Raw genomic sequence first — 72,089 nt, 5'->3', positions numbered from 1 at the left:
GTAAGCTGAAAGCCCAAATGACCAGAAGCAAACTACCAGGCCATTTAAAAACAAAACAAACAAAAAAAAATAGAAAAGTGTAACCGTTCATGATTTCTATAGCCCCCAAACATTAGCCATTGAAGGGAGCTTAGGAGTCACTGAAGGTCACCAAAGATCACACTGTAAATTCATTATCCTTATAAAAATATATCAGTTCAGCACTTTTGTTATTATTTGCCACAGTAACAACCAAGTGTATTCTAAAGGAGCTAATTCAGTTTATAACAAGAGGTGTGGAAACACCTGTATTTTATAAAAATAACTAGAAAAAAATCACAGACCAATTTTTGCCTGCAGGTCAGCATGCAGCAAATCACCTCTGCTTTAAACTATTAACAATACTCCAGCACTAAGTGAAGGATTTCCTCTTTAGAGGAAGTGGAGTTCGAATCAGGATTTACTTGAATGTGCATTGTTTAACTTGTTTGGTACTTAGCTTTGCATCGAAGTGACAGAAACAGGTGGGGAACACAGCAAAATTGTGAAATAAGTGAATGTCGGCACCATTTGGTGAATCCTGGTGCTGCCTGGAACTTCTAGCCGCTTATAGATAAAGGTACATGACACATATGCGCATACACACACACAAGCAGTATATTCATTTCTAAACAAATCTCTTTTACATAATGTTTTATTCTCTGTATTGCCATTTTTATGCAGTATTTCTGTTAAGATTGTAAATTCACGTCCTGCTAAAGGAACCCTCCAAACTATATATAAAATTATGCCTATGTATCAATAACACTGTTCCAGTACTGTATTTAGTATTAGCTCTTCACCTTTTCAGCCTGTATTTTATAATTGTTTTATTTTTCAATGTACAGTATTTTTGGATTGAAGATGGTCTTTATTTTAACGGTACAGAATTTATATAGGCCCAGGTAATGGTTTGGAGGGGGGGGGGGGTGCCTTATCTTTGTTGGGACTCTTGTGTACAGGACAATTCCATGTAAATGGTATTTTAAACTTTCGACAATAAATGACAAAATAATTACCATGAAAATGTTCTCCGATGAATGGTTGTGATGGATTGTTTGTCTGACTTTTGTATTGTGACCCCGTGATGCTACCAGATGTTTGCGCAATAAATGGAAGCATAGAAGGTTGCAAACAGAGATGCGGGGTTCAAGTTAAATTTTATTCAAACCATGGGCAGAGGGAGAAATGAATAACTGACATCTATCCAGTGTTGGGCTCTTCATAAAAGCATCTGATGTGCAAAAAAATAGCAAGAAAACTACGGAAAGATGTGACAGACAAGGGAAAGACATGCATGAGAAAACAGAGAGAGGGTAAAGGCAGTTATTGTGGGAGAGAGTTAATGAGGGGAGAGAGAAAGGCAGAGAGAGGTTAAGGAGGAAGAGTTGGGCATCCACACTGGGGAGACTTGGACAGAACGGGGTGAATTTGAAGAGATTATAGACATAAAGAGGTATACACATAAAGTAACACATATGAGTTTATCTTGTTGGGCAGACTGGATGGACCGTACAGGTCTTTCTCTGCCGTCATCTACTATGTAGATTAAGGGGCCATTTTACTAAGCTGCATATCTACGCGCACTCAATGCATGCCAAAATGGAGTTACTGCACGGCTACTGCGTGGCCCTTGTGGTAATTTCATTTTTGGCGTGCGTCCAATATGCGCATCTGAAAAATAATTTTTATTTTTGGACCCGTGTATCGGACGCACGCGGGTCATTACCACTCAGTTAACATGTCAGTCTTTACCGCTAGGTCAATGGCTGGCGGTAAGGTCTCAGACCCAAAATGGACACACGGCAATTTTGATTTTGCCGCACGTCCATTTTCGGCAAAATTTTTAAAAAGGCCTTTTTTACAGGGGAGCTGAAAAATGGATTGTTGTGCACCCAAAACCCACGCCTACATTATCGCAAGCTATTTTTCAGCGTGCCTTTGTAAAAGGACCCCTAAGGAAACTGGGAAAGACTACAGGACCATAGGGTTATGCTCTAGTGGAGGAGATTTAGGTCTTGCTTTTTTTCAGTAGTAGCTTGAGGTGAGTTAGGTTTAGGTTACAGTAGGTATTCCTTTGTTCTTGGAGGGCTTACAATCTAAGCTTCTACTCAAAGCCATAAAGGATTAAGTGACTTCCCTAAAGTCACTAGGAGCAACAATGGGATTTGAACCTAGGCTTCCCTGGTTCACAGCCTGGTGCCCTATGATATGATAGAGGTCTATAAAATAATGAGTGGAGTGGAGTAGAAAGGGTTGACGTGAATCGCTTGTTTACTCTTTCCAATAATACTAGGACTAGGGGGCATGCAATGAAGCTAGAAAGTAGCACATTTAAAATGAATAGGAGAAAATATTTCTTCACTCAACATGTAATTAAATTCTGGAATTCATTGCCAGAGAATGTAGTCAAAGCGGTTAGCTTAGCGGGGTTTTAAAAAAGTTTGGGTGGCTTCCTAAAGGAAAAGTCCATAGACCATTATTAAAATGGACTTGGGGAAAATCCACTGCTTATTTCTAGTTCTTCACTACACTCCTTGCTGATTGATGATCACAAATTTCAAACTTTCTATAATTCAACCCCATGTTGTATCTTTTACTGTGTGTCCAATCTATATGCACAGATTTCCCTGTTTAATAACAGTAATACGGATTTTACATATGAACTGAGGCTAATGCCTTCACAGATCCAAAGCCTGCCACTTGCTTACCAGTGTAGTATAAGACCTTTGAATTAAACTGGACAATGCCACCCTTCCACCACGCTTAGGCCATCCCCAGGACCTACCTTAAAAACCCCGATGATCTCATGGCCTAACCAGGGATGGAGTGATCCCCAGTCACTCCTGCCCCTGCTGTCTCTGCAGTCAAAATGGCTGCCGTGACCTTCAGCAGCAGTCTTGAGAGATTGCCTTTTTCTTGATGGAGACGAAGCACTAGGGGTTTAAGATAGGCCTGGGGAGGGTCTGTCTCAGAGGCGGACTGAGGGTGGGTCTGGGCGCCCCACCCAGCCGCTGCCTGACAACCCCCTACCGCCGCACTGCTGCTCCCCCAGTCCCGGTCCTACATGAAGGACCCTGGTTGTCTACTGGTCTCTGTGGTGGGAGTATGGTATTTCCTCCCTGCTGTGGTGCCACTATTCCCCTTACCTGCGGGCTCTGCCATGCTTTCAAAATAGTGGCTGAGACTTCCCATGGTAGTCTCACGGTTCTCAAAGTCTTGCGAGACTTCTGCAGGGAGTCTCAGCTGCCATTTTTAAAGTACAGCAGTGCCAGGCAGGGGGAATAGCAGCAGCACAACAACAGGCAGGAGAGAACATGTCCCCCCCCCCCCCCCCCCCCCACAGAGGCCACTAGATCACCAGCAGCATGCCTTTAAAGTTAAGACCAGGTAGGGCTGTAGTGTGAGGCGGACATACGGGCAGAGCCTCTGGTCCCTCGGGCAGTGCCCGGTTGCCTGAATGGTCAGTCCGCCCCTGGTCTGTCTGGTTATGGGAGTGGAGGAGGGAGGCTCTGTCTGGTCATGGGGGAAGGAAGTGGGTACTGTTCATGGTCTGGATCAGGTCCTGGTTTCAGTTGGCCTCTAGCCCACATAACGTTTGGTGTTGCTCCTGGAACTCAACACAAATGACCCTTTCCCGACCACAGTAAGGGGGTGGCTCAAGCATTAGGCAAGATTAGACTTCTAGAGAAGGCAGCAAAATAAAACAAAATAATATTTAAAATAATGCTGTCCAATCACATAGAATTGTTGCAGGGTGACCATGATAGTATCATTTATCAAAATTACAGAGACGGAGCTCTGTATGTTCCCACCCGTAACCTCCCTCCTCCAATCTGTCCAAAATTCCGCCGCACGTCTTATCTACCGTGTGAACCGATACTCTCATATCACCCCTCTCCTCAAGTCGCTTCACTGGCTCCCGATCCGCTACCGTATACAGTTCAAGCTTCTCCTACTGACCTTCAAGTGCACTCAATCTACAGCCCCCCATTACCTCTCTACCCTCCTCTCCCCGTATGTTCCCACCCGTAACCTCCGCTCTCAGGACAAATCACTCCTATCTGTACCCTTCTCCACCACCGCTAACTCCAGACTCTACCCCTTCTGCCTCGCTTCACCTTATGCCTGGAACAGACTTCCTGAGCCCATACGCCATGCACCCTCCCTGCCCATTTTCAAGTCCTTACTCAAAGCCCATCTCTTCTCCCTTGCTTTTGGCGCCTAGCCACTCTACACTGACTACATAGCTTGTTACCTTTAGATTGTAAGCTCTCTTGAGCAGGGACCGTCCTTCCCCATGTTTAAACTTGTACAGCACTGCGTAACCCTGGCAGCGCTATAGAAATGCTAAGTAGTAGTAGTAGACACCAGGATGAGGTTCGCACAAACCCAGGACTGGCCAAAAAGTCTCTCTGTCTCCCAGAATGGATAATTATGCAGCTCTGCTGTTGCTGCCCCAAATATTTCTGCTTGTCCAGTGGTTCCCAAACCCAATCAGTCAGGTTTTCATGACAGCCACAATGGATATTCATGAGAGAGATTTGCATGCAGTAGAAGTAGTGAATGCAAATCTCTGTCATGAACCTTCATTGTGGGTATCCTGAAAACCTGACTGACTGAGGTGCCTCCAGGACCAGGTTTGGGAACCAGTGTGCTAGGCAGTGCTCAATTGATGCCTGATACTTTTGCACTAGACCTGGCCACACTCAAGGAAGCTGTTATGCTTTGGCTGCCACAAAATTTTCCAAAATGACTACCTCAACCTAACCCCATAAGTTATTTTGAAAAGCACCACTATGTTTAAAAAGAAAAACCCAAAATCGTAATGATGATTAAATATGAGAGAGATAAAAATAGATAGTGCATTGAAGATTGATGTTATGGTTCCCAAGTTTCATATGTGTGCTAAAGGGCATGTACAATCATTCACGATATTAAAAGGAAACCATCTTCCCAGGGAAGGTGCTGTCTTGTGTGGGGTTCTGGTGCCATCTCTTGGTTACACTGTAGATTGTAACTCTGTGTATCCAGCTTATGAAAATATATCGCATACAGCAATCTATTTATTTGAATTCACTCGAGGCGGTGTACAGTAAGAATAAATCAAACATGAGCAATAGACAACTACAGCAGTTAAAAATATTCAGATAACAATACAAAGATGAAAAAACAATAGTGTCAGAACAAGTTGACATCTGGAATACACACTTAGCCAAGACCTTAGAGAAAACAGCACCACTAGAAAAGGTCTTATGCCCCACTCACAAACGCTCACCTTGGTTTTCTCCAGAACTTCGGATCCTTAAACGCAAAGGACGAAAACTGGAAAGGAGATGGCGCAAATCTCGCCTGGATGAAGACAGACTAAACTGTAGGAAGCACATGGCAAAGTACCACCAAGCATTAATAGCAACCAAAAAACAGTATTTCTCACAATGCATTGCACAGGCTGCCAATTCAACCAAGCAGTTGTTCAGTATAGTAAACAGCCTACTGCAAACCCCACAACAGAACCAGCCTGCCCGGTCTAAACTGAATTGCAATGATTTTGCTGCATACTTTGCCAACAAAATTAAAAGTCTCCGCCAGGATTCACTGGCAATCTCACCCAGTCCCCAACCAATCAACCAAGGGGTGCACAAACTCACCCCCTCCTGACAGAGACAGGATGCGACACTTTTAACCCAATGACAGAGGAGAGCCTTGACAAAATCTTAATAGACCTTCGACCAACTACCTGCTCCCTCGATCCCTGCCCATCAAAAATAGTGCAGCAGGCAACTATGGGCCTTATAGAAGGCGCCACAAAAATTGTGAACACCTCTCTTTCTAATGGGCAGCTACCAACAGCATTAAAAAGGGCAGTGGTCCACCCTCTGCTGAAGAAAAACAACCTTGATCAGGACAAACTTGAAAATTACAAGCCAGTATCCAACATCCCGTTTCTAGGGAAACTCATAGAACAAACAGTCTGTGTTCAACTTCAGGGCCGTGCCTAGGGTCTCTGGCGCCCCCCTGCAGACTATCAGTTGGCACCCCTCCCCCCCCCATGCAAATGATCACGCCCCCCCCCCCCCCCAGTGAAAATGATCGCTCACCACTTGCTACACTGACAGGAATTGTCAGCAATATTCTTAGAAACAAATTGCTATACATTGCAAAATAAGATAGCAGATGTAAATTCTCAAAGTGGACATATTCCAAACGCTAAAATGAAAATAAAATGATTTTTTTCTACCTTTGTTGTCTGGTGACTTTCTTTTTCCAATCATGCTGGCCCAGTATCTGAGTCTGCTGCTATCTGTCCTCTTAACTCCATTTCCAGGGCTTCCTTTCCATTTATTTCTTTACTTTCCTCCTTTCTTCTTCATTTCTTGCTCTATATCCATTTCCAGGAATTTCTTCTCTCTCCCTGGGTCCTGTCCTCCCATCCACGTCCATCCTTGTCCCTCTCTGCCCTTCCCACCTCCATCCATAGCCAGCAATCCTCCTCTCTCCTCTCCCCTCCATTTCCAGCAAATTGTCCTCTCCCTGGGCCCCCATGTCCATCCTTGTCCCTCTCTGCCCTTCCCTGCTGCATCCATAGCCAGCAATCCTCCTCTCTCCCCTCCCCTTCCAGCAATTTGTCCTCTCCCTGGGCCCTGCTGCTGCCTCCCATCCATGCCTCTCTGCCCTCCCATCCATGCCCACCCATCCATGCCTGTCTCTCTGCCCTCCCATCCATGCCTCTCTGCTCTTTCCTCCGCGCCCTGGGGCCTTTAAATCTTTTACTTCCGGTCGCAGCAGCGTCAGTGAAAGTGGAGCGCTGCCGACGTCTCCCTTCCCTTCGCGCTCTTGGTTCCCTCAGTGTCCGCCTTCTTCTGACGTCAGAAGAAGGCGGGACACTGAGGGAACCAATGAGTGCAAGGGAAGGGAGACATCGGCAGCGCTTTCACTAACGCTGCTGCGACCAGGTAAAAGATTTAAAGGCCTCGGCGGCACGGGGCGAGGATAAGCACCGCGGCGGTGCCCTCCACAGGTGGGTGCCCCCCTGCGGCGCTTACCCCGCTTACCGCATTGGCACGGCCCTGTTCAACTTAATGACTGGTTAGAAAAGAGAAACTGGCTAGATCCATGTCAATCTGGATTCAGACCTGGTTATGGTACAGAAACAGTCCTTGTATCCCTACTAGATGATCTTCACAGAAACCGAGACAAGGGATTCGCCTCAATGTTAGTATTGCTTGATTTCTCTGCAGCTTTTGACACCGTGGATCATGATATCATTCTAGCACGACTGACAGAAACAGGTATCAATGGAACAGCACTAGCTTGGTTCATATCCTACCTATCAGACAGGCAACAATCCATAATGTTTATTTTGAAATCTGTTTATTGAGTTTCACATAACATAACAGTGAGTACATTTGCCCCTAGACATCTGTGTTCCTACCTGAAAGGTCTTCTACCACTACAAGTAAACACAAATTTGGCTAACTATAATGGGATACTGCAATTTTGCTACTATCTAGTCCGTCCTTGCTTCTTCAAACTGCTTGGTAATCTCGTCATGAGGTGCTTGTTACATCTCCAACTAACCTATAGAGCCCCCCACCCAATCTCCTTCCCCCCACCCCCCTCCCACCTCTAACCACCCACCCCCAGGGAAAGGCCCTTGAGAGTTTACGCTTTCTATGTCCGTATGTCCAGTTTACATGTTCAGGATGCGCCCTCTGCCTCCTGGGGGAATGGTCTGCCAGAATGGGGTCCAGATCTTATAGAAATCTTTCTCAGTGAATCCCCGGTCTCCTTTGTAATCTGCCATTCTTTTTTCAAACCTCATGTAATCTATCATCAAGCCACGCCACTGTTGCAATGTTGGCTCTTTATTTGTAATCCATTCAGTGAGTATTAGCTTTTTTGCTGTTATAGTTGCCCTGTGGGTAAAGCTTTTGAATCCTGCTGGGAGGGGGCGCACCAACACCGGCCGCCCAAACAGCATCTGAGGTCCCTTCTTCCAGGTCGCCCCCCACATCTTGGATGTCAACTGTGTGAGAGAGTTCCAAAATCTCTGTGACGCCGGGACACACCCAAAACATGTGACCAAGTGTCGCTCCCTGCGCCCCACATTTAGGGCAAGCTCCATCTGGGGAAACTCCCATATGAAATGCCCTCCTTGGGGGGATATGGGTCCGCATTACGAATCTGTAATCCATTTCTCTATATAAGACCATCTTAGAGGAGCTAGGTATCGCGTCTATGAACTCTTGTAAATCCCGTGGTGTCAAATTCGTGTCCAAATCCTCGTTCCATTTCTGGGATAAAGACTTGTAATCCTGCTCTTCTGTCGTGTCTCTTAAGTGCCGATGGTGCATTGTCAAAGACACTCTGCCCTGGGATTGTAAGGAGTAGGCAGATGAGATTTCCTTCTGAACATCTTCCGTGAGGCATTCCCAAGGCAGGCTTTTAATGTTGGAATGTATTACAAAGACAGCTAGTGTGTAAATTAAACAAAGGTCTTTATGGATTAAAGCAAAGTGCAAAATGTTGGAATGAAAAATTGCATGAAATATTGACAAATTTAGGATTTAAGCAAGGTGAAGCAGATAAATGCTTGTACACTAGGTGCACAAATGGACAATATGCATACATTTTAGCTTTTGTTGATGATCTGCTCATTGCAAGCAAAAGTGAGCAAGAGTACAAGGACATTGTAAAGTGTTTAAACCTCAATGTTGAGATAAAAGAACTGGGTAATGTGTCATACTATCTTGGTATAGAAATTGAGAAACAAAATGATGGTTCTTATCTTCTAAGCCAGAAGCAGAAAATAAATGAGCTTATTGAAAGTTTAGGTATGCAAGATGCCCAAGTTGTAAGCACTCCCATGATCACTGATTTTCTGAAGGATGAAACAGTAAGAGAACCTTTACCAGATAACATCCAATATAGATCAGCCATAGGTAAGCTTTTATACCTAGCTACCACATACAGGGCTGATATAGCAAATGCAGTAGGAATTTTGAGCAGAAGGGTCAGCTCACCTACCAAATCAGATTGGACTGCAGTTAAAAGGATGGTAAGGTATTTAAAGGGTACCATTGATTGTAAATTAAAGGTTTCAGCCAATAGTAATCCAAAACTAATATGTTACTGTGATTCAGATTGGGCAGGGGATCATTCTGATTATAAATCCACAAGTGGATATGTGTTTATGTATGGAAATGTACAAATTTCATGGGCCAGTCATAAACAAAGTATTGTGAGTCTGTCTTCTACAGAAGCTGAATACGTGGCCGTATCGGAAGCGTGCAGAGAACTGATGTGGATTGAAAAACTTTTGCTGGATTTCGGAATAGCTGAACAGAGACCAATCCAGATAATGGAAGATAATCAGAGCTGCATCCGACTGTCACAGAATGACAAGGTTCAGTCACGCACCAAGCACATCGCAACGAAATACCACAACGTGCGAGAGTTGGCGAAAGAAGGGGTCATCAGTCTACACTATTGTCACACCAGTGAGATGACAGCTGACATCATGACCAAACCGTTACCCAGAGAACATTTTGTGAATCTGCGTATAAAGCTTGGACTTTGTATGAATAAATAATTGCATGACAGTTATGCATGAGAAGGGGTTTGTTGGAATGTATTGTATTTTTACATGCATTGACTGTCACCTATTATTTCTCTGTGATTACTCTGTGACCTCTGATGTGAATTACTTAGAGAGGTCACACAGCTATGCAACTTCCTGTGGGGGTTAGATGCAGCACATGCAGCACATGGAGCACATGGAGCTCATGATCTCTCCTAACCTGAGAGAATCTATGGTGGTGTGAGCATCCATTACCATCTAAGCACATGGAAGGAGCTGATAATACAAATGTATAGTAATATGTATATATAAGCCTGTCTGATTATAATCAAACTACAAACTGTGAGTAAACAGATGTTTTGTTACTTCAACTTTAAAGTGACTCAGCAGTGAATTATTCAGGGGTGAATGAGAGAGAGATGAAGAAAGAAATTAACATTTCTAAAGCTGAAGCTGTGTGTACTAAAATCTGCTAAATTATTTACTACAAATAATCCAACATTTAATGTAATGTGCTAATTGCCAATAGTGGAAGAGGTCTGTCGACTTAAAGGAAAATTGAGCCTGAAGATCTTCAAATGTCCTCAGTTGCCCCTCTTCTGTTAAAACATGGTATAGATACACCAGACCATTGTGACGCCATCTGTGGAAGGCTCCATGCAAGGTTCCTGGCGGGAAATTCGGATTATCGCAGATCGCCAAGAAGGGAGTAACACTCCCATTAAAATGATGCTGTCTGCAGACCCATCTCCAAACTGCTCGTGCTGTGGGCAATATATACGATTCTCTCAAGACTTGAGGGATTTGCCCCCCTCCCATATGCAGTAGGTAACTGAAATGTATTCCTTGTGTTAGGGACGTCTCCAGCGGGGTGTCCGAAAATTCTGAGGTGGCTCTGTACCAATCGGAGATGTGACGCATGCCGCTGGCTATGGTGAGATATCTCATACTTAGTAGGCCCAAGCCTCCATACTCACATGGGATTTGAATTATTGTAATTGGAAGTCTTGCTTTGCACCCTCTCCACAAAAATCTCTGTATGTGTCTGTTTAGACGTTTTTCATCCTCTTGTTTGAGAAAAAGTGGAAGAGTCTGGAACACATACATCCATTTGGGTGCTATCATCATATTGTAGACTGCTATGCGGCCCATTAAAGACAGAGGGTAGTTCTCCCAGACAGGGCCGCCGAGAGACTGGGCCGGACCCAGGACAAGGCCGCCCCTGGGCCACCCCCCCCCCCCCCCCGAGGTCACGGCTGCTCCCCCCTCCACCCGCCACTGGGCTGGGCCCCTGCACTATATGTAAATCCTTCAAGAGGTAGTGTGTCATGATTTAGGCTCTACACTTTTTCTGATGTTTTGGTGCTACCTCAGTAAGGTCAAAACACAATCTCTCCACTGCAAAACACTATACACAAACTTGTGCAAAAACCCACTCATAACCTTACCAAACCATAACAGCACTAATTCCAAGGACAGGACGAGCTACAACCTTATGCGTGGAAAGGCAGCACTATAATTACACCAGGCTCTAAAACACCAGTACACAACCTAATGAAAAACAAAACAAAAAGGGCTGCAAATACTACACACTAGCAGAATACTGTACCTTATCACACATGAAAAACACATGGCAACAGATATGACACAAGGAACTAGAAATAAAAAAAAATATGAAGGCAAAATACTGAACTAGAAAGTTACCTGAAGAAGTCAGACTCAGCATGCAGCAATACTAGAAAAATTGAAACTTACATGAAAAACATCACAGATACACGTTTCCAAAAGCTGACATAAAAAATTCTGAATAAAATACTTTTTTCTACCTTTGTTGTCTGATCATAGTTTTTCTATTCGCTTTGGTCCCAGTGTCTTCTGTTTTATGCAGTGTCTTCTTTCCATTTGATATTTTTTTCTCTCACCATGTCTACCATCCTCCTGTGTCCTTATGCGTCCTGTCTACCATCTGTAGCCCTGTCCCTATCATTCCTCCAGTTTCAGCATCTGCCCTGAAAGTGTTCCGATCTAGCCCTTAAATTCAGCATTTTCCCCTCCATCCATGAGCATTTCTCCTCACTCCCCTCCATCCATGTGCATGTACTTCCTGTCTTCCCTCCCCTCCATCTATGTCCAGCATTTCTCCTCTCTCCCTTCCCCTCCATCTGTGTGCATCTCCTTCCTTTGTCTTTCCTTCCCTTCATCCTTGTCCAATATTTCTTCTCTCTTCCCTGCCCTCCACTCCATCCATGTCCAGCATTTCTCCTCTCTTCCCTCACCTCCATCCATGTGCATCTCCTTCCTGACTTCCCTCTCCTCCATCCACCCATATCCAGTAAATTTCCTCTCTCCCCTGCCCCCTCCAATCATCCATCCATGTTCAGCAATTCTCTTCTCCCCCTGCCCTCCTATTCAGCGATCTCTTCTCTCTCCCCCATGCCCCTACCTTCTTATCCAGCGATCTCTTCTCTCCCCGCTGCCCTCCCCTCTTGTCCAGCAATCTCTTCTCTCTCCCCTGCCCTGCCTTCCCCTCTTGTCCAGCAATCTCTTCTCTCCCCTCCTGTCCAGCGATATGTTCTTTCTCCCCCCTGCCCTCCCCTCCCTCCGAGATCCAAGGCCCCCCTCCCTCTCTCTGAGATCCAAGCCCTCCCTCCCTCCGAGATCCAAGGCCCACCTCTCTCTGAGATCCAAGCCCTCCCTCCCTCCGAGATCCAAGGCCCCTCCTCCCTCTCTCTGAGATCCAAGCCCTCCCTCCCTCCGAGATCCAAGGCCCCCCTCCCTCCCTCTGAGATCCAAGCCCTCCCTCCCTCAGAGATCCAAGGCCCCCCTCCCTCAGAGATCCAAGGCCCCCCTCCCTCCCTCCGAGAACAAAGCCCCCCCTCCCTCCGTCCGAATGTCAAAAGCAATCTTCTTACCTCGTGGTTACAGCGCGAGCAGCACACAGTGAAAGCGTGCAGGCTCACGCTTCAGCCTTCCTTTGTCCATCCCTACACCCCTTCCCGTGCACTCCGCTCCATGGATAAATCCTTCTTATCTGTTCCCTTCTCCACTACTGCCAACTCCAGACTTCGCGCCTTTTGTCTCGCTGCACCCTACGCCTGGAATAAACTTCCTGAGCCCCTACGTCTTGCCCCATCCTTGGCCACCTTTAAATCTAGACTGAAAGCCCACCTCTTTAACATTGCTTTTGACTCGTAACCACTTGTAACCACTCGCCTCCACCTACCCTCCTCTCTTCCTTCCCGTTCACATTAATTGATTTGATTTGCTTACTTTATTTATTTTTTGTCTATTAGATTGTAAGCTCTTTGAGCAGGGACTGTCTTTCTTCTATGTTTGTGCAGCGCTGCGTATGCTTTGTAGCGCTATAGAAATGCTAAATAGTAGTAGTAGTAGTAGCTGAGGTCCTGCCCTTGCAGAAACAGGAAATGAGGGCGGGACCTCAGCTGAGAGACAGACAAAGGAAGGCTGAAGCGCAGCCTGCACGCTTTTCACTACGTGCTGCTCACGCCGTAACCACGAGGTCAGGTAAGAACAAGAAATCGCTTTTGACATGATTCGGATGGAGGGAGGGACGAGGGAGGGACGGAAGGCGGGCCCTGGAACTTGGGTGAAAGGGACGGATGACGGGTGGGCTCTGGAACTCGAGAGGGACGATGGGCGAGCCCTGGAACTTGGAGGGGAGGGACGGAGGGGTGGAGCTATGGGCATGCGGTGCCGGGCCCCCCTGGAGGCCCGGGCCCGGGGACTTTTGTCCCCCCTGTCCCCCCCTCTCAGCGGCCCTGCTCCCAGAGCCGAAGCTTTGTACGAGTTGTCTCAAGCAGAGGTTCCACGTTTTCTTGGTACAATCGCGTCAAGTTCCGGGGAATGTGGGTGTCCAAGTATTTTATCTTGTCCTCCACTCTTGTCAGGGAGCAGGTGACTCCCGGCCGCCCCCTATCTGGGTACACTTCCATAGCCAGGGACTTTTTGATGTTTAAGGTAAAGCCTGAGATTTGACCAAATTCCTCTATAAGTTGCAGTGTCCGGTCTAAAGCCTCTGAAGGATGGGCGGTCGCAATCAGCAAATCATCTGCGAATGCGAGGGCTTTAATTATTTCACTCCCTACTCGCACACCCGGGATTTCTTCTGTTTTCTTCAAAGCCCTCAATAAGGGCTCCAGGGATAGTATGAACAGGGCTGGCGACATGGGGCAGCCCTGTCTAGTACCTCTGGCAATCTCAAAGGGTTGGGCGCGAACTCCATTCACTAACACTGAAGCCTTCGGTCCGGTGTACAGCGCCCCTATGGCCCTATAAAACCACCCCCCAATACCCATGTACCTTAAGACTGTAAACAGGTATTTCCACCCCACCTGATCAAACGCCTTTTCGGCATCAAAGGAATATAATGAGGTTGGCATTTCTGACATTTGGGCTGTTGTCATAGCGAGCAATAGTCTGCGTACATTCCTAGCCACCTGTCTGGACTTAACCAATCCCACTTGTTCCTCTCCCACCACCCTTGGCAATATCTTGGCCAGGCAGTTGGAGAGGATCTTTGCTAGTATTTTCAGGTCAACGTTAATCAGGGAGATGAGTCTGTAAGAATCCACCAGGAGGGCTGGTTTCCCGGGTTTTTGGATTAGAGTAATGGATGCTGTGTTTTCATGTTTTGGGAAATGGCCTGTGTTAACCACCTGCTTGTAATAAGCGCTGATCACTGGGATGAAGGAGATGGGCAAAGCCTTATAAAATTCACCAGTGAACCCATCTGGGCCAGGCGCAGACCCCGCTGGTAGTGACTTTATTACCTCCTGTATTTCCTTGGCGTCTAAGGGTGTCTCTAGTTCCTCTTGTTCCCTTTCGGTCAATTTCGGTAACCCTGCCCCTTCCAGAAATTGATTTATCTGCGCTTCATCTGGATCTTTACTAGATTTGTATAAAGTTGCGAAAAATTTTGTGAGGATCTGGGATATTTCTTCGCTCTTGTTTTGGATGTTCCCTTGTGCATCTCTGAGTGCTAATATTGGTTTATGGGGTCCCCACGCTGTGACTAATTGTGCTAACATCGCTCCTGCTCTATTGCCATATCTGTGGAATTTATGCTGTTGAGAGGGCATATATCTTTGCCCCCGTTCATGTAACAATGCATTAAGCGTTACTTGTATAGCTCTCAGTTGCTCTTTTGACTCTGCAGTCGGGCGTCTAATGTATTGGGCCTTTGCTTTCCGTAAACTTCACTCTAGTCTCACTATTGCTACAGTCTGCTTTTTGTTTTTTTGCATGGGCAAAGGCAATTATCTCGCCCCTTAGTACAGATTTGGCTGTACTCCAGAGCAACTCGGGCTGATCTGCATGCATTGCACTCTATTGTTATGGAGATAATCTTCCCACTTCTGCCTAAGAAATTCTGGAAATTCACTATCCCGTAACAGATAATCTGGAAATCGCCAGTTACGAGCCTGTTGATAGAAATTTGGTACCTCTACATCAATCCACACCGGGGAATGATCCGCTATCTCCTCCGGGCCTATCTCAGATGCCAGCACCCAGGGGAAGGCTGGTTGAGCAATAAAAATATAGTTGATTCTGGAATACGTTCTATGGGCCCTGGACAGGTGAGTGTAGTCGCGTTCCCCGGGATGCATACACTGCCACGTGCCTATTAAATTTAGGGCTCGTTGAAAGTAGGAGAGTGCATGCGCCTTGGGCCCCCCTCTCGAAGCCGACCCTGGGTTTGAGCAATCAACACTAGGGTCCACAACCAAATTGAGATCTCCCATCACTAAAAGGTGAGCGGATTTATACAGGAGGCATATCTGTACTAAGTTTGGGAGGAACTTTGCATCATATACATTGGGCCCATACACTCCCAATATTAGAAAGTCTCTTTGCTGCACCCAGAGTCGTACCAGAATATAGCGTCCGTTTGTATCTGCTTTTAGTAACTCCGACTTTGTGGCCAACCCCTTACGAATCAGCACTGCCACCCCAGCTTTACGGTCTCCAGAGGACGCTGCATGGACTTCATCTACCCACTGTCTCTTTAGTTTATCGTGTTCTTTGCTAGTGAGTCTGGTCTCCTGAAGGCACCCTATGTCAACTTTGTGGCGCTTAAGGCTCGCTAAGATTTTTGTCCGCTTTATCGGGGTGGAAATACCTCTCACATTCCAGGAGGTGACTCTTACTGACTTAATGTTGTGTTTTTCCTGTGGGTACTTGCGTTCTAACTCTTCTTAAATTTTGCCTCCTCGGACGCCCAGCCTCGCCCAAGGGTACACTGGTGTCACTGCTTTCCCAGCCTCCTCCTTTCAGCAAAGGGTACACCCTTGCAGTACAACCTACATTGGACATTACTAGTGGCCTTCCCTCTCTTGTTTTCTTTAGGTCCCTTTGGCGACTAAACCTTTCCTTTTCCCTTCCCCCCAGTGGCGTTCCTGGACTGGATGGCACCCGGGACGGAGCACCAATGCGCCCCCCCCCCCCGGGTGCAGCACATCCCCCCCCCCCCGGCGAAATGACCCCCCCCCCCTGGGTGCACACCACTGGGGGGGTGTCGCGGCGCATGCCTGCTCCTCCGAGTTCGCTAAACTTCGTTTGTTCGCTGCAGCTCCCTCTGCCCCGGAACAGGAAGTAACCTGTTCCGGGGCAGAGGGAGCTGCAGCGAACGAACGAAGTTTAGCGAACTCAAAGGAGCAGGTGCGCGCCATGGCACCCCCCTTGGTACGCCATTGCTTCCCCCCTCCCTGTCCCTTCTGTTCCCCTCGAATCTCCAATCTATCTCCCCTCTGGTGCCTATGGGAAGGATAGAGGGATCAATGATGTGGGGTCTCCCCCTCCCCCACCAATTTTAATTTTTTAAATATTGCCCTTTACCTCCAATATAGTATGACAGTTCCCTGGCTCCGATGTCTCCCAGCTCAGTTCACCATCTAATTCACTTGGGGCTATTCTGATGGTTATTAATATTTACGTTCTCGGCCATCCAGTCTTGTGCTTCCTTTGGTGATTGAAAAGCATGCCATTTGCCCTGGTAGTTGACCTGCAGAGAGGCCGGGTATGTCATCGTGAATTTCTGGTTGGCATCCACAAGTGATTGGCACACCCTCCCGTAGGCCCGCCGTCTTTCTTGTAAGGCAATGGAGTAATCTTGAAAATTTTTTACTGGCGATCCTTCGAAAGTCAATGAGTCACGTTTCAATCGTGCTCCTTTTAAGATTTCCATTTTGTGTACAAAATTGTGGACTTTAATCATGACCACTCTGGGTCTCTGGTCTGGGTTGGCCTTCCTGCCTACGCGGTGGGCGCGCTCTAGGCAAATTGCCCCAATGCTGTCAGATAGTGCAAATTCTGCCTGAAGCCATTTTTCCAATATGCTAGGTAGCGAGCACTCTGTTACCATTTCTGGAATGCCAACGATTCGAAGATTATCTCTTTATGAGCGATTCTCGAGATCATCCAATAGTTGTGTTTGTTTTTGCACTGTCCGTCTCAATTCTTCGAGTTCTGTTGTCATTCCAGCCTGTTCGTCTTCGGCAGCGGACACCCAATTCTCCATTGCGTCTCGTCATGTACGCCAGCAAATTCTCCATCGCCACCAGTTTGCCAGAGAGCTGCTGTAGCTCCGGTTGCAGGGCCATTTTCACAGCCTCCGTTAGTTGTTGTAGTTGTGGCAGGGAAAACATCGCCTCCTGCCCTTCAGGCAAAAGGCTCACCGCCATCTTGGACTCCGAGACACGGGGCCTGTCCGCCTCTTTTTTGATCGATTTTGGTGGCATTTTAGGTTCCAATCTCATGACGAAATGGTCCATGCACTCACGGGTCCCTCTCGTCGTGTTTCTTTGTTGATGGAGGTCGGGTCAGCACTCTAAAGCGATGTGGAGGAGGGTTCGGCCTAAGAGAGGAGCTTTCCTGCTTCCGCTCCTCTCAGCACATCACGTGATCCCCCCACAACAATCCATAATGTTTAGCAGCAACTCATCACTACCATGGACACTGACCTGCGGGGTACCACAAGAATCGATACTGTCACCTATTCTGTTCAATATCTACCTCAAACCACTAGCTGAGCTGATTCGGTCAATTGACACTCAGTTCTACATCTATGCGGATGATGTGCAGCTACTCATACCCATTGAACCTAACTGACCTACAGCCTTGAATAAACTGATTACCTGTTTAACATCAATTCAAGAATGGGCTAAACACAACAAACTTTGCCTGAACCCAAGTAAAACCAAGCTTCTCTGGATCCCTAATGCAAGTGGACACATACCCGACATCAAAATCCCTTTTGGGAATTACGAACTCCCCCTCAAATCACAAGTCAGGAACCTTGGACTACAGTAAGATTCAACACTTACTCTGAATCCCCAAATCCAAGCAACCTTAAAAAGCTGCTTCTGCTATTTGCGACAGCTACGCTGCCTCTCTCATTACATCGAGAAGGTAAATCTTATCCCAGATGTGCATGCCATGGTAACATCAAGACTGGATTACTGCAATGCACTATACAAAGGGCCTGCACCAGCTCCAGTTGATTCAGAATGCAGCAGCAAGACTCCTAGAAAGTTGCAAGTGACGTGACCACATCACACCGTTTTTGCAAAAACTTCATTGGCTACCAGTACAATACAGGGCTAAATTTAAAACTCTATGTCTGATCTTCAAGGCCCTGACAGGAAATGGGCCAGAGTACCTGAAAAATAGGATGATCTTCCACACACTGCCAAGGACACTAAGGTCCTCCCAAGGGCTTTCACTAACCACACCCTCTCCAAAAGACATTACAGGATGTGATACCCACAAGTGAGCCTTCTCAGGACTAGCCCACACACTCTGGAATGCACTGCCTGAAAGGCTCCACTTAACACAAGACTATCCCTACTTCAGGAAGCAGGTGAAAAGCTTGGCTCTTCAACCAGGCCTTTAATGGAAGAAGTAACTAACTCGTTAGTCTTACTCACACACACACAAGGAGTACTCAGGCTGCATATACTGCAGCAGGACATGTTTATCCACTCCTACTCTAGCTGAGATAAGTCAACCATTTGTTTGACCTCATGTGCAACTTTCTTTAAATCAATCACCTTACTTTCTAACTCTTCCTACTTTCTTACCCTTCTATATGTCACATCTTCGCTTTACCCTTCGCTATCACATATAATGTTCTATTACGTATTGTGTTGACATTGTAAATAGTATACCATGCCATACTTTGTATTGTTTTTGAATATTTTTACTGCTGTAATTGTCTGTTGCTCATGCTTGATCTATTCTTACTTTTTTTTTTTTTTTTTTTTTTTTGCTACATTTGTACCCCGCGCTTTCCCACTCATGGCAGGCTCAATGCGGCGGGCACTGGAGGGTTAAGTGACTTGCCCAGAGTCACAAGGAGTTGCTTGTGCTGGGAATCGAACTCAGTTCCTCAGTTCCCCAGGACCAAAGTCCACCACCCTAACCACTAGGCCACTCCTCCACTGTACACCGCCTTGAGTGAATTCCTTCAAAAAGGCGGTAAATAAATCCTAATAAATAAATAAAGTATGGCATAGTAGACTACTTTATTTTGAAGACTGGTGAATTTACTAAATCTTCCCCCCATGGGCGTAGACTGGGGGGGAGGGGGCATTGCCCCCCCCAAACTCTTCTTACCGGAAGTCGCGTTTTTACTGGAAGTCGCGGGGCTAGTAGCGCCGCACTAGTAGAAAATCACCAAAAGAGGCAGCTTGACGACTCCGTCCTTCTCTTCCCTGCCCTCAGCGTTCCGCCGCCCAAAGGAAATGACATCAGAGGAAGGCGGGACCGGACGCTGAGGGTAGGGAAGTGAAGGACGGAGTTAAAGGTGCTTCCTGTTTGGCGCTACTACCGCCAGTTCGGAATTGGAGTTCTCCCTTCGCCCCGGAACGAAGTTAGTGAGCCACAGAGCCAGCAGCAGTCCAGTCCTCATAAGGTAAAAATTAAATATAATCTTTAGTCTGTGTTTCCACTTTCCTCCACTCCCCTGCGGGCCGCGCAAACGTCGCCGTTGAACAGCAAGCAAACATGCTGCTGCCTGCCTGAATCCACCACCACGTGTTGTTTCTTTATTGTTGGTCCATGATTCCTCAGGACGGAGTTGCCAGTTTGGATGTAGATTGGGACGGGGGTTATCTTATCAAGGTATGGTCATTTTTAACCCCTTGATGCAGACAAAGGCTTCATCCATTTCTAAATCTCCTCTGCTTTCTTTAGAGTGGGCAGCAAAACGTGACAGACTGAGACTGGTGAGTGATAATCACATGCTTCTGCTGTTTTCCCCATGGAAATCCATTCATGCGGGCCTTATGTTTCACAGAAATTCATTCTGCACTGCATTTACGTTTTAGCAGTAGTCCAGTTTACTGGTCCACAGATTCTGCGTATGTTGCAGGATGCTGGCTGTAGTACTCCATGACTGACTAATAACACATGAGCTACAGTACTGAGGAAGTTTGTGAACCCCAGTGTAATAGCCAAAATTAGAAGTACTTAACCACCATTCTTTAATTGAAACCAGCCTTTTCTTTTGCAATAAGAGGTATAAATTAAACTATTATATATTTAATGAGATATAGAGACATATTTTCAAAGCACTTGTGATCTATGAAACTTTGTAAGTCTTAAGTGCAGAAAATGAACTCCTTAGTATACAGCAGGGGTTTCCAACATTGGCCCTCGCCACGGGTTTTCAGGATCTCCCCAATGAATATGCATGAGATCTCATGCATATTCATTGCGCAAATCCTGAAAACCCAACTGGATTGTGACCCATGAGGACCAAGATTGGACAGTACAGTACCTCTCCACTCTCGTCTCTCCCTACATTCCTCCATGGGAACTCCGTTCCCTGGGTAAATCTCTCTTATTTATTTATTTTATTGCATTTGTACCCCACATTTTTCCCACCTATTTCAGGCTCAATGTGGCTTACAGAGTGTTGTTATGACGAAGTCATGACAGGATCTTAGATACAATTGGTAATAAGCAGAAGGTGTATAAGGGATTAGAGAGGGAGGTGTTAGGTAATGTAAGAAATGTATTTTGATAATTGGGTGGGTTTGTTGGTGGTTTTGTTAAGGGTTCTTATTGTAGGCTTTGTTGAAGAGATGTGTCTTCAGAGATTTGCGGAAGTTGATTAGATTATCCATGGTTTTCAGGGCTTTGGGTAGTGCATTCCATAGCTGTGTACTTCTGTACGAGAAGGTAGTGGCGTATGCCTGCTTGTATTTAAGTCCTTTGCAGCTGGGGAAGTTCAAGAGCTGGCTTGATATCTCATACATATTCATTATTGTTATTCCCAAAAAAAGCCAGCTCCTTTTCCCTTCCTTCCTCTATATTTGCATATGGGGCGAAGCATATTAGCCGGGCGGAGCCTATGCTAATACGCTCCGCCCCATCCTTTGCCCCCCCAAATGAAACAAACTACGCCCATGCTTCCCCCTGAGGCAGGATCAAAACAGGGATCCCTCTGTTGGGGTAACTGAGATGGGTGGCCACCCTTTTGGGTTGTAGTTTTCAAGTCAACGTACCTCTGGATTCGATTTCAGCTGGTTTTGGTCCATTGTCAGAATCAAAGTGACATTTTGTTCTATATTTATGTGGTGCATCCATATCATTAAGGTTTTTGTTATACAGTTTTTCCAGTTCTTTGTATTTTCTATGGGTAGTGGATTTTCCCATTGAAGTGTGTCCTCTGTTTTTTTTTTTTTTTTTTTTTTTTGCCACAGTGTCTTTTTTCCTTACGGAGTTTTTCACACTGCGGTTGGTTTCGGAGGTTGGTAGGAAACCTATGATGAGGAGTCCGTTTAAGGGTAGAGACCATCTCTGTAGGCACCCTGCAGGGCCGCTGAGAGGGGGGGGGGCAGGGGGGACAAAATTCCCCGGGCCTGGGCTTCCAAGGGGGGCCCAGCACCAGGGTCAGGCCGCCGGCACTGCAGTTTCCGGTCTCACCTGCCTGCCTCCTCGGCTCCGGGCCCCCTGCCTTTGAAGCAGCAGTCACAGATCGCCTCCCTTTGGGCCTTCCCTCCCTGTGTCCCGCCCTCGCAGAAACCGGAAGTTACATCAGACAAGGGCAGGACACAGGGAGGGAAGGCCAGAAGAGAGGTGATCTGCGACTGCCGCCTTAAATGCAGGGGGCCCGGAGCCGTGGAGGCAGGCAGGTGAGACTGTAGACTGCAGCAGCGGGAGGAGAAACAGGGGGGGGCGGAGGCAGGGCGGCCTTGCCCCGGGCCCGGCCTAGTCTCTTGGTGGCCCTGGCACCCTGGATTCTTGAGGTTTCATTTAGTTAAATTAAATATAACTCGTGGAAAGCCCCCTACCCATTAGAATATTGTGAGAGTATTTTCAATTATTGATTTTCTATTATTGTAAGTAGTATACCATATAAACCTGAAGAGCTAGAGAGCAATGTCAACACAATACACAATAAAACTTTTTAATTGACAGTATAGGGTGTAAGCAACGATGGAACATATTTATTTATTGCATTTGTATCCCACATTTTCCCACCGTATGGCAGGTTCAATGTGACTTACATATTGCTAAAAAGGCGGTTACAAAATCTAGATTTGTAGAAGTCCAGTACATAATACAGAAGTACAACAAATGCTTAGGTTGACATACTAGATTGTGAGAGAGGCCAACATCATTGTTTTCCATTTCTGAATGGTGGTGTGGGATTAGGCAGGTCCAGGGGGGAAAGAGTTATTGAAAAGATGTGTTTTCAGGTTTTTTTCTGAATTAGTACATAAGTACATAAGTAGTGCCATACTGGGAAAGACCAAAGGTCCATCTAGCCCAGCATCCTGTCACCGACAGTGGCCAATCCAGGTCAAGGGCACCTGGCACGCTCCCCAAACGTAAAAACATTCCAGACAAGTTATACCTAAAAATGCGGAATTTTTCCAAGTCCATTTAATAGCGGTCTATGGACTTGTCCTTTAGGAATCTATCTAACCCCTTTTTAAACTCCGTCAAGCTAACCGCCCGTACCACGTTCTCCGGCAACGAATTCCAGAGTCTAATTACACGTTGGGTGAAGAAAAATTTTCTCCGATTCGTTTTAAATTTACCACACTGTAGCTTCAACTCATGCCCTCTAGTCCTAGTATTTTTGGATAGCGTGAACAGTCGCTTCACATCCACCCGATCCATTCCACTCATTATTTTATACACTTCTATCATATCTCCCCTCAGCCGTCTCTTCTCCAAGCTGAAAAGCCCTAGCCTTCTCAGCCTCTCTTCATAGGAAAGTCGTCCCATCCCCACTATCATTTTCGTCGCCCTTCGCTGTACCTTTTCCAATTCTACTATATCTTTTTTGAGATACGGAGACCAGTACTGAACACAATACTCCAGGTGCGGTCGCACCATGGAGCGATACAACGGCATTATAACATCCGCACACCTGGACTCCATACCCTTCCTAATAACACCCAACATTCTATTCGCTTTCCTAGCCGCAGCAGCACACTGAGCAGAAGGTTTCAGCGTATCATCGACGACGACACCCAGATCCCTTTCTTGATCCGTAACTCCTAACGCGGAACCTTGCAAGACGTAGCTATAATTCGGGTTCCTCTTACCCACATGCATCACTTTGCACTTGTCAACATTGAACTTCATCTGCCACTTGCACGCCCATTCTCCCAGTCTCGCAAGGTCCTCCTGTAATCGTTCACATTCCTCCTGCGACTTGACGACCCTGAATAATTTTGTGTCATCGGCGAATTTAATTACCTCACTAGTTATTCCCATCTCTAGGTCATTTATAAATACATTAAAAAGCAACGGACCCAGCACAGACCCCTGCGGGACCCCACTAACTACCCTCCTCCACTGAGAATACTGGCCACGCAATCCTACTCTCTGCTTCCTATCTTTCAACCAGTTCTTAATCCATAATAATACCCTACCTCCGATTCCATGACTCTGCAATTTCTTCAGGAGTCTTTCGTACGGCACTTTGTCAAACGCCTTCTGAAAATCCAGATATACAATATCAACCGGCTCCCCATTGTCCACATGTTTGCTTACCCCGTCAAAAAAATGCATTAGATTGGTGAGGCAAGACTTCCCTTCACTAAATCCGTGCTGACTTTGTCTCATCAGTCCATGTTTTTGTATATGCTCTGCAATTTTATTCTTAATAATAGCCTCCACCATCTTGCCCGGCACCGACGTCAGACTCACCGGTCTATAAGTTTTCTGTGAGTTTCAGGTCTTTGGGTAGTGAGTTCCAAAGTTGTGTGCCTATAAACGAGAGGCTGGTGGCATGTGAAGATTTGTATTTTACACCTTTATACCTTATATAGATAAGCAAGAGAGCCTCCGAAACCAACCACAGATTAAAAAAAACTCCAAAATGGAGAAAAAACTTTGTAGCAAAAAAAATCGGAGGGATCTGTTTACTATAGAGATAGATGAGTGGCCACCCTTGGTGTCCTTTGGTTGAAGCCAGGGCTCTCCTTGGTCGGATTTTGAAAGAAGTTATTCTCAGGTCCAGTGATTGAGCTAAGTGGCGGTTTCTCTTTATTCACATATGGTGCACCTGTTTTTTTTCAATTTATTGTGAGATTTCTCCAGTTTTGTTGAAATATAGTGTTTTGGATAGTACTTTGAAAATATGCTTCTGTATCAAACTAAAAAGTTCAGAACAGGTTACAAAAAAAATAAAAACAAACATCAAGGGAAAAAATACAATCAATAACAATTACAATCCTAAAAGGAAAAAAAAAACAGATTAATTATAGATTTAAGAAACTAAGGCCTGGGGGAGGGGATGATTGAGATTTTGCTTGGGTTTACTCCCCTCCATACCTAGCTGCAGAGCTGCCAGGTTTACCCATTTCAGGAGGGAGACTTTTTGGCCAGTCCTGGTTTTAATCTTTCATCCGAAAGCAGTATAGTATTTGAAGTCCATGATTTTATCCATTGAAATCAGTGTTGCAGGTCTGGTAATGCACCCAGCTGAGGACTGGCCAAAAAGTCTCTCGCTCTCTCTCTCTCTCTCTCTCCTGGAATGGCTAACTATGCAGCTCTGCTGTTGCTGTCCAAAACATTTCTGCTTGCCCAGTGGTTCCCAAACCCAGCCACTCAGGTTTTCAGGATTCCCACAATGAATATCCATGAGAGAGATTTGCATGCAGTGGAGGCAGTGCATGCAAATCTCTGTCATGAATATTCATTGTGGGTATCCTGAAAACCTCTCTGTTTTGCAGTTTTTCTTCCCGTGTAATGTGAGCCTAAGTGAAGGAATGGGCGTGGGCTCTTTAAACCTTTCCCCCATTGACGGGCGGGCAGAGAGGAGGGGGCGTGGTTTGAAGGGACGGTTTCTTGAAGGTCTGATAATTAGCATAAAGCGCGGGAGTTCCATTTTTTGTTCGCGTTTTCTGGTGGGAGGACAGAGAAGAGGGGCTTGGTACCGGTTTGTAAAGCTGAGATCATTAGCATAAAAGCGGGAGATTAGAGCTGTGGTCTTTATTTTTTTGCTTTTGGTTTCTCTGTCTATAGTACAGTTTGCTGCAGAGTAATGGAAGGTTTCTGGTTTTACTGTACAGTTAAGTCTGTTGGTGTAAGTGAACTTGGATTTTGTGGGCGCAGTTTAAAGCTGTGGAGGAAGGTAAGATTATTATGGAGATTCCTTTATAGAGTGGAGTGGGTTCTGGGTTGTTCTGGCAAAGTTCCTAGTTGCTCCATGAGTTTCTTTGCAAGAGAAGCTCGTGTCTTAATGAGTTTGTGAAGTCTCAGCTGCAGCTATGGATAGAGAGGGAGCGATGAGGGGTCGGGTGGATTCATAGGCACCAATTTTTCAAAATGATTGGGGTTGCTAAACACAGCACGTTCTACTGTAATCTCCCTAGACCCAGGAAAAGGAGCCTGGGCTATTTAGCACCCTCAGAGCTGGCACATGGATATATTTGGGTTCTTCCCAGGATATCAGATTCCTGAGCTATTTAGTTAGGGAGATTGTCTGCAATCACTAAGGGAAAGCTTTGAGGTTTTTGTTTCCAGGTTGGGGGGGGGGGGGGGGTGGAGCGAGGCTTGTTGCTTTTCTCCTTGTTAATAAGTACAAGTACCTATTATAAGAGCTTTTTATTAATATTAATCAAACTTTCTGCCGTGTCTATTCTGTAACTTTTTATCTTAACTGATTTAAACAATGATTTTGCTGCTTCTTCTCCCCCCCCTCCCCCCCCCCAAAATGCTGAACCCAATTATTTTTAGGCGCCAGTTTCCTTGTTCACTTCCTCACACCTTCATTGCTCTAAGAATTTTTCCCTTCTGTCCCTCTCTCTCTCCAGCATATAGTAAAAAAATTACCAAAAGTGGGGGTATGTGACTTTTATACCACAGGGTAGAAGACTATCAACCGAATAATCCTGCAAAACTTCAACCTCGGGTATGGACTAATTAAGTATTTAAAAAATGAGAAACACTTATTAACATATCAAACATCTAATACTTTTTAAAATCTATAATCTCTGAAATCCATAGGAAGTTAAGGACAGAATTTTGATCACAAAACTTTCAAAAATGAAAGTTGCACAAATTTTACGCCAAACCTTTAGCTTTATCTCTTATTGTAAACCCCACTTGACATTTGACTCGCTTCTTCAGAGCCAAAAGAAGGATTTTGCAGAATTAAGTTTTTTAATGTTTTTTTTTTTCATGATTTTGATCCAGGAATTAGACTTTTCTCCCCTCTTCCCCCCCTTTTTTAAATTGGTGAAAGGCATATCTTATATAGTTAATTTGCTTGTGCTGTTCGTAAACTTGTTATGACTGGATTGGTGGTCTTGTTTTTAAATATTCCTAGACGCCTTTCTCCCTCACCCCTGCTAAAAAAGCTGATCCTGAAAATGCTAGGGAATTTTTTTTTTTGGGGGGGGGGGGTGATCAGGTGGCAGATTGCAGAGCAAAACAGATTCTGATTTGTAAATGTAGGTTTAAAGATGAAAAGGATAAGTTTGCATATTTATTGCCAATTGGCTTCAGATCTGCTTCCCCTCATAGGATGATCCAGTCCAGGGTTTTTTACCCGTTGCATGCAGGGACTTGAAGTACTGATTTCCCTCTTGTATGGGAAGACAAGGGTCAGAGGAGGCAGGGTAGTTGGTGGCTGAGTTGGGTCTTTTAGAGTAAACCTGGGTCAGTGAGAGAAGCTGAATTTAACCCTGTCTTCTCTGGTTCTGTTTTAGATGGGAAGGGCAGTCATGAGATATAGATTTTAGTTCTCATTTGTCTTGATTTAAGACCCATCTAGATCCTGCTCCTAGAGATAAATCCTCCTTTTTTTTTTTTTTTTCCTAATAGTAAAGTTGCTGTACTGAATAAATATTTGGTTGAATAATGGACGTTGAGCTTTAACTTAGTAAAAGAAGCTATGTAAACTCGGAGTGTGTTTTTCAGGAGGATTTGAAAGGGGGAGCACGAGGAGTGTGGGTGGTCCATGTTCTTGACCATTGCATGCTGGGACTTGTAGTCCTGCTTCTTACCAAACTGGAATCTATAACCCATTTTTTGTCTCCCCCCCCCCCCCCCCAACTCTACAGCTGTAGCTGCTGCTACTACTACTACTAAACATTTAGCTCAGTGGTGTCTAACGTGACTTGCAGCCTCAAAAAGGGGGGGGGGGGAAGTTAAACTCGCATGGTGTCATAAGTGTAGCTGCAAACCCTCTTCCCACCCCCAAAAAACCTCTGGATGGGTCATTAGTATGGCATTGGTTTGTGCAGGGTTGGTGGGAGGAGTCCAGTGGACCACCAGGGAGCTGTGCCTACTACCCTCTTGTAGTTCTGGTCGGCACCAGGAACGTGCGGACCCCCTTTATGGACCGGTGCTCAGCGCTAACCGTGCATATAATTTGCATTATCTTAGTATTGGTCGGTCAATGTGTTTGGGCTGGTCTGTTGCCTCCAGTGCTGGAGTTCTGTGCATTTGAGTTCTTTTGTTGCAGCCACAAATTGGGAGGTGACGGGATTACAGCTGCACCCCCCCAAAAACAAAACAAAAAAAACAGGAAGGGTCATTAGCCTGTCAGGGTGACTTTACAGTATACAACCAATCTGTGCTGGCTTGTGTTAAGGAAGAGAATGATGGGGGCGGGGTTTGAGGGCTACTCCAGTCAGAACAGTGGAAGCAGTCTGACACAGCTGGGGGGCGTGGCAGTGTCCGGAAGAGACAGGCGGGAAAATTAAACACGCCATGGCGATCATGATGGATCTGCTGCTGCTCCTAGGCTGGTGTTTGTTCTTTCCTTTTCCTAATCAAGCTGCGGAGGGTAAGTGTTGGCTGTACAGGTAATTAAAACATTGGCAGCTGCCCTTTTCTCTATCTCCCTGTGTGTCTCTCTTTCCAAGTTACCATCTTTCTCTGATGGCAGAACTGCTCAGGGCCTGGTTAGTTTGTCAAGCACTTTACTCTTTTGTATAAGGCTTCCCTACAATCGGTTGTTCCTACGACTCGACCCTTCCTTTCTCACTCCCTTGTTCTTTTGTTTTGGATGTGTGTGTTTGCTTTTCTATCAACCATTCTTACTTTTGCTTTGTTATATTTTGTCTGTGCACTGCTATGATCTGCTAGTTAAATAAAATTGCTATACCACCATTATCAGGCCTCGGTGGGTTACATAGAAACATGACAGCAGGTAAGGGGCCATATGACCCATCCAGACTGCTCATCCTCTGTAACCTCTAATACTTCCTGTTCCTAAGTGATCCCACATACTTATCCCATGCCTTTTTAAATTCTGGAACAGTCCTTAACTCCACCACCTCCACCGGGAGGCCATTCCACGCCTCCACCCAGTGGCGTTCCTGGGGGGGGGTGCGGTCCGCCCCGGGTGCACGCCGCTGGGGGGGGGTGCTGCGCGCGCCTGTCCTCCGTTCCATGCTTCTTCTCTGCCGGAAGCATGGAACAATGGAGGACAGGCGCGCGCGGCCCCCCACCCAGTGGCGTGCACCCGGGGGGGGTTCCTTCGTGGGGGGGGCACATCGGCGATCCGCCCCGGGTGTCAGCCCCCCTAGGAACACCACTGCCTCCACCACCCTTTCTGTGAAATAATACTTCCTTAAGTTACTCCTAAGCCTATTCCCTCTTAACTTTGTCATATGCTTCCTCATTCCAGAGCTCTCCTTCATTTGAAAAAGGCTCTCTTCCTGTACATAAATGCCCTTGAGATATTTAAACGTTTCTATCATGTCTCCTCTCTCCCTCCTCTCTTCCAGCGTATACATGTTGAGGTTCATAAGCCTGTCCCTTGAATTTTTGCATTCAAGACCGCTTACTAATTTCGTAGCCGTCCTCTGGACCGACTCCATCCTGTTTATATCTTTCTGTAGGTGCGGTCTCCAGAACTGCACGCAGTACTCCAAATGGGGCCTCACCAGAGACTTATACAACGGCACTATCACCTCCTTTTTCCTGCTGGTCATGCCTCTTTATGCACCCAAGCATCCTTCTGGCTTTGGCCATCGCTTTTTCTACCTGTTTGAAAGCTTTTAAGGTCATCAGACACAATTACCCCCAAGTCCTGCTCTTCCTTCGCACACTCATACATCTGTGATGAGTATATACTGTTTGTGTATGGGTGACTTTCTTTGTTTTGGTAAAAAAACATTTGGATGGTTTCTTTGCATGACTTTTTTTTTTTTTTTTGTATGCCCAAACATTTGTTAAACCCACATAACACTAACTGCTGGTACTACATCTTCCAGCAATGAATTCAAGCTTAAATACTGAGTGAAAAAATATTTCCTTCTATTTGTTTTAAAAGTATTCCATGTAACTTCCTTGAGTGTCCCCTAATCTTTATACTTTTGGAACAAGTAAAAAATAGATTTACTTCTACTCGTTCTACACCAATCAGGATTTTGTAGTGGTACAAATAAATGCCACCTTAGCCTGCTGAAGTTGGCATTCTAATTGTCTGATAGTGGTTGCTGATTTTTTTTCTTTTTTTTTCCCCCCGTTTTTCTCCTGCATGCTGCAGTGTAGGGCTATAATATTGCCACGAATCACAGCCTTGGCCGTGTCCCAGTAAAGCTATGTTGGGCATTAAATACCTGAAACTCCTTCTATTTTGTGAATTAAATAGGTCTTGAAATCATCGTTATGAAACATAGGTAGGAAACCACCAACCCGCTGGAGAAGTATAGTTAGTAAAACCTCCAATTCTACCCACACCGTAGCATGATCAGATACTGTCTCGGGCCCAATGACTGCTTCTGTTTACAGAAGAAAACAAGGTTCCAGAAAGGAAAATATAATCTAGGCATGAGAGGGAGTTGTGGGCCCGAAAATGGTGAGTATAATCTCATTCTAGGGGTTTGGCGCAAACGCCATGTATCCACCAAATCTAAGGACTTGCAAAATGTAGGCAAAACAGCCCTCTCTGGATTTATCTGTTTTGAAGGAATTCACTCAAGGCAGTGTACACTAAGAATAGATCAAACATGAGCAGTAGGCAATTACAGCAGTAAAAATATTCAACAATACAAAGTATGGCATGGTATACTACGTGCAATTACAATACAATATGTACTAGAACATTATAATTGGTAGTGAAGGGTAAGGCAAAGTTGTAACATATAGATGGGTAAGAAAGTAGGAATTAGAAAGTAAGGTGAGACACTATGGAGAGGGCTGATCAAGATGGCAGCACGAACGATCCCTCGTGAATGACCCACCTCAGTCTGCTGGAGATATCCTCTTTTTTCTTGCTATAGTAGCGAAAAGTTTTACCTGCTTTGGTTTTCTTGGCGATATGCCGCATAAGAGGAAGGGAGCCGTTAGAGTCGGAGCCCCGCCGACACTAACATCAACGCTGATCCAGCAAACTCTCGAGGGCTTCATAACGAGGCAATCCACTTCTTTAGGAACCGGAGACCCCGTTGACTCGACGGCGCAAGGAGACGCCGAGATTCAGGGGCAGGACACGTCGTTGTCCCCTCCGGTTAGACCCCCACCTCCGCAACCAGCTGTACTCAGCGGGGACGAAGCTTTCCTAAACCGCAAGTCGGAATTAGGAGCGCCGTGTCGGGGCTCTACCACTGGGTTATCAGCTGACACCTCAATTCCAACTGAGGTTGTAACCGCCGTAATGGCGTCGAGAACAGGAACAACTAAGGCTTCTCTGACGAAGGTTTCTCTGGAAGCTATTTGGGAAACGCTCCAGAGTGTAGATCAAGCTGTGAAAACTTCCACGGGTAAAGTAGAAACTTTATCGAAAAATGTTCAAGAATTGACTGATGCATTTGCAGGGATGAAAATAGAAATAAATGAGAAAGTAAATTCTATAACGGAAGAGAATATAAAACTGAGAGAAATCTCACTGAAACTTATTAAAGACAATACTCTGATACATAATAGATTGGAAACTTTTGAAAACTATAATCGTAGATTGAATCTCCGGTTGTTAAATTTCCCAAGAACATTAGTTTATTCGCCTCAAGAAATTTTTAAAAGATATTTGGTTGAAAACTTAAAATTTTTGCCTGAAAATATACCACCCCTGAACAAGATATATTATTTACCAACGAAAAAGAATAAAGAGGAAGAACAACAGACTGCACAACCACAAGGAGAACTGAATGTATCAGAATTACTAGAAACTTCCCTATCAACAGCTATAATGGAAAGACAAACACTCTTAATATCATTTATTTTCCATCAGGATTTAGAAGCAGTTAGAAAAATGGCTTTAAAGAACTTACAAGTACCATTTTATGGTGGGAAGATCTGGGTATTCCCAGATGTGACTAAATAGACCCAACTTAGGAGGAAGGAATTTTTAGCTTTAAGAACTGCCACAGTAGCTTTGGGTGCAACGTTTAATTTAAACTATCCTTGCAAATGCAATGTTAAATATATGGGGATAAAATATCTTTTCTTTAAGCCTGAACATTTAAAGCAATTTATCGAACAGAAACAAGTACTATAAACCCAGTTGGGAAAAGCAACTTGATCATGGGTTTATAAAATAGAAATTTAAGTGGATTTAGTGTTAAGCAATTGCTTTTATATATTTCTTTGTTTAAAACTGTCTCCTGAGATTTATGGATTAGCCTTCTCTGTATGGTGGTCTAATACAAGAGGGCAAAAGATTTTCCTATGTATATTGTAGTTCAATATTACTTGTTGTTTCCTGCTATTATTTAATCTGTTTTTTCCTGTTGCAAGTATTAAGCTTGTAAAATTTGAAAACTTAATAAAATGATAATTAATAGAAAGTAAGGTGATTGATTTGAAGTTGTCTGCAACTAAATCCATGAGTAAATTCATGTCCCCTACAACAAGAAGTGATTTCCCCATATAAGGACTTGTTTTAATAAGGAAGCAACCCCCCCCCCCCCCCCCCCCCCCACACACACACACAAATCCTATGGAGTAGGGCCGTAGACTACTAAGTGCAGTTCTCTCCCTTGTAGCAGAATCGTTAGGTGGATGCAAGGGTTTTCCTGATGAGGACAGCTACTCCGCCCCTCCTACTTCCAGAAGAAGCAAATTAAACCTCCCTCATCCGTTGGTGCCTAAGCTTCAGATGTTCTGCGTCTGTAAGGCGCGTCTCTTGGAGATGGGCAATGTCTGCCATTTGTTGCCGAATCGTTTTACAGGGGACGATACACTGCCTGTATTCCACGTAACTATCTGCAACTATGCGCAGACGTATTCCCAATAAATTTATCTGTGCATCATATGATGGTACATTCCAGAAAAGGGGGACCAAGGTGCCCAGCCTCCATCGGTCCAGAAGTGGTTGGTAAGGTCCATTTGTTAATTGAGCAGTGGAAAACCCGCCCATTTTAAGTGTCGCCCGTTTATTTTTGAAACCTTGGGCCAGCCGGCCCCCCCTCCCTCCAGTAACTGTGAAATCTTGAAAACCCGACTGGTTGTGGCCCTCGTACTCTGGTCGCCTGTCCGTGTCTTTAGAAAATGCCAGAGCTTGGCAGCTCCATATCTTGTCGTGTTATGCTCAGAATTAACCCATCTGGAGAACTTGCCCCTGAGACAGATCTGTGGGTGTTGGGCATCCCCAATATTGAGCAAGCTTTAATTGTGTCCAGGGAGAGGTAAATTGTATTTGATAGCGAAGTATTGGCATCTGTGGCTGGTCTTCCTTCAGGATCAACCCACTATATCTGGGAAGTGGGAGACATGGGGAGACGGAAAAGAACTGTAGTGGATAATGTGGTGGTTTTTTTTTTCTTCCCCCTTCCCCAGATAATTCATTTTATAGACGGAACATGAAACCAGAGAATGGTACTGTGTGGCTCAATATCCCTGATCCAGAGTCCTCATGGTCTCTGAATTTCTGCGCCTGTAACCAGATCCTCAGTTTTGATATCAACAGCAACAATGTGACTTATTATACGGAAGACATCAAAAGGCGCTTTAAGTACAACAGTGGGCATGTCGACATATCAAACGTGACGAGCAGCGATGCAGGGATGTACCGAGTGATCAACTCTGATGGCATCTGGGTGGCTGCCTTTAATCTGACAGTGCCAGGTAAGATCTGCCATGATCCTAACTTAGCAAAGACAAAAATATCTATATGCAATTAATGCTTTGTAAAGATCTTCACCCCCCCCCCCCCCCATGTCTTTCGTTCTGCTGTCTAAATGTAATTCAAAAGTGCATTAAAATAGTTTTATCCCTTATTCGCTATGGACAAGCTCCTTCACCTATAGTTTTTGAGGGTAGACAACTTGGGGTTCAAAACTGAATGAAACCAATTCAGAAGGGAAGGAATTCTGGATTCATCTTCACCTTTTCCCATAGGGTTTACAATCCAAAAGGCCATTTTTAGTGCAGCTGTAAAAATGGTCCCTTTGTATTTTTTTTTTTTTTTTTGTATTAATGGCCATGCACTAATTAACATGTGGCCATTTTTGGAAATTACTACAACCTGCTCATTTTGTAGGGCTGATGCAGTATCCGTGTGCTAACTGCTCTTTGCCCCCTGACATGCCCTCCTAAAACCACAAAAAAAAAAAAAACCCGACAAATATCTTCTGGCACACTCAGATTCAACAGCTAACTGTAGAATGCTTCAGCACGTCCCGTGGTATGTATTTTAAGCTGCGTTAGGCCAGGGCCACTGCCGCCCCCTTCCCCCCAGAATCACCGCTGCTGCAACTGAGGTACCTTAGGGCTGGCAGGAATCCCGAGGCCCCGCTAGTGGAAGAATCCAGCGCTGCTCTTCACTCCATGCCTGCCCTGGCCCTGCAGAATGCTGTCTCAAAATCAAGCGTGCACCTGAAGGGGGGAAAAGCAGTCACTTGGCACAGTGGTGGAAGCAAGCAAAGAGCAGTGCTGGGGGGGGGGGGGGGCGGCGCCGCCGCCGCCGGAGTTTTCTCACTCCTGTCGGGACCTGATCACTCGGGGGCCCTTCAGGAACAAGAGAGAAAGTACTGATGGAGCTGGGTTAGATGAAGGCAGTTTTGCAAGAAACGCATGGAGCTTCAGAGAGGAGCAAGGAGGGTGGTGGTTAGAGAGTTGCACGGGGACAGAAATCCAACCCGTCCCCATTCGTCCCTGTGGGGACTCTAACCCATCCCCACCCGTCCCCGCAAGAATTTAATGGTACATTAAAAAAATTCCTTTTGCCTCTCTGTCTCTGGGTTTGAGCTGCAGCACTGCAGGCAAGGAAGGAACAGAAGTTGGAACACTCTGGTGCGCACATGTAAGACTTCTCTGATTCACTGGCACTGTGTGCTAAGAGATCACCACATGCGCACGCCAGTAGGTCAGGTGACATCTGATGCTTGTGCCTAGGTCAGAGCTGAGGTCTGCGCATCAGCCCGGGAGCAGAGAGGATTAATAGTAACATAGTAAATGACAGCAGATAAAAACCGGATCGGTCCATCCAGTCTGCCCAATAGTCACAATCATTACCAAATCATGATTAAATCAACAATGAACGTGATATCATATACTTGATTATGGTTTTTCTGTGGCGTTTCTGGGACATAGACCATAGAAGTCTGCCTGGCCCTATCCTTATGTTCCAACTGTTGGAGTTGCCCTCAAAGCCCACTCTAGCCTATTCACTCTCATTTGCGGGACACAGGCCATAAAAGTCTGTCCAGCACTGGCCTCATTTTCCAGCCACTAAAGTTGCGGTCTAAACCCTTTCCAGCCCATCCTAAACCAGTTTGCCATATATGACACAGACCGTACAGGTCTCCCGGTATTGGCTCTAGTTCATGACAGCCAGAGTCACCATCTAAGTGTCACGTGACACACAAAAAACCTAAACTTAAATGGCTGCATGTGTGTGGATAACTTCCATTTTCTAATTAGAGATCCTCTGTGTTCACCCCATCCCTTTTTGAATTTCATCTCCATTTGTATCTCTACCACCTCCTTAATGGAGACTTTCCACATCTGTGCTGTTAAAGCGAGGAGGAGAAGACAGCACTCAAATTACTTAATACTCAGTAGGTGAGAGGCTGGCGCAAGTGCAGCATATGTTTCACGAGAACCCCGCAGGCACTGTTTCCGTCCCCACGGGAATCCCGCGGGATTCCCGCAAACCCCGTGCAGGTCTCTAGTGATGGTCTCTTGGACAATCAAATAGCTCAGGGGTGGTGGTGGTCTTTGTAAACTGGGGAAAGGTTTCTCACGAGGAGGAATGAAGATAGGTGTGAGAACGTAACCAACTTCAAAACAATTGTGAAAACAGCTCAACGTGTTTTGGCAACGACATCCTGCATAACTAGTGAGCCAGGTTAGGAAGCAGCACTTTGACATGGAAAGAGCCCTTAACAGGAACTGCAATACAACTGCACAGAAGCTTTGTAATAATGTGTTGGCCTCTTTTTTTTTTTTTTTTTTTTTTTTTTTTTTTTTTTTTTTAACAATTGGGGCCTTGTTTACTAAGCCTTGCTAAAGGTACATCATTTTTAGCGCATGGGCTAACCATATGGACACCTATAATATTCATATGGGTGTATACACAGTACATAAATGTTGTCATACTGGGACAGACCAAAGGTCCATCAAGCCCAGCATCCTGTTTCCAACAGTGGCCAATCCAGGTCACAAGTACTTGGTAAGATCCCCAGAAAGTACAAAACATTTTATACTGCTTATCCCAGAAATAGTGGATTTTCCCCAAGTCCAATTTAATAATGGTCTATGGACTTTTCCTTTAGGAAGCAGTCCAGACCTTTTTTTAAACCCCGCTAAGTGCCTTTACCATATTCTCTGCTAAATAGCTAGTACACCTTAGTAAATAGGGCCCTTGGTTTTGAAGCCTAACTATACAGGGTGAGGCAAAAAAAAAACAAAAAACCCTAGAGCAGTGATGGCGAACCTATGGCACGTGTGCCAGAGAGGGCAGCGCGCTGTCACTGGTCTGCCCACTCTCCCTCCTTCCCGTATACCAGGCTGCCCGCCCTCGCTCCCTCCCTCTTCCAACCAAACAAGCATCAGACCGCCCGCCCGCCCGTCTTCCCTCCCTCCAGCACCAGGGCCCCCCCACCCCCTCTGAAATTTAAAAGCGTACCGGGTTAAGGCAGCAGCGGCAACGGAAAGCGTGTTCTTTCGGGACGCCTTTCCTTCTGTCTCTCAAGCTGTGGTCCCGCCCTCATAGGCGAGCTTGAGAGAAGGGAAGGCGCGCCGAACGAAGAACACGCTTTTCGCTGCCACTGCTGACGCCGCCTTAACCCGGTACGCTTTTTAAACTTGAGGAGGAGGAGGGGGGGCCCTGGTGCTGGGAGGAAGGGAGGACGGGCGGGCGGCCTGATGCTTGTTTGGTTGGAGGGAGGGCGGCAGGTAGGCAGGCCTGGTGCTAGGTGGGAGGCCTGATGCTTGTTGGTTGGAGGGGAGGGCTGGTGCTGGGTGGGAGAGAGGTAGGCAGGCCTGGTGCTGGGTGCTGCTGGGTGGGAGGGAGGCCTGATGCTGGGTGCTGCTGTGTGCTGGGTGGGAGGGAGACCTGATGCTTGGTGCTGGGTGGGAAGGAGGAAGGGGTGCTGGGAGGGCAGGGGGAGAGGAGGATGGCTGGACATTTGTGGCTGGAGGGGAGAGGAGGGTTGCTGGACATGGATGGAGGGCAAGAAATGAAGAAGAAAGGAGGAAAGTAAAGAAATAAATTGAAAGGAAGCCCTGGAAATGGAGTTGAGAACAGATAGCAGCAGAATCAGCGACTAGGACCAATATGGATAGAAAAACAAAATCACCAGACAAAGGTAGAAAAAAATAATTTTATTTTCATTTTAGTGTTTGGAATATGTCCAATTTGAGAATTTACATCTGCTGTCTTATTTTGCACTGGGTATACTGGAGCTGTAACAGCTTATAGAAATGATTTATAATGAAAGAAAATCGTTTTTTTTTTCTCCTTTACTAGGGTAAAATTATGTATCATACCTGATAATTTTCTTTCCATTAATCATAGCTGATCAATGCATAGACTGGTGGGTTGTGTCCATCTACCAGCAGGTGGAGATAGAGAGCAAAGCTTTTGCCTCCCTATATGTGGTCATGTGCTGCCGGAAACTCCTCAGTATGTTGATATCAAAGCTCCATCCGCAGGAGTACATAAGTACATAAGTACATAAGTAGTGCCATACTGGGAAAGACCAAAGGTCCATCTAGCCCAGCATCCTGTCACCGACAGTGGCCAATCCAGGTCAAGGGCACCTGGCACGCTCCCCAAAAGTAAAAACATTCCAGACAAGTTATACCTAAAAATGCGGAATTTTTCCAAGTCCATTTAATAGCGGTCTATGGACTTGTCCTTTAGGAATCTATCTAACCCCTTTTTAAACTCCGTCAAGCTAACCGCCCGTACCACGTTCTCCGGCAACGAATTCCAGAGTCTAATTACACGTTGGGTGAAGAAAAATTTTCTCCGATTCGTTTTAAATTTACCACACTGTAGCTTCAACTCATGCCCTCTAGTCCTATTATTTTTGGATAGCGTGAACAGTCGCTTCACATCCACCCGATCCATTCCACTCATTATTTTATACACTTCTATCATATCTCCCCTCAGCCGTCTCTTCTCCAAGCTGAAAAGCCCTAGCCTTCTCAGCCTCTCTTCATAGGAAAGTCGTCCCATCCCCATTATCATTTTCGTCGCCCTTCGCTGTACCTTTTCCAATTCTACTATATCTTTTTTGAGATACGGAGACCAGTACTGAACACAATACTCCAGGTGCGGTCGCACCATGGAGCGATACAACGGCATTATAACATCCGCACACCTGGACTCCATACCCTTCCTAATAACACCCAACATTCTATTTGCTTTCCTAGCCGCAGCAGCACACTGAGCAGAAGGTTTCAGCGTATCATCGACGACGACACCCAGATCCCTTTCTTGATCCGTAACTCCTAACGCGGAACCTTGCAAGACGTAGCTATAATTCGGGTTCCTCTTACCCACATGCATCACTTTGCACTTGTCAACATTGAACTTCATCTGCCACTTGCACGCCCATTCTCCCAGTCTCGCAAGGTCCTCCTGTAATCGTTCACATTCCTCCTGCGACTTGACGACCCTGAATAATTTTGTGTCATCGGCGAATTTAATTACCTCACTAGTTATTCCCATCTCTAGGTCATTTATAAATACATTAAAAAGCAACGGACCCAGCACAGACCCCTGCGGGACCCCACTAACTACCCTCCTCCACTGAGAATACTGGCCACGCAATCCTACTCTCTGCTTCCTATCTTTCAACCAGTTCTTAATCCATAATAATACCCTACCTCCGATTCCATGACTCTGCAATTTCTTCAGGAGTCTTTCGTGCGGCACTTTGTCAAACGCCTTCTGAAAATCCAGATATACAATATCAACCGGCTCCCCATTGTCCACATGTTTGCTTACCCCCTCAAAAAAATGCATTAGATTGGTGAGGCAAGACTTCCCTTCACTAAATCCGTGCTGACTTTGTCTCATCAGTCCATGTTTTTGTATATGCTCTGCAATTTTATTCTTAATAATAGCCTCCACCATCTTGCCCGGCACCGACGTCAGACTCACCGGTCTATAATTTCCCGGATCTCCTCTGGAACCTTTCTTAAAAATCGGAGTAACATTGGCTACCCTCCAGTCTTCCGGTATTACACTCGATTTTAGGGACAGATTGCATATTTCTAACAGTAGCTCCGCAAGTTCATTTTTTAGTTCTATTAATACTCTGGGATGAATACCATCAGGTCCCGGTGATTTACTACTCTTCAGCTTGCTGAACTGACCCATTACATCCTCCAAGGTTACAGAGAATTTGTTTAGTTTCTCCGACTCCCCCGCTTCAAATATTCTTTCCGGCACCGGTGTCCCCCCCAAATCCTCCTCGGTGAAGACCGAAGCAAAGAATTCATTTAATTTCTCCGCTACGGCTTTGTCCTCCTTGATCGCCCCTTTAACACCATTTTCGTCCAGCGGCCCAACCGACTCTTTGGCCGGTTTCCTGCTTTTAATGTATCTAAAAAGTTTTTACTATGTATTTTTGCTTCCAACGCTAATTTCTTCTCAAAGTCCTTTTTTGCCCTCCTTATCTCCGCTTTGCATTTGGCTTGGCATTCCTTATGATCTATCCTGTTACTTTCAGTTGGTTCTCTTCTCCACTTTCTGAAGGATTGTTTTTTGGCTCTAATGATTTCCTTTATCTTACTGTTTAGCCACGCCGGCTGACGTTTAGTCTTTTTTCCCTTTTTTCTAATAAGTGGAATATATTTGTCCTGAACCTCCAGGATGGTGTTTTTAAACAGCATCCACGCCTGATGCAAGTTTTTTACTCTGCGAGCTGCTCCTTTCAGTCTTTTTTTCACCATTTTTCTCATTTTGTCGTAATCACCTTTTCTATAGTTAAACGCTAGCGTACTTGATTTCCTAGTTTCACTTCCTTCAATGCCAATATCAAAACCGATCATATTATGATCACTGTTATCAAGCGGCCCTCGTATCGTTACCCCCTGCACTAGATCATGAGCACCACTAAGGACTAAGTCTAGTATTTTTCCTTCTCTTGTCGGCTCCTGAACTAGCTGTTCCATGAAGCTGTCCTTGATTTCATCAAGAAATCTTATGTCCCTTGCGTGTACAGATGTTACATTACCCCAGTCTATATGCGGGTAATTGAAATCCCCCATTATTATTGTGTTGCCCAGTTTGTTTGCGTCCCTGATTTCCTTTAACATTTCCGCATCCGTCTGTTCGTCCTGGCCAGGCGGACGGTAGTACACTCCTATCACTATCCTTTTCCCCTTTGCACATGGAATTTCAATCCACAGTGATTCCAAGGAGTGTTTTGCTTCCTGCAGAATTTTCAATCTATTTGATTCAAGGCTCTCGTTAATATACAATGCTACCCCTCCACCAATCCGATTCACCCTATCACTACGATATAATTTGTACCCCGGTATGACAGTGTCCCACTGGTTATCCTCCTTCCACCAGGTCTCAGAGATGCCTATTATATCTAATTTTTCATTTAGTGCAATATATTCTAACTCCCCCATCTTATTTCTTAGGCTCCTGGCATTCGCATATAGACATTTCAAACTATGTTTGTTGTTCCTAAGTACATCATGCTTAGTACTTGACAGTATTAATTGGCAATCTTTTGTCTGATTTTTATTGTTATTTAAAGATACCCGATCTACTACAATCTCTTTTGCAACCTCACTATCAGGATACTCTATCTTCCCTGTTATGGTGATATCTTTGAAAGATACCTTATCCCGAACCATGCTCTTTTGAGCGACTGTCGGCCTTCCCCCCATTTCTAGTTTAAAAGCTGCTCTATCTCCTTCTTAAACGCCGATGCCAGCAGCCTGGTCCCACTCTGGTTAAGATGGAGCCCATCCTTTCGGAATAGGCTCCCCCTTCCCCAGAATGTTGCCCAGTTCCTAACAAATCTAAAGCCCTCCTCCCTGCACCATCGTCTCATCCACGCATTGAGACTCTGGAGCTCTGCCTGTCTCTTGGGCCCTGCGCGTGGCACAGGTAGCATTTCAGAAAATGCTACCCTGGAGGATCTGGATTTCAGCTTTCTACCTAAGAGCCTAAATTTTGCTTCCAGAACCTCTCTCCCACATTTTCCTATGTCATTGGTACCCACATGTACCAAGACAGCGGACTCCTCCCCAGCACTATCTAGAATCCTATCTAGGTGACACGTGAGATCCGCCACCTTCGCACCAGGCAGGCAAGTCACCAGGCGATCCTCACGTCCACCAGCCACCCAGCTATCTATATGCCTAATGATCGAATCACCAAGTACAACAGCTGTCCTAACCTTTCCCTCCCGGGCAACATTTGGAGATATATCCTCGGTGCGAAAGGATAATACATCCCCTGGTGGGCAGGTCCTGGCTACAGGAGTACTTCCTACTTCACCAGGGTGATGCTCTCCTTCTAGGAGACCTCCCTCCTCCAAGGTAGCACAGGGGCTACCTGACTGGAGGTGGGACTTCTCTACAACATCCCTGTAGGTCTCCTCTATGTACCTCTCTGTCTCCCTCAGCTCCATCAAGTCTGCTACTCTAGCCTCAAGGGAACGGACACGTTCTCTGAGAGCTAGGAGCTCTTTGCATCGGGCACACACATATGACACCTCACCAATTGGGAGATAATCATACATGTGACACTCAATGCAAAAGACTGGATAGCACCCCTCTCGCTGCTGGACTGCTGACTCCATCTTAGTGTTTTTTGAGTTTTTCCGTAATTTAAAACTTGCTAAAGTATTAAGGATATCAGCCTATCACTAACTTACAGTTCCTCCTTTAAACCCCAATCTTCAAGTTCCGAAAGCACAAGCAAAATTTGTTCACTTACCAGAGAAATATCCTCTTCTCCCAGAACTTATTAGAAGGAAAGCTTTCAACGGCGCGCGGCACCTTGAGCAGAGGCCCCAAGTGGATCGGACCTGGGAGTCACTCTGGCGAAGGCTCCGAGGATATGCAGATGAGCTGCAAGTCCTCCACGGCACCTGAGAAGGCAACCGGTGGGAGAGCTGGGCACCTCTCAACCAAAAAAAGGCTTACCAGGGGTTAGGCCGAAGCCAGCATTCCTCCCCCTGAGGGTCACCTGATCCTGGCTAAGAAGTACCTGGTAGGACTCAGCACTTAGAGAATTACACCCACAAAGGGACACTCTGCCCAGCTCACCACCGCCGAAACGGGGGAGGGGAATTAACCCAGCTCATCCCCACACAAGTGGGGGAGGGGAATCCGTCCAGCTCATCCCCGCGGAGCGGGGGAGGGACACCACCCCGCCGATGCGGGGCGATCTGGCTTATCCTGCAACCGCGGGAGGAGCTGACTGACCCTATCACCGCCGAAGCGGGAGGGGTACAAAGCTGCCCTACAGCCGCACGAAGCGGGAGGGAGCGCCGGCAGAATTTAGGTCTCAATCCAGCCCCGTAAAACGGGGGGGAGAGGAATGCAGCAGCTCACTGTAACACAAAATTGTCTCAACTCTTGAAGAATCCAATTGAAAAAACTTGAACACGAAGTCCTCCTGAACAGGAACTGAAGACTAAACTTGAACCTGAAATGCAACCAGAATATAAACAGTACAGATATCTGGGAGGGGCTATGGATTGATCAGCTATGATTAATGGAAAGAAAATTATCAGGTATGATACATAATTTTACCTTCCATATCATCATGCTGATCAATCCATAGACTGGTGGGATGTACCGAAGCAGTACTCACCCAGGGCGGGACATTGAAATCCCTGACCGCAACACTGAAGCTCCAAACCGGGCCTCCGCCCGAGCAGCCACAGTCAAGCGGTAATGCCTGGAGATGGTATGGGCCGATGCCCAAGTTGCCGCCTTGCAAATCTCTTCCAAGGAGACGGACCCGGCCTCTGCCATCGAGGCCGCCTGAGCTCTAGTGGAGTGAGCCTTCAGCTGGATAGGCAGCACCTTCCCCGCGGCCACAAGCCGCTGCAATGGCTTCCTTGACCCATCTTGCCACTGTAGGCTTAGCAGTCTGCAGACCCTTACGAGGACCTGCAAACAGGACAAACAGATGATCCGACTTCCAGAAATCATTGGTCACTTCCAAGTATCTGATGACTCGTCTCACATCTAGATATTTGAGAGCAGAGTACTCCTCTGGGTAGTCCTCCCTACGAAAGGATGGGAGACAGAGCTGCTGATTCACATGGAAGCGAGAAACAATCTTGGGCAGGAAGGAAGGCACTGTGCGAATAGACACTCCTGCCTCAGTGAACTGCAGAAAAGGCTCTCGACATGATATGGCCTGGAGCTCGGAAACTCTTCTGGCTGAAGTGATAGCCACCAAAAAGACTGCTTTCAACGTCAGGTCTTTCAGAGATGCCCTCGACAAGGGTTCAAAAGGCGGCTTCTGCAAGGCTCTTAGCACCAGGTTGAGATTCCACGCAGGCACCACTGAGTGCAGAGGAGGGCGCAGGTGATTAACTCCCTTGAGAAAATGCACCACATCTGGCTGCGAAGCCAGGGAAGCACCCTTCAGGCGGCCCCTGAAGCAAGCCAGAGCCGCTACCTGGACTTTAAGGGAATTGAGCGACAGGCCTTTCTCCAGACCTTCTTGCAGGAACGCCAACACTGAAGAGATTGGAGCAGTGAAGAGAGAAAGTGAGCCTGCTTCACACCACGCTGCAAAGGTATGCCAAACCCTGGCGTAAGCAGTAGAAGTAGAGCGCTTCCTCGCTCTCATCATAGTGGCGATGACCTTGTCTGAGAAACCCTTCTTCCTCAGACGCTGCCGCTCAATAGCCAGGCCGTAAGATCAAAGGGGGAGGGATCCTCCATCACCACGGGACCCTGATGCAACAGACCCTGCTCCACTGGCAGTCGCAGAGGGTAGTCCACTGAGAGCCTGATCAAGTCCGCATACCAGGGACGTCTGGGCCACACCCTGCCCAACATGGGCCAGGGCGGGAACACATAGAGAAGCTCCTGTGTCGGCCACTGTTGGAGAAGAGCATCTACTCCCAGAGATCGAGGGTCCCGTCCTCTGCTGAAGAAGCGCGGCACTTGGCAATTGGCCGATGACGCCATCAGATCTAGGCTCGGCTGGCCCCAGCGCTTTGTGATGTCCAAGAACGCCTGAGCCGATAACTGCCACTCTCCGGGATCCAAGGTATGGCGACTGAGAAACTCCGCCTTGACATTCATGACTCCGGCAATGTGGGCCGCTGACAGCTGTTCCAGGTTCGCTTCCGCCCACTGGCATAGATTCATGGCCTCCTTGGCTAGAGGGGCGCTCTTGGTACCTCCCTGGCGGTTGACATAGGCCACAGCCGTGGCATTGTACGACAGGACCCGTACTGGCTTCAAGGCCAGTACCGGGATGAACTCCAAAAGCGCCAACCGAATGGCTCTGAGTTCCAGGAGGTTGATAGACCACTTTGCCTCTGCAGGAGACCAGAGCCCCTGCGCTGTCCTTCCCAAGCAGTGGGCTCCCCAGCCCGACAAAGAGGCGTCCGTCGTGACGACAATCCACTCTGGGGTCACCAGAGGCATTCCCGCAGACAACTTGTCTGTCTGCATCCACCAGCTCAGCGCCTTGCGCACTGCTGGGTCCAAGGGAAGGCGCACAGCATAATCCTCCGACATCGGAGTCCAGCGCTGCAGCAGAGAGTGTTGTAGTGGTCTCATATGAGCCCTGGCCCAGGGCACTACTTCCATCGTGGCCGTCATAGAGCCCAACAGCTGCACATAGTCCCAAGCCCGAAGAGGAGAGGCTACTAGGAACTGGTCCACCTGAGCCTGAAGCTTGACAATCCGATTGGCAGGAACACTCTGCCCACCTGGGTGTCGAATCGAACTCCCAGGGACTGAGTCGGGCGCAGCTGGCTTTTCTCCCAGTTGATGATCCACCCCAGGGAGCTCAAAAGAGCAATCACCCGGTCCACAGCTTTGCCGCACTCTGCATAAGAGGGGGCTCGGATCAACCAGTCGTCCAGATAAGGATGGACTTGTACTCCTTCCTTTCGCAGGAAGGCCACGATGACCACCATTACTTTGGAGAAGGTCCGCGGAGCAGTAGCCAACCCGAATGGGAGGGCTCTGAACTGGAAGTGTCGGCCCAGGACTGCAAACGCAGAAAGCGTTGATGAGGAGGCCAGATGGGAATATGCAAATATGCTTCCTTGATGTCCAAGGATGCCAGGAACTCCCCTGTCTTCACTGCCGCTATAACAGAGCGGAGAGTCTCCATGCGAAAGTGCCGAACTTTCAAGGCCCGATTGACCCCTTTGAGGTCGAGGATAGGCCGTACAGCACCTCCTTTCTTTGGTACCACAAAGTAAATGGAGTAACGTCCCTTGTCAAGCTGATTTCCTGGCACCGGAACGACCGCACCCAGGCGGATCAGATTGTGCAAAGTCTGCTGCACTGCCACAGCTTTGACCGGAGACTTGCAGGGAGAGAGTACAAACCCGTCTCTTAAGGGTTGGCAGAACTCTAGCTTGTAGCCGTCTCTGATGACTTCCAGCACCCAAGCGTCTGAAGTTACCCTGGTCCACTCGCCCAGAAACGAGGACAGGCGTCCTCCAATCTGCGCTGGGCCATGGACCAGGGCCCCGTCATTGGGTACGAGATCCTGGGGGAGGACCGGAGGGGCGCACCTCCGGGACGGCGGTCTCTGCGAAAGGAATGCTGCTTTGGGGAGAAGTTCCTTTTGAAGGAAGAGGGGGCAGAGGAGCCCGACTTGCCCGGGCGGTACCGACGGGCTTCCTGAAACCGTCCTCTGGAGTTACCAGGGCAAGCACTGGCCCGAGCCCTGACCTCTGGTAACCTCTTGCCCTTAGACGTGCCGAGATCGGTCACAATTTTGTCCAGCTCGACTCCAAAGAGCAGCTTGCCTTTAAAAGGCAACTTAGCCAGGCGGGACTTAGAGGCATGGTCAGCAGACCAATGCTTCAGCCAAAGCCACTGCCGCGCAGAGACTGTCTGAGCCATACCTTTAGCCGAGGCTCTCAAGACATCATACAGCAAGTCTGCCAAATAAGCCAAGCCCGATTCCAGGGCTGGCCAATCAGCCCTCAAGGAAGGATCCGAGGGGGAAGCCTGCTGCACAATCGTCAGGCACGCCCTGGCCACATAGGAGCCGCAAACTGAGGCCTGCAAACTTAAAGCAGCCGCCTCGAAGGACGACCTTAAGGCCGCCTCCAATCTTCTGTCTTGGGCATCCTTTAGGGCCGTGCCACCTTCCACCGGCAACGCCGTTTTCTTAGTCACCGCAGTGATTAAAGAATCCACGGTAGGCCAAAGAAAGGCCTCACGTTCACTTTCAGGCAGAGGATAGAGGCGGGACATAGCCCTAGCCACTTTGAGGCTCACTTCCGGGACATCCCATTGAGCCGAAATCAAGGTGTGCATGGCATCATGCACGTGGAAGGTTCTAGGCGGGCGCTTCGTCCCCAGCATAATGGCGGAGCCAACAGGGGCTGAGGGAGAGACGTCCTCTGGAGAGGAAATCTTCAAAATGCTCATGGCCTGCACTAACAGGTTGGGCAAGTCCTCTGAGCGAAAAATCCGCGCTGCAGAGGGGTCATCCGCTCCATCCGAGCAGGAATCCGTCTCCTCCAAGGAATCCCCAAAGGACCGTTGGGAGAACCCAGATACGCTGCCCTCATCTACATCAGAGGAGACAGAGTCCTTTAAGGCCTGGAAATCCACCCGAGGGCGTTTACTTCCGGGGGCCTCAACCCCTTTATCGGACAAGAGAGCCGGGGCAGCGTTTTGCATAAGGAAGGCCTGATGCAGCAGCAAAATGAACTCGGGGGAGAAACCCCCCAGACTGTGCACTTCAGCAGCCTGGACCACAGCCCTAGACGCACCCTCAACCGGTGCTCGCAAGAGCGGGGGAGAAACATGCTGCGCATCCAAAATGGCGTCCGGCGCGACACTCCGCGAAGGAGCTGCGCGGGAAGAACGGCGCTTAACTTTGGCCGCTTTTTTGCCGTCGCCCAAATCAAGGGCGGCCCAAGAAGAAGCCGTCCGAGCAGAGTGGCCGGCCAAGATGGCGGGGGATGGGCGTTTATGGCGGGAAAAACCGCCGCACCGGAGGAAGAACCGGGACACTGACCGGCCTCCAAACTGACACCCAACAAGGGCGAATCAGACTTTAAGATCCCCGCTAGAAGCGCACACGCGGTCCGGGGAGCGATTCTTTGCGCCCTCGCCCTCCGACACCATAGGCCACGTGGAGACCAATCGGGGAACCCCCTGCCCGCTACAAAAAAGGTAAAAATTACCTGCTTCTCGCTCCGAGCTGTAACGAACTGGTGTCCCAGTGAGTAGCTGCAATAAACGTTGAAATAAACGCCCTTAAGGACGTCCAAAATTTTTTTTTTTTTTTTTCAACGGAGCCAGCGGGAGGGTGGAGAAAAGGAGGGACCTGGCACCACCAGGTTTGCACTTGCTCAAGAAGAGCCCTCAACCCCACGTACTCAACAAAACCTAAAGATTAGCCTTGGAGACCTAGCCAGAGCTGCTGCTGCTGTGTGTGACCACCACCTGCTGAGAGAGAGAACATACTGAGGAGTTTCCGGCAGCACATGACCACATATAGAGAGGCAAAAGCTTTGCTCTTTATCTCCACCTGCTGGTAGATGGACACAACCCACCAGTCTATGGATTGATCAGCATGATGATATGGAATATAATATTTTCAATGATGTCTGTTTATATGTGCCATGGCTGGTGTAAGGGGTGTGGCTATCATAGGGGTGGAGTCATAGGTGGTGACCCCGCCCATAATGAGTACCGGCACTTTGAGATAAATAAGATTTTGGGTTGCTGTTTGGGCACTCGGTCTCTGAAAGGTTCGCCATCACTGCCCTAGAGGTTTCACTGTTTTCTCTGATTGGTAATTGTGTGAAATTTTTACAAGTTTTATTTTACTGTCTCTTTTTCCAATGGTTTAAGAATCAACTGGGGATGGTAGCAATATGACGTGGATGTGATGGGGATGAAAGAGTTGACTTGAGGGGGAGGGGAGCCAGATGTCTCCATGCAATACCTCTATTCTGCAGTACAGGAGTAAGATGAAAAGCATTAGAAATCCAGCCCCCTCCCCCCCTCTCGCCATCATTCTGCAGTGGTGTTTGGGAAGTGAAGATGGTCTGTCTGTGGTGAATGTGAGCAGAGTGTTAATCCTTCTTTTGTATCACATCCAGATGCAGTCAGCCCTCATGGGAGCAAGTCTACAACTGTTTCCTCTATTCTGGGTTCTAGCAAAGTGCAGGGTAAGTTGTCATTGGTTTTGAACAGATGCTTTAAGAACTAAAAACTTTTATCGGCACTAATTCAGAATGCTATAGAAGGCTGCAAATGATGACACCACATCACACCCTTCTGCAAAAACTACACTGGCTACCAGTGCCTTACAGGGCTAAATTTAAAAATGGCCCATTTTGTCTGAGGACCTTGAAACCCCAGACTACTTAAAGAATGTTAGCTCTTTATGCGCCTCTAAGATACTCTCAAGGATCATCACTATCTGGAATTCGTTGCCGGAGAACGTGGTGAAGGCGGTTAGCTTGGCAGAGTTTAAAGCTGTACTGGGAGGTTTGGGGAGGAAATATAAACCTAGCAGGAGGCTGACTGGAATTAGATGGTTAGCATACAGTATGAGATTTTGTGGAATAATGTAGTGACAGGTTTGGAACAGTTGCACTAAGCGGAAGCTTTGGTTAAAATCGCCTAATCATAAGGAGGGGGAGGGCTTGGGAGGGGATAGGGAGAAACTGAAGTCCTAGTTGCGAATTGTCAATGTCACATCACCAAGGAATATTTGTTATGACAATGTGTTTGATTATGCAATTTCATCAATAAAAATTATATATAAAAAAAAAAAGCTAGCTTGGCAGAGTTTAAAAAGGGGTTGGACGGTTTCCTAAAGGACAAGTCATAGACCGCTACTAAATGGACTTGGGAAAATCCACAATTTTGGGAATAACATGTATAAAATTTTTGTATGTTTGGGTAGCTTGCCAGGTGCCCTTGACCTGGATTGGCTGCAGTCGGGGACAGGATGCTGGGCTCGATGGACCTTTGGTCTTTTCCCAGTGTGGCATTACTTATGTACTTGTCCCCTCATCAAAGGAAATTGTATGATATGATAGCTGCCAGCGAGCCTTGTCAGGAGTAGCCCCCATGCTCTGGAACTTCCCAGAGGGGCTACTTATAACTCGAGACTACCTCTACTTCATGAAGCAGGTGAAAACCCGACTCTTCTCCCAAGCCTTTAATACATAGGGTGACCTGACATCCATTCCTGCACCTGGACTAGCTTACTATACACACTTCCCTATAACTTGCCTTTAGTTTAGCCGTGAGTACATAAGTGTTACCACATCAAGCTCAGCATCCTGTTTCCAACAGTGGCCAATCCAGGTCACAAATACCTGGCTGAAATTCTGCATGGAATGTTGTTACTGTTTAGAATTCTAGAATCTTGCTATTCTTTGGGGTTCTACCTGGTATGTTGCTACTCTCTGGGTTTCTAAGTGTAGTAACATTCCATTTAGAACCCCAAAGAGTAGCAAGAGTCCATTCAGAATCCCAAGTACATAAGTAATGTCACACTGGGACAGACTGAAGGTCCATCAAGCCCAGCATCCTACTACTACTATAAATAATTTCTATAGAGCTACCAGGCGTATACAGCGCTTCACAATTGAACATGAAGAAAAGAGCTATCCTGTTTCCAACAGTGGCCAATCCAGGTCACAAATACCTGGCAAGATCCTGAAAAAGTTGAATACATTTTATGCTGCTTATCCCCAGAAATAAGCCACCCATCTATTTATCCCAACTGATATATCTGCATTTGGCCCCTCAGCTGTATTGTGGAAAAGCATTAGTATCATAGCAATGTTATTTGAATGTTCTAATTGTGTGCTTATTAGATATTCTATCTCTATTATGCTTGCAGCATAGGTCATTTGAATTTCAAATTCATATATTTTTGATCCTGTTTCATAGTAGTCTTATTAGGTTTTAATTTGCTGGGGTTTTTTTTCAAGTTTTCCTCTTTCGTTGTATTTGTTTATACTTGTTGATTTGACTATTGTTAAGCAGGGGCGTAGCCTGAGGTTGGGGGGGGGGGGTCCCATTTTGGTCTGCCGCAGGAAATACCTTGGGGGGGGGGGGGGGGTCCAGCTGAAGCCTTGTCTAGCTCCAGTGCCACCGCATTGCCTGCCCTGCTCTGTCCTTACCCTCATGTCCTGCACGCTCCTTTTAGTGAAATTGAACATGCTCAGTTTCACTAAAAGGAGCATTCCAGATGAGGAGAAAATGGAGAGCAGGGCAGGCAACACGGTGGCACCGCTGCTGGACAAGGCTTCAGCTGGCGGGGGTTGTGGATTCCTGCCAGTAAACCCACATACCTATGCCACTGTTAACAAAATTGTATGCTTGTTGTTAAACGGTACCTGCTGTACACTGCCTTGGGAAATCTCTTTAGAAAGTTCACTACTTCCTTAGAGAATTTATTTATGGCCTTTATGAACGCATCTTCTGCCTGCTGATGCTGTGATAGCCAGAATTTGGTTCACCCTGTTCACTGCCTAAAGTAACGTTCCATAAGCTCTGCTACCTACTTTCAGCCTCTGTCCCTGGATTGACCATGGCAGCTACTTTGTGGGAACCAGCAACTGGGGAGGGGGGTTTGAATTATTGAGGGATGAGCTAGACTTAGGGAGGAATCCAGGGGCCTTGTATTGGACTGTCACTGTTACATGGTGACAAAAGAACTTCTAGTGGAGGTGGGTAAACTCTTCTCCATAAGCACCTTTAGTCTAGCGCCTAGCAGTCAGTGGCTTCCTGGCTTAATGCCTGTGAGGGCAGCAAGTCCAGAACTGAGCTAGAAGTGATGGTGTTGGTTCAGCAGAGCTACTCCTTATTACACGACTACCCTTCAAACCAGGGCCAAACTTCATTACCCTGCTGCCCCCTTCTGTATAGTAACTTAGCAGTGACCGCATTAGCAGAAAAGGCATTTGCACAGTGTTAGTGGGACTGGGATGGAAGTGGCAGCTGAGAGGCCAGGGAAGTCTGCAGTGGAGTTTGTTGCAAGCTATTCTGGACTCTTAAGTTATAATCCTCCTGCTCACTTTTTTTTTTTCCCCCAGATTCACTGGATGCTGGAGGCTCGAGTTTGGGTGTCAGAAGTGTGGTGATGAGGATTGTATATAGTCTTGGTGCTTTTTTTCTTCTTGCTGTGGTTGTCAGTCTGTGGTGTTTAATAAAGAAACGGCAGAATTTCAGAGCTGCAGGGAATCCATCTGCTCTGTATCAGAACGGTGTCCGAGAAGAGGTCCAGCTGTCGATTTGACGGGACCAGGGCTCCGGAAGAGTCGATGGTGCCTATGTTGAGAGATCGGCAGTCTGTGTGACTATTGTGCATAGATGAGACCTGCTGAGTAGTGGGTGGGTATGAAGATGGGAGGAAGGGTCTCAGTACTACAGTTTGTGGATGAGCACAATGAGTGACTCTTAAGCTGCACATACTGCAGCAGGACATGTTTATCCACTCCTACCTTAGCTAAGGTAATATTTAACCACCTCTGTGACCTGTGCAACTTTCTTTATATTAGTTACCTTACTTTCTAACTCCTCTTACCTATTTATATGTTCCAGCTTTGCTTTACCCATCACTATCAATTACAATGTTCTAGTATGTATTGTTATTGTAAGTTGTACTGCTGTAATTGTATTATTTGATTGTTTTTACTGCTGTAACTGTCTATTGCTCATGTTAGATTTATTCTTTCTGTATACTAGGTTGAGTGAATTCCTTTAAAAGAGGTGGTAAATCTAAATAAATATAGTCCTGCAGTTCATAAAACAGACTATTGAAACCATAAAAACCATTTAAGCAGTGACACCCTACTGTACTTCAAAACAAACAATCTTGGTGAAATATGCCTTGAGTAGCTTTCTGAACTTAACAAAAAAACTGATGAAGTTATCAAAGTCTATTCCACAATTTTGCACCTTCTTTATGTTGTTTTAATTTTTACTGTCACAGACTAAGGGAAGGTGTATTCATAGATCTTAATTGCCAAGGTGCATAATATAGTAAGGGCAGTAGCCAGAGCAAGGGAGAGTTTGACATTCATAGCTGTAGATGTCAGTATCCTCCACTTGCCAGAAAGCCAATTGTGAATCTATGACTTATGATTTGACTATTCATTTTTCTAGCACAGTCCTGGTTCAACTGAGAGGAGGGAGGAGGCCACTTAACCTGTCTTCTTTATCATTTTTTTTAATGTCCTTTCTGTTGCTGCCACTGGTGTAATTAATAGGCAGTGCTTGCTGATAATGGGGCCTTAAGTGTAGACATGACCTATTTAAAAAGTTTCTCACCTTTGCAACAGCTGCAAGTAGCCTTATTCAGGCTTAAACTTAGCTTGTGGCCATTTAGGGTGTGGAAGCGTTGAGGGCAAGAGTGCTGAGCAGGGGCCGGTCTGGCCCAGCCTGCCACAATCTCCAACCTCTCTGGTCACTGCCAGTGCTTCACCTAATCCAAAGCTTAGGTTTACTTCTCCTCCCCCCAACATTTCTCCTCTTCTGTGTAGACCTGAGTCTGGCATTACTTCCCATCCTTCCAGGGCTGCTGTGAGGGGGGGACAAAATTCCCAGGTCCTGGCGCCGCAGTCCCACCTGAACCCCCGGCAGCAGAAGTGCTGTCTTCTGTTCTGACTCCGGCGTGCGCACAGACGCCCCGCAGAGAACAGCTGAGAGGAGCGCGTCTGTGTGGGCTGCACACACTGGAGTCACAAGACAGCACTTCTGCTCACGTGGGTTTGGGTGGAAGGGGCCCGGTGTGGAGGCCACTGGGACTGTGGTGCTGGGCCCAGTCTCTTGGTGGCCCTGCATCCTTTCCCCCCCCCCCCCCCCCCATGGCCTCTAATCATTGTCTTGCTTCTTAGTAGATATAGCAGGCTGCTTTCAGCCAGCCCCACTTCCCTTTGCTGTGTCCTGCTGACAGTAAACTGCAGCAGTGGGGCTCCCTGAAAACAGCCTGGTCTGCAATCAGTTGTCACATACAGCAACATGTGAGAGTGGGCGGAATGGAAGGAGGTAGCTGAAGAGAGAGATGTCCTGGTAGTGGGGAGGCTCTCGTGACAGGATTGCTCTTGTCTTGAAAATCCATGGGGCAGGGATGATTGTTGGATGGTAGCAGGGGTGCAGGGCCGCAGTTGCATTTCAGGTCAGTTTTGCTGTCAAAATTGGAATTTTTTTTTTAGGTTCTAGGCTCTTCTGGCTATAGGCTGAACAGCAGGACCCCATCTGGCCTATCAGTCCCTCATAGCTGTGCAGATGCTGTGCGTCTTCAGTCCCTTCCATATCAGCCTGCTGCAGAGGATATAATTTTAGATAGGGTCCTTCTTGCCTGTTGAAATGCTGGGCTTAGGGGGTGGGGCATGGATGGAGGAGGCAGAGTTTCTGCAGAGATATAAACGTAAAACAAATCAGTAACTTAATATAAAATATATAAATATTTTATACATGATCAATAAAATAAATGTATGAATGAGTAAATGATGCAGTAACTACACATGGTATGGAAAATGTAAAGTGTACTTGATAAAGAACAAAGGTGGTACACGGCTATTTAAAAAATAGTAAAATACTTTTGAGAGAGGTGGAAATCAGCTGGTAAGTTATTTGTCTCTATGCTGGAGGCAAGTTCAGCAGACACCTGCAAGCACATAACCAAATGGGTGTGGGGTTTTGTTTTGTCCTCCCCCCCCCCCCCCTTCAGTGAGAAGCCAGGCTTACTTTGAGTAACTGCAATAAAGACCAAAGCCTACCTGCTAACGTAGCTGTGTTGTAAGAATTTGGACGTCTGCTGGTTTGATGATAGGAGGACAACTGGGATTCTGACATACTTTTGAAATGGATTTATATTTCTGCATTAGCACAATTCTGTATTTACAAATCACAATATTCTTACTGTACATCGCCTTGAGTGAATTCCTTCAAAAAGGTGGTAAATAATATACATGTGAATAGAGGAATGTGCAGAGAACATGCAATACCCATAGAGCCATCATATAAGTTAAAAAATGTGTTTCACTATAAAATAACCTCAGGAACTGTAAAAGAAAGAACAGAAGAGAACTGACCTTGGGTAAAGCTTGCTTAGCAGTGAAATAAACAGCTACCTAAAAGGTGCGGGATGCAGTAAAAATGTCTCGGACGTTAACAACAAAGTTGGATGGCACCAGCCCTGACTGCCACAGATGTATTAAGCCTCCAATCATAACATTATTGTTTAAAAGCAATATAAATAGCTTGCTTTGGTTTTAATCCCAAAGCAGGAATGGCTACACAAGAAGACTGAAGCATGTAGGAACACAACACTACTCTCCCACTTTATGACTACTACTGTGATTTTGCCATTTAAACTTCATCTTATCACCACATTGTATTTGTTCACACCGGAAACGGCAAACGCCTTTCCGGCACTATGTAAGCCACATTGAGCCTGCAAATAGGTGGGAAATAAATGTAACAAATAAATAAATACTTGCCTGCTGTAGATCTTACTGCACAAATACCCAAATCCTTGATCTATATATTGGCTGAAAAACATGCTAGAAAATGAACCCTCTGCATGAGGTGTAAAAGCCTTTGATGAAAAGAATGATTATAGAAAAACAAAATAACCATGAAACAGCTACAAAAAACATACAAAAGCATTAAGATTCTATGTATAGCAGCTAAAACATCAGTGCTGACAATCTTTTTGCCTTTTTAGGAGTATGCATTAGAATTTATATGTACCCCTTTACAGAATATGCTTAGCAAGTTGTGTATGTGAATTCTAATTAATGGCAATTAGTTTTGTTTTGTTTTTGTTACATTTGTACCCCGCGCTTTCCCACTCTCATGGCAGGTTCAATGTGGCTTTTAACGATTGCTTGTTAAGTAGCAACTGTTGGCACTGATGGCCTTGTTAAGTAAGTAATTTGTGTGTGCAAAATCCAGACTATGACCGGATCTGCGTGCACAATTTCAGTCGGGGTATATAAAATCCGTGGGGAACCATATATAAAAAAAGAAAGCCAGTGTCGAATTTGAGGGTGAGTGAAAGAGACCCATGTTGAGGAGTTGCCAAACTGGTGGCAAAGCTGCTAAAAATAACTCCCTGTGGAGAATGGCACATCGAAGGCAACCCTCGCTCAGGTACCGAATAACGAGAATAAATATTTCTGTTGAAGGTAAATGTACTATGTGCTTCTCATCACAAATTAGTGCAAAGCATTTTTAATGTTCCATATACACAGCTAGCGTTGGTTTTCAACAGGTTAACAATACCATCCAAGAAAAATAAACTGGCATTAAAATACTTTGGTTCAAAGGACCAGAGGAGGAACTGCAGAAACGGAAGACTGTAGCCCATTACGTGTAAAAGTACTCACAGAATGAGTACTTCTAAAAGCAACAGGAGGACAAAGCTAAAGATGCAAAAACACTTTATTCCTTAGAGTACCTGACACGGCACTGTGTTTCGGCTAAGTGCCTGCCTCAGGGGTCTTACTAGAGTTTGTCAAAGTCTTTAAGGGTATGTGGTAGAAACCCCATGCTCTCAGTTGCAGCGTTCACTGGTTTTTCCAGGATTGTTTCACTCCTCTTTTTACTCCGCGTCTTTTTCAAGATAGCCTGGGCTTCTACCACATCTCCTTAAAGACTTTGACAAACTATACTAAGACCCCTGAGGCAGACAAAGATGCAAAAATACTTTATTCTTTAGAGTACCCGACACGGCACCATGTTTCGGTTTTGTCCTGTTGCAACTGATAGCATGACAAACTCTAGTAAGACCCCCGAGGCAGGCACTTAGCCGAAACACTGCCATGTCAGGTACTCTAAGGAATAAAGTGTTTTTGTCTCTTTAGCTTTGTCCTCCTGTTGCTTTTAGAAGTACTCATTATGTGAGTATTAAAATACTTCTGACATTACTATATGTCTCCTTTCCTTTGATTGGATTGGAAGGTTTTTCGTGCATTCTTACTTCACAGCACCTCTTCTGCCGTCATGGATAAGCAATGAGGAGGAAGGTAGTACAGGGCTATGGATGCACCAACTTGAATAGAAGCATCTCAAAAGTTTCAGCAACATGACAGCAAAACATTTTTTAGTGCCCCACCAATTTAGTCATCCTCTGCCTTTGTAGCGGGGAATACTATTGGTCCAAACTTTTCAGCTGCCTGCAAGCCCTAGATCTTATTAGGTTTAATCACTTTTTAATAACTTGCCTACATGGTCCCTAATTCTTTTTTCCCCCTCTATAAGCAACTGAAAGAACTACCAAAATGTCTGCTCTTATCAGGTAGTACACGGCTGCTATGGAAACAGGGATATACATCATGGAGGACCAGGTCACGTGAGCTGTCGATGGCAGAGGGGACTGATCATGAGGTTAGATCTTTGTCCTGACTCCCAGCACGATCAGAAAGCTTTACAGATACAAAGCACCAGAGCTGGAGCATAAGAGACCATGACTTCAATTTATGTTACTTCTTTACAACATTTATTTGTTTTACCTTTTTGGAAATTTCGCAGGGCTGTATGAATACAAACATTGCAGTGAACCATCCTAATAGAAACAATAAATAATCACACAGTAAAAGCTGCAGGTTTTTGCCCTTCTGCTTCCACATTTTTGTTAATGATTTCCATTCCTTCCCCCCCCTCCCCCCCAAAAAACAAAACAGGTTTTCAGCAGTAAGGTAGCTTTGTTTTATGTGCTGTTCTTGGAGCACTGGGAGGGAATAGAGAACAACCTCATTAACATCTGTTTTCTGTTTGACTACATTTAAATACTATGTGTACTAATTTTTTATTTTATTTGTTACATTTGTCTCCCACATTTTCCCACCTCTTTGCATACTCAATGTGGCTTACATATAACCATTAACGGCGTTCGCCGATTCCGGTCTGAACAACTACATGGTATGAATGAAAACAAAGTGATATTGAGGTAGAATGAGGTACTTGTATGGTAGGTACAGTTAGGGGGAACTTAGAGAGGGAAAGGGGGAAGAATAGTCAATGTCAGTTACGGTTTTTGGTTACATTGTGTCGCAAATGTCCAGGTATTTTTATGTTGGGTCAGTGGGGTATGCTCTTCTGAACAGGTCTGTCTTTAGTGCTTTCCGAAAATTTAGTGGTCGAGTGTAGTTTGTACTGCTTTTGGCAATGCGTTCCATAGTTATGCGCTTAGGTATGAAAAGCTGGATGCATAGGTGGATTTGTATTTGAGTCATTTGCTGCTCGGGTAGTTGAGGTTTAGGTATGATCGTGCAGATTTTGTGGTGGTTCTGGTTGGCAGGTCGATAAGTTCTGTCATGTATACCGGTGCCTCACCGTAAATAATTTTATGAACAATCATGCAGATTTTGAAAGTGATCCGTTTTTTGATTGGTAACCAATGCAATTTTTTCTCAGAGTGGTTTGGTGCTGTCAAAACATGTTTTTCCAAATACAAGCCTGGCTGCTGTGTTTTGGGTGGTCTGAAGTTTTTCTGATTTGTTCCTTGCATCCTGCATAGATTCCATTACAGTAAACTGCATGGCTTAGTACCATTGACTGTACCATGTTACGAAATATTTCCCTCAGGAAGAATGTTTTCACACATTTGAGTTTCCACATTGAGAAAAGCATTTTCTTTATGGTGGATTTCGCTTGGGTCTCTAGAGATAGGTTACGGTCGATTGTTACTCCGAGAATTTTCAGGCTATCTGAGATAGGGAGGGTGTATCCTGGGGTGTTAATGTTTGTGGGTTTGTATGTATTGTATTGGGATGAGATGATGAGACTGTGTTTTTTTTTCTGTATTGAGTTTTAGTTGGAATGCATTTGCCCATGAGTTCATGATGTTTAAGTTTAGCTTGATTTCGTTGGTGATTTCCGCCAGCTCATGTTTGTAGGGGATGTATAATGTAACGTCATCAGCGTAGATAAATGGGTTAAGACCTTGGGAGAATAAGGTCTTGGCTAGTGGAGTCATCATGAGGTTCAAAAGGATCAGTGATAGTGGTGATCCTTGCGCTACTCCACAGCCTGGTTTCCACGGTGACGATATTTGTTTTTTATTTCACTTGATATGTTCTTGTGGTTAGGAAACCCCTAATCCAATTGAGAGTGCCACCACTGATTCCGAAGTAATCTAGGAGTCTTAGCAATATGTTATGGTTAACCATGTCGAATGCACTTGACGTGTCAAATTGAAGGAGGAGAATGCTCTTGCCTATTGCTATTTCCTGCTTGAATTTGTTTAGGAGAGTGAGTAGTACTGTTTAGGTGCTGTGTAGGGGTCGAAATCCTGATTGTGACTCATGTAATATAGTAAATTTGTGTATGTAGTCATTGAGTTGTTTGGTCACCAATCCTTCCATTAGTTTGACTACTAATGGGATAGATGCTACTGGGCGGTAGTTGGTAATGTCGTTTGTTTTTTCCTTGGTGTCTTTTGGTATTGGGGTGAGCAGGATGTTGCCTTTTTCTTTAGGGTAGATACCCTGTTGAAGCATGAAGTTTAAGTGGGATGTGAGATCTGTCATGAAGTGGTGGGGGCAGATTGTATTAGGTAGCTGGGGCAGGTGTCCAGTTGACAGTGAATGTTGGAGTATTTATTAATCACCTGGGTAACTGTGTCAGTGCTGAAGAGAGCAAACTTTGACAATATTCAGTCAGCAGGGTATTCACCAGGGGTTGGGTCTAGACCAGTAATGAAGTTTTCTATCTTTGACGCACATCGTTTCCTTCGCTAGAACCCTCTTAACATTCTGTGCAGATTAACATCGGCGTTAGTCCAGTACTAATCAGCTCTAGCACCGGTGTCAGGTTCTGACAATCAGCCCATTAGATTGTAAGTCACCTTCAGCTACTACTATAAGAGGTGTGAGTGGAATCCAAATAAATTTGAGTGTGTACTTTGTAAAACACATTGCACAACTTACAATTCTGGCTCCTATTTTCTCAGCACCTTGGGGTTGATATTTAAAGCTAGTTCCCATGTAGTACAGAAACACAGGAATTACTTTGCAGTTGTTTGTAGATTTATTCATGTTTGTTCCACACTTCATACTGTCAAGGTACTTTTTTTTTTTTACCCCTAAGTGGCTCATAATGAAGGGTTATTTGTACCTGGGGGGGGAATTGAACTCTATTGATCAAAATTTAAGCTTACTACTTTAGCCATTGAGCTGTGGTAGGTAGGACAGGAGCCCAATTCCCCAGCTTCTCAATTCACTGCACTAACTGCTAAGCTGCTCCTCCACACCTTGACTTAAATCTCCACAGTCCCAACGATCAACACCTAGAGGAATAATTTCAAGTAGTGAAATACTTTACTGATGACATCAGGATGACTTTTGCCCTGGACTAATGCGCTCCAGCATCCCTTCCTTTAGAGGAGAATTGAGCAAAATTGAGACATATCTCCAGCTGGTGATTGAGAGAAAGCCACTTGGACAGGAAGGGAACAGAGAAGGAGAAACAAACCAGCATAAATTACTTGAGATAAAAGATCAGTAGAGAATGCTACAGGATAATAAAATCAATATTCAAACGTGCTTTACTATGCATCAATTCTCTCCCAATTCTTATAGTGCAGGAGTAGCCTAGTGACTAGATCACTAGCCTCCCTACCCATGGGTGTGCAGTTCAAATCCTCCCACTTCTCCTTGTGGTCTCAGGTAAGTTATTAAATCCTTTATTGCCTCAGCTATAAAATTAAAAGTATGAGCCCCTCCAGGGACAAGGAAACTTCATAATCATAAGTACATAAGCACTGCCACGCTGGGAGAAGACCAAAGGTCCATCAAGCCCAGCACTCTGTCTCCGACAGCGGCCAATCCAGGCCCCAAGAACCTGGCAAAACCCCCAAATTTAATAATGATCAATGGACTTTTCCTTCAGGAATCTGTCCAGACCCCCCCTTTAAACTCAGCAAGGCCAGCTGCTGTCACTACCTTCTCCGGCAATGAGTTCCAGAGTCTAACCACACGCTGAGTAAAGAAAAACTTTCTCCAATTTGTTTTAAACCTACCACATTCTAATTTCATCTTGTGTCCCCTGGTTCTATTATTGTTAGAAAGCGTAAACAAACGCTTCACATCTGTCCACTGTACCCCACTCATTATTTTGTAGACCTCTATCACATCACCCCTCAGCTGCCTTTTCTCCAGGCTAAAGAGTCCTAGCCTTCTTAACCTCTCCTCATAAGGTAGTCGTCCCATCCCTTTTATCATTTTTGTCGCCCTTCTCTGCACCTTCTCCAATTCCTTTATATCTTTTTTGAGATGAGGCGACCAGAACTGAACACAATACTCCAGGTGCGGTCACACCATGGAGCGAAATAACAGCATTATAACATCATCATGCTTGTTTTCCATCCCTTTTCTAATAATACTCAACATTCTGGTCGCCTTCTTAGCCGCCGCAGCACATTGAGTGGAAGATTTTAACATCCTAACCAGGATGACTCCCAGATCCCCTTCTCGGTCCGTAACTCCTAAAGCGGAACCTTGCATGACATAGCCGTAATTCGGGTTCCTCCTTCCCACGTGCATCACTTTGCACTTGTCAACGTTGAACTTCATCTGCCATTTGAACACCTAATCCCCCAGTCTCATGAGGTCCTCTTGTAATCTTTCCCGTGACAAGACGACCCTGGATAACTTTGTGTCATCTGCGAATTTAATTACCTCACTAGTTACTCCCATCTGTAGGTCATTTATAAATATGTTAAAAAGCAGTGGTCCCAGCACAGGCCCCTGAGGGACCCCACTAACTACCCTTCTCCATCGAGAATAATGACCATTCAACCCTACTGTCACATTTTCAAAACTGGAAACTAGGTTGTGAGCCCTTGGGCCACTGCCGAAGAGCGGCAGTGGCAGGCAAAACCACCCCACGCTAGAAACAGGGCAAATCTCAGGCAAGCAGTTAGGCTTCAACTGCACTTCACCACTTTTCACCAAGAGTTGAGCTCTGAGCTTCAGGTGGCCGGCAGGACTTGCTGGACATGGCAGGACTGGATAACAGCAAGGCAGCACAGGGACTGAGGGTCAGAGGGGAAAGGGAGGAACATGGGCAGCAAGGCAGGAGACTGGGCAAGGAAGGGAAAGCTAAAGGGCAGAACAGAAAGCTGCAGAACAACCACTAAACAGGGAACAAACACTGACTAACAAGACACAGAACTAAGAGCTGCAAGCAGCCCCAAAGCCAGAATACAGACAAACAGAAACTAAACACAGAATTACAAACAAGAAACCAGGCAAGGAAAGCAAGTAAAACCTAAACTAAACTAAACACAGAAACAGGCAAGAATCTCAGGCAAACAGCCGCACTAGCAGAAGTGCAACAAGCACCAACATACCAGGGCCTTAGATGCAATGCAAAGGCAAAGCAGCAAGATTTCAGAATGGCTAATAAGCCCAGCAGCACCTGGAGCTCAGCTGCAACCATCACCAGGAAACTACGGGTGCAGTGTAGGTTCAATCCAAGCAAGCAAGTCTGGCAGCCCAGAAGATCCGGATCGGACTGGGCTGAAATCTGGAACGGGTGACGGTCCACAGCAGCCACCGGTTCTGGCCACCAGAGGGTGAGGTGAGCACAGGTGACAGTATCTCCCCCTCAAAGCTCCCCTGACCTCCACTGGGAATTCAGGTCTCCATGGGTAGCAATGGTGAAATCTACGGAGGAGCCTCAAAACATGACCAGGGGTACCTTGGCTGGAGCTTGAACAAGGCTCAAGGCTGGAACCCGGACTAGCATCAGGACTGGACTTTACCTCTTGGCTGGAGCTGGAACTCGGCTCGGACTCCGCATCGTGGCTGGAGCTGGAACTCAGTCTGGACTCAGCATCCTCTTGGCTGGAGCTGTGACTCGGTCTGGACTCAGCATCAACTTGGCTAGAGTGGTGACTCGGTCTGGACTCAGCATCATCTCGACTGGCACTGGAACTTGGCAGCGGCGTGGCTAGCAGGGCCACTCCAACTGGCATCGGCGGCTCGGTCAGAAGCATCCCTCGGACTGGACTCGGGGGCTTAACTAGACGTGCCACCTGAACTGGGACTGGAGGCTCGACCAGAAGCGCCACTTGAACAGGAATCGGAGGCTCGATAAGAAGCGTCCCTTGGACTGGACTCCGAGACTTGACTGGAAGCACTACTTGAGCTGGAATCGGTGGCGCAGTTTGAAGCATCACTCGGACAGGACTCAGAGCTTGGCTGGAATTGGAACTCGACTTGGACTCCGGAGCAATTCGGCTGAGAGCGTCCCTCAGGAGGGACTGATTGTATGCCTGGACCTCGGGATTCGCCAGGCGCTTCATTTCGATGGCAGCTTCCCAAGTATTCTGCAGAGCGGGGTCAGAGAGAAGTAGGTGGCGATATTTCCAAAGCGGGGTCCTAGGATCAATGGCCGAAACAGGGTTTTCCACAAGCCCAAGCTGCCTGATACGCTTCCTCTCTGCTGAAGCTTCAGGCAGTTTCTTCATGAGTGGATCAGACAAAAGTTTCCCACGATATTCCTCCAGAGTCATGAAAAGATCAGGAACAATAATAGAGCCAGAACCGAACTTCACCAGGGAAACAAGGGCAGAAGTTCTAGGCCGGAAGCCTAGTAGGTAGGGTGATCCTGCCGAGCTCATGGCCTTTGCATTCTGTCACGTTTTCAAAACTGGAAACTAGGTTGTGAGCCCTTGGGCCACTGCCGAAGAGCGGCAGTGGCAGGCAAAACCACCCCACGCTAGAAACAGGGCAAATCTCAGGCAAGCAGTTAGGCTTCAACTGCACTTGGCCACTTTTCACCAAGAGTTGAGCTGTGGGCTTCAGGTGGCCGGCAGGACTTGCTGGATAGGGCAGGACTGGATAACAGCAAGGCAGCACAGGGACTGAGGGTCAGAGGGGAAAGGGAGGAACATGGGCAGCAAGGCAGGAGACTGAGCAAGGAAGGGAAAGCTAAAGGGCAGAACAGAAAGCTGCAGAACAACCACTAAACAGGGAACAAACACTGACTAACAAGACACAGAACTAAGAGCTGCAAGCAGCCCCAAAGCCAGAATACAGAAACTAAACACAGAATTACAAACAAGAAACCAGGCAAGGAAAGCAAGTAAAACCTAAACTAAACTAAACACAGACTAACTAGAAACAGGCAAGAATCTCAGGCAAACAACCGGACTAGCAGAAGTGCAACAAGCACCAACATACCAGGGCCTTAGACTCAATGCAAAGGCAAAGCAGCAAGATTTCAGAATGGCTAATAAGCCCAGCAGCACCTGGAGCTCAGCTGCAACCATCACCAGGAAACTACGGGTGCAGTGTAGGTTGAATCCAAGCAAGCAAGTCTGGCAGCCCAGAAGATCCGGACCCAGGGCCGGTCTTAGCAAGTGCGGGGCCCTATGCAGACCAATTTGATGGGGCCCCACCCTAGCCCTGCCCCCACCTAACTCCGCCCCCACCCTAGCTCCAGGGCCGGCTACCCCTCCCTCTGAGTTCCCGGGCTGCTCCCTCTGAGCTCCAAGGCCCCCAGCTCCAGGGCGTCCCCCCCTAGGGCTCCCAGCTCCAAGGCCCCCCTCCCTCCCGGTCATTTTTTAACACCCCCTCCAAAATCCAGTACTAGTTATGCCGAGAATACAAAACACTCTAGGACCTATTGAGCAATTCTACCATACCATAAGCAGTCATTTCTACGAATCACACAAAGAAAAGGAAAACATCTTAAAACACTACAGTGAGCACTAGAACATCAATTCACCTATTGTAAAATGAAACCTGACAGAATAGTACAGATCGTCGATCCTGCACAGTCAATGCCAACTGAAAGCCATGTCTTTTTCACAAACACAGATACACCCTAATCCACTATAGAATAAGTAGTAATATTTAAACTTTCTATTTAGACAAAAATTAAACTGAACCCCCAAGATGCCAGACTCTGCATACAATGCAACACCACAGAAACAGAAAATGTCCCCTAGTACTGTGCAAAATATAAAGACAGCAGATGTAAATTTGAAAAAACTAACAAATACCAATCACCACTTTACAAATAGAAATAAAACAAATACAGAAAATAAAATAATACCATTTTATTGGACTAATACATTTAGCTTCCAGAGGCCAAAATCTCCTTCCTCAGGTCAATACAGTATAGTGCTGTTACAGTATCCTATCCTGATCTGAGGAAGGGGGTTTTCTTCTCTGAAAGTTAAGTCGAAATGTATTAAAATTAGTCCAATAAAAAGATTACCTTAGTTACATGTTCTGTTTATAAACATTTATTAACACAGCTACAATACTATATCCTAAAGCAAAAAATTAAAAAAATATATTTTATTTACAGTTTGTTGTCTCTGGTTTCTGCTTTCCTCATCTTCTTTTCACTGTCTTCCTTCCATCCAGCATCTGTCATCCAGTGTCTGCCCTCTCTGCTGTCCCCTCCATCCAATGTCTGCCCTCTCTCCCTGCTCCTTCCATCCACATCTGCCCTCTATCTCTGCCCCTTCCATGATCCATCCACCATCTGCCCCTGTCTGCCCTCTCTCTCTCCCCCATCCATTCACTGTCTGCCCTTTCTATCCCTGCCATCCACTGTCTGCCCTTTCTCTCTGCCCCTTCAATCCATAATTTGACCTCCCTCTCCCATCCATCCGGGGTTTGCCCTCCCTCTCGCTACCCCATCCAGGATCTGCCCCTCTCTCTGCCCCTTTTTCAGTCCCCAGTTCCAGCCCCACTATCCCACCAGCCCCCCATTTCAGCCCCCCAGCCACTTCTCCCTATCCCGTTTTCAGCCTCCAGTCCCAGTACTAGCCCCCTTATCTCACCTACCCTCCTTTTCAGCCCCCAGTTCCAGCCCCTTCATCCACATGCCTTGTATTAGGGCCCCCTTTTCAGAACCATTCTCCCACCTGACCCACGCATGCCCCATTTTCCCACCAGCCCCAGGCATGGCCCCCATTTTCCCATATGGCCACTTCTCAGACCCCAGTGCCTGCCCCTTCTCCCATCCGAGAAGCCCCTCCCCAGTCCCCTTCTCCCATCCAAGAACCCCAGTCCCCTCCCCACCCGTCCCCTTTAACCATCCAAGAACCCCCTCCCCACCCCCTTCTCCCATCCGTGAACCCCCTCCCCACCTCGGTCCCCTTCTCCCATCCAAGAACCCCAGTCCCCTCCCCACCCGTCCCCTTCTCACATCCGAGAACCCCCTCCCCACCCATCCATGAACCCCCTCCCCACCCCCTTCTCCCATCCGTGAACCCCCTCCCCACCTCAGTCCCCTTCTCCCATCCAAGAACCCCAGTCCCCTCCTCACCTGTCCCCTTTAACCATCCAAGAACCCCCTCCCCACCCATCCATGAACCCCCTCCCCACCTCGGTCCCCTTCTCCCATCCAAGAACCCCAGTCCCCTCCTCACCCGTCCCCACCTGTCCCCTTTAACCATCCAAGAACCCCCTCCCCACCCCCTTCTCCCATCCGTGAACCCCCTCCCCACCTCAGCTTTAGAAATGTTAAGTAGTAGTCTCCTTCCCATTTGAGAACCCCCTCCCCACCCTTCCCCCCACCTGAGAACCCCCACCCCACACACCCTTCTCCCATCTGAGTCCCCCCCCCCAACCTACCTTCTAGCTTTGTTCTCCGGTCCCCACCACCCTCACTGGCTTTAAAAAAAGAATTTGGAAGCGCCAGAGGAACAGGCAGCACCTCGTGTCTGTCCTCCCTGCTACTAAAAATGTCTTCAACGTCGTCATTGGGCCTTCTCACATTGAGTCCCGCCCACCCTTGCGGTAATTGGAAGTTACCTCAGAGAAGGGCGGGACTCAATGTGAGAAGGCCCAATGACGATGTTGAAGACATTTTTAGTAGCAGGGAGGGCAGACACGAGGCGCTGCCTGTCCCTCTGGCGCTTCCACAGTCTTTTTTTAAAGGTAGGACAGGGTGGGAGCAGCGGGTGCAGGGCGGACCGCCCCCACCACTCTGCCGTCGCGCGCCATCTGAGGGAGGGAGGGAGGACTGGAACTCAGGCGGTCGGGGCGGGGCGACCTTATGCGCGCCGCGCGGGGCCCCCCTGAGCGCGGGGCCCTATGCGGCCGCCTCGGTCGCCTCGCCTTAAGACCGGCCCTGTCCGGACCGGACTGGGCTGAAATCTGGAACAGGTGACAGTCCACAGCAGCCACCAGTTCTGGCCACCAGAGGGCGAGGTGAGCACAGACATGACACCTACTCTCTGCTTCCTATCTTTTAACCAGCTCTTAATCCATAATAATACACTGCCTCCGATCCCATGACTCTCCAGTTTCCTTTGGAGTCTTTCATGAGGCACTTTGTCAAATGCCTTCTGAAAATCTAGATATACAATATCCACCGGCTCCCCTTTGTCCACATGTTTGTTCACCCCCTCGAAAAAATGCAGTAGATTTGTGAGGCAAGACTTCCCTTCACTAAATCCGTGCTGACTTTGTTTCAGTAGCCCATGCTTTTGTATGTGCTCTGTAATTTTATTCTTAATAATAGCCTCCACCATTTTTCCCGGCACCGACGTCAGACTCACCGGTCTATAATTTCCCAGATCTCCTCTGGAACCCTTTTTAAAAATTGGCATTACATTGGCCACCCTCCAATCTTCTGGTACCACACCTGATTTTAGGGATAAATTGCATATTACTAACAATAGCTCCACAAGTTCATTTTTCAGCTCTATTAATACTCTGGGACTGGGATGAATACCATCCGGTCCCAGTGATTTACTACTTTTTAGTTTGCAGAACTGCCCCATTACATCCTCCAAGTTTACAGAGAAATCATTTAGTCTTTCTGACTCATCCGCTTCAAATACCTTTTCCGGCACCGGTATCCCAAATCCTCCTTGGTGAAGACCGAAGCAAAGAATTCATTTTATTTCTCCACTACAGCTTTGTCTTCCCTGATCGCCCCTTTAACACCACAGTTGTCCAGTGGCATTTTCCATCTCACAGATAGGCTGCAGAGAATACCTTCTCCTGCTTTAGACTTAGCCTGGCCTCAGAATGACATCCTATAGTATATCTCCTATCAAACTGAGCTCTCTTTTTCATCAAGCACTGCCATTTCCTCCCCTCACCCTCCCCACTGACAGTTTGAACTTCGTGGGTGTGGCTTGGATCTCTTTCAGGGAGAGAAAACTAACAACTTATAGCAGCAGCTTCAGAGAGCATTTTCCATCTCACAGATAGGCTGCAGAGAATACCTTCTCCTGCTTTAGACTTAATCCTACCCACCCTACCCCTCTACCCACCCACCCCTAGAGTGACATGTCTTATATAACCTCCCTATCAACCCACTCATTACTTTACCTCACCCATTTCTATTCTTCTATCACCTTCTCCCACTACTCCAACCAGAGTTACACCTAATCACACTGACCACCCTTCAACATCTTCTGTCCTTCTGTGACTGTTCTCTTGTGCTTGACTGCTTAAATATTTTAAATTTAAATGCTTTACTTTTTGTCTATTAGATTGTAAGCTCTTTGAGCAGGGACTGTCTTTCTTCTGTGTTTGTACAGCGCTGCGTACACTTTGTAGCGCTCTAGAAATGTTAAATAGTAGTAGTAGTAGTAGTAGTGGCCCTACCAATTCTTTAGCTGGCTTTCTGCTTTTAATATACCTAAAAAAAATTTTGCTATGTGTTTTCGCTTCTAACGCTATCTTTTTTTCAAAGTCCTTCTTAGCCCTCCTTATCTCCTTTTTGCATTTGGCTTGACATTCCTTATGCTTTATCTTATTGTCTTCAGTCGGTTCCCTTCTCCATTTTCTGAAGGATTGTTTTTTGGCTCTAATAGCTTCCTTTACCTTACCGTTTAGCCACGCCGGCTGATGTTTGGTCTTTTTTCCTCTTTTTCTAATACGCAGAATATATTTGTCCTGTACTTCTAGGATGGTGTTTTTGAACAGCATCCATGCCTGATTCAAGTTTTTTACCCTTTCAGCCGCTCCCTTCAGTCTTTTTTTCACCGTTCTCATTTTATCGTAGTCTCCTTTTCTAAAGTTAAATGCTAGTGTATTTGATTTCCTGAGTTCACTTACTTCGTAGCCAATATCAAAACTGATCATATTATGATCACTGTTATCAAGCGGCCCTTGCACCATTACTCCCCGAACCAGATCATGAGCCCCACTAATGATTAAGTCTAGTATTTTCCCTTCTCTTGTCGGATCCTAAACCAGCTGTTCCATGAAGCCGTCCTTGATTTCATCGTGTACCGATGTTTCATTCACCCAGTCTATATCCGGATAATTGAAGTCACCCATTAATATTACATTGCCCTTTTTATTCGCTTCCCTAATTTCCCTTATCCAACACGTGATACTGAATGTTCTCTTCTGAAGTCTGATATCATCAGTGAATCTGTTAGGCTGATAAACCTGATATAGTCTTGAAAATAAACATGACCCAGCCCATATACAGCCTTGAATACTAGTCATATACTAAGGATGATAAAAGCTTTGCTCTGAATCCAGAATGTCACTGTCACATTAAGAGGAAACCATCTAAATGTTCTGAATGTGATAAAAGGTTCAAGACTGCATAAAATGATTCATACGGGAGAAAAGCCATATAAATGTTCAGAATATGATCATGGCTTCAGTCAGAAATCCTCTCCCCACCCCTACCTGAGTCCACAGTGTCCCTCACTTCCCCCCATCCACTTCAGGTCCTCCCACCTAGCCTCCATCTCAACCAACAGCTGCGAATGTCAGGGCTTGCCCCTGTACAGTGCCCCTGCCTCCTTTGATGCAACTTCCTGTTTCCGCAGGGTTGGGATACTGTACAAGGGAAAGCCCCAATGTCAGCAGAGGCAAGCTACTGCTGGTGATCGACTTGGGGGTGAGGAGATGATGGATCCATTTGTGGTGTTAGGGAGAAAGAGTGACATGCTGAAAATCATTGAGAGGTGGGTGAGTAGGAGGGAGATGGAGACATGATGGACATAGGGGGTAGGGAGATGGACAGAGGGTAGGGAGATGGACAGGGGGTAGGTAGATGCATACAAATGTGCTGACAAGGTGGGTAGGGAGATTGAGATGTGCTGGACATGGAGGTAAGGACATGGAGATGTGCTGGACTTTGGGGGGGGGGGAGAGGAAAGAGAGATGGAGATGTACTGGAGTTGCCAGGATGGGGGGGGGGGGCAAGAGAGGGACCGGACTGGAGGACAGGAAGAGAAAGGGAGAGATGCCAGACCCAGGGAAGGAGGACAAAAGGAAGAAGCAGAGATCTGATTGGGGGGGCTGGAAAAGAGGAGAAACATTGGACCCATGGAGGGAGAGAGGGAGATATGCTGGACTGGGGGGGGGAGGGAAAAAAATGCTGGACCCAGGGTGGGGGGTGCAGGAGGAAAAGCAAGGGACAGGGCACAGATGCTGAGAATGGAGTAAGCATAGCTACACAGATAGAGAAGAGATGCTGCATAGGACAGATAGAGAACACAGGTGGAGAGTGGACATGGAGAGAGAAGAAATTTCAAAGGAACAGGAGACCCTGGAAAGAAAGGAAGAACAGAGAAAAGCAGAAGAGACACTTGGACCAAGTCAAATGACAAAACATTTATATCCCACTTTTAACCAAAGTGGGTAATAAATTCAACATCCATAATAAAAGCATCAAAATATCAAACAAAAATAATTAAACATCATACAATGCTGTCACAGGACAAATCTTGCAATAAGAGCTGCAAAATCTCACAGGTCTTATTGTGAGACTGGTCCTGCAGTATTAGGAGATGATGTTTTATTAAGGCATCTCCTGCAGCCAGCAAAGGGGGGGGGGGGGGGGGGGGAGGCTTGGTGCTGTGGCTGGCACAATTTTTGTAAGCCAGGGGTATAGCCAGAAGGATTGGTTGGGTGCAGTAGGGTGGCTCTCTCCTGTGACCCATTGGTCAGATATTGCAGCCAATAGGCTACAGCGGGAGGCCAGCCCAGTAACTGGGATACAAAACCCCTTCCTTCCAATCCTGTCTTGCTTTGCTGCCATGCTAAGTGCCTCCAGGGGAGGCTTGAGAGCTCTCCCTCAGTGGTTACCCAGTCTGAATTAACCTGGTCCTGGAAGGTTAGGTGTCAAACTGCAGTTTCCTGGGCGGCGTCTGTGGCTCAGCCCTAAGGGAGTTTCAATCTGGCATGCAGCCACTGGAGGTGTAGAACAAATTTGATGGTGGTTCCTCCTGAGGAAGATTTGTGAAATGCGGTCCTGCATTGAGGAGCCGGCATAACATGAAATAGATATGGTGGACTGTTGAGTTAGTCACCGAGCACACAGCACCTGTATTGTGATGCATACTAATGACTGGTGGTGGTGTATTAGAACAGCCAACGGAGGTTTAACGGACATACAGAGTTTGTCCATGAAGAACAGTCATCCAGTGTTTATGTGGAAACATTTTCACTGCGTCCATGCGGAAGGCGTGGCGTTTGTAGGAAAAGGACCATTTTGCTGGCAGGACTGAGTTTTGATTATTTGAGTATGATATAATGTATAAGCATGGCAAAACATATGTACAATACGAAACAGTATAAGTATGCAGTTTAAAATGTAAAATCAACTATTTTGTATTTAAATTAAATACAGGTGTGCAAGTTGAGCGGAGGAGTGAATGTGTGAGGTTTTAATAGTAGGCAGCAGTGCTAGTGAGGTTAGCGGGCATTGCAATACAATAAAATGTTTTTGTGATAAAGAAAAAATACTGGAGTCTTTGTGTAGTCGATAGGCCATAAACAAGCCAGGTTTTTCAGGATATACTTACTGATTGTGCAGGAGATCTTTTGTATGCCAGTATATTCATACACATTCACTATGGATATCCTGAAAACCTGACTGGTTTATGGCCCTCCGGCAGGGGCGTATCTGCGTGGGGCCACAGGGGCCTGGGCCCCCGCAGATTTTGCCCTGGCCCCCCTCCCCGCCGTCAACCCTCCCCCGCTGCTTACTTTTGCTGGCGGGGGGCCCCAACCCCCGCCAGCCGAGGTCCGACCCGCAATCTCCATATTTCGTCTTCCTCCGTGGCCATGTGCTTCAAGAAAGTAACGCTGCAGTGCTGATTGGTTGAATCCAGTTCGGCGTCTGACGTCGCAGCGACGTCAGACGCCGAACTGGATTCAACCAATCAGCACTGCAGCGTTACTTCCTTGAAGCACATGGCCACGGAGGAAGACGAAATATGGAGATTGCGGGTCGGACAACCCCCGCCAGCAAAAGTAAGCAACGGGGGAGGGTTGACGGCGGGGAGGGGGTGGAGAGAGGCGGCGGCGGCGGGGGGGGGGGGGGGGAGGGAGGCAAAAATGTGCCCCCCCCTCTCTGGCTCTGGCCCCCCCTACCGCCGGATTCCAGATACGCCCCTGCCCTCCGGTACTGTAGTTTGCCACCCCTGGAACCAAGCTCCTCATAACAGAACTTGGGGGTTCTACATGGAATGTTTCTGCTAATTGGGTTTCTGTCAGGTACTTGTGACCTGGATTGGCCACTGTTGGAAACAGGATACTGGGCTAGATGGACCACTGGTCTGACCCAGTATGGTTATTCTTATGTTCTTATATGCCAAATCACATGCATTTGCCCTTCTTCCACATTTTACATAAGTACATAAGTATTGCCATACTGGGACAGACCAAAGGTCCATCAAGCCCAGCATCCTGTTCCCAACAGTGGCCAATCTAGGTCACAAATATCTGACAAGATCTGAAAAAGTTCAATACATGCTAAAGCACCTTTTCTGCAGCATTGGCTCCTCTCTTCTCCTCTCCTCCCTTCCCCACCCCCCGGTTCAGCATCTCTCTCCCGTTTCCCTTCTGGCTCAGCAGTTGTCACTCGCTCGCTCCCTCCCGCACCCTGGTGTCCTTTAAACTTGCCTTCCATTCTGGCTGACTACAGCATTGAAAGCAGACTGTCTGTGAGTGGTCTGTGGGGCCTTCCCTCTGCCGGTCCCGGCTCCTCTGAAAACAGGAAGTAGAATCAGAGGAGGCAGGGCTGGCAGAGGGAAAGGATGGACAGCAAGCTTTAAGGACATCCAGGGTATGGGAGGGAACGAGTGAGTGACAACTGCCGAACCGGGAGGGAAGCGGGACAGAGACACTGAACTCGGGAGGAGGGAAGGGAGTGAGAGATGCCATACTACGAGAGAAGGAGAGAGCTAGGAGATGTGGGACCTGCAGGGAAAGGGAGGGAAATACAGGGGGGGGGGGGAGAAGGAAATGAAATGATGCCAGGATCTGCAAGGGAAGAAGGAAGAGATAATGGACCTGCAAGAAGTTTGGGGGGGTGAGTGAGAGGCAGGAGAGAGAGGGACCTTTGCAGAATTCCTGGGAGGAAGTCATGAGGAAGGGGGAGAGAGGGAGAGTTGCTGGACACGGGGAATCGAGGGATGATGTTGGACAGGTGGGGGGAGGATAAGGACACAAAGGGATAATGACACATGAGGGAGGATGGGGCCACAGATGGGTGATACTGGATAGGGCAA

This window comes from Microcaecilia unicolor, chromosome 3, assembly GCF_901765095.1.
Source record: "Microcaecilia unicolor chromosome 3, aMicUni1.1, whole genome shotgun sequence".
Lineage (NCBI taxonomy): Eukaryota > Metazoa > Chordata > Amphibia > Gymnophiona > Siphonopidae > Microcaecilia > Microcaecilia unicolor.
This window is presented reverse-complemented; position numbering follows the sequence as displayed.